The following is a 72,089-nucleotide window of genomic DNA, read 5'->3' as shown; positions in this document are numbered from 1 at the left end:
AGGGCAAATACAAGGGTTCAAGTTCAAAGGACCACAAATTTGACCTGAGCAAGGTGACGTGCCATCACTGCAAGGAGGCTGGACACTTCAAGCTAAACTGTCCAAAGCTCAAAAAGGATGATAAAGGGAAGAAGGAAAGGAAGAGAGTACTCATGGCAGCTTGGGAGGATCTTGAGAATGACTCAAATGAAGAAGAAGAATCTGAAGGAGATGACAAAGACTGCTTCATGGCTGGAAACAACAATCTTGATGAGATAAACTATTATGATTTGACCATTGAGGACTTGCATGATATTATTAATGATCTCACTTTAAACACATCAAAACTGCTTGATAAATACAATGAATGCAGATCTGAAAGAGATGTGTTAAGAGCTGAAAATAATTTTTTAAAAGAAAAAGTGAAGGAAACTGAATGTGCATTGGACATCATTGAAGAAAACAGATTTCTAAAATCTGAACTTGAAAAATTAAAAGGAAAGCACATTGTGGATCCTTCTCATGAGTTAATTGCTGAAAATGAAAGATTAAATGATAAGATTAAAAGGCTGAATGGTGTCTTAGCAAAATTTGCTCAAGGTTCTAAAAACTTGGACAAATTACTTGCAAGTCAAAGACCATTGTTTGAAAAATCTGGTTTAGGCTACATAGCCAAGGAAGATGCAGTTTCTAATACTTCCTCTATAAAATTTGTGGCTTTTTCATCAAATACCAAACCCATACCAAACAAATCAGGTATCGGATATGTTTCAACTTGTGAAGAAAAATTTGATGAAGTAAACACAAGTGAAACTGAGCCTTCACCAAGAACTGGTCCGAGTCCAAACCGGCCAGGTTTGGGTTACATTTCAAAAAATGAGGATGCTTTCAAGAAACCACTATTTTACAACAAAACCTCATTTTCGAAAGGTAAAAATATTCAAAAAAATTCTGGTGAAAATATTTTTGCAAAGAGGAATAATTATAACGAAAATCAGTTTGTCAAAAGAAATGCATCTCCTCCAAAAACCAGAAAGTTCCAACCATTTAATCATTTCAAGCAATATAACTCACCTCAATTTCAGCGGCACACATCAAAAAATCAATGTGTTAATTGCAAGAAATTTGGTCACTCGTATGCACAATGCTTCATTGAAAAAAGAGTTGTTGGAAACAAAGTTTACAATATTATTTGTGATTTCAATGCACTTGGGCAACCAAGATGGATTAACTTCAAAGGATCCAAATTAATTTGGATACCTAAGGCTACTTGAAACTCATCATGCAGATTTGCCTAGCATCCAAGAACAAAAAGGACATGTGGTACATGGATAGTGGATGTTCAAGGCACATGACTGGAAGGTCAACCTACTTCATCAAACTAAATAAGTATGATGGAGGTTTTGTGACCTTTGGAGATGATGGTAAAGGTAAAATCATTGCTGTTGGAAAAGTAGGTAATGAGCAATCTACTTTCATTGATGATGTGCTTTTGGTATGTGGTTTAAAGCACAATCTTTTGAGTATAAGTCAGCTGTGTGATTTAGGATATTTAGTTGTTTTCAAAAGGCTTGAATGCTGTGTTGTTAATGAAAAGATAAATGAAGTGATGTTTGTTGCCAAGCGTTTCAATAATATGTATGGGCTTACTCTTGATGAACTAAAGAATCAAAATGTAGCTTGTCTTCACTCTAAAGAATCTGAAAAGTGGTTATGGCACAAGAGATTGGGCCATGCAAGTATGTTTCAAATAAATAAACTTGTAAAGAAAGAATTAGTAAGAGGTCTCCCTTTGATAAAGTTTGACAAAGACATCACTTGTGATGCTTGCCAAATGGGAAAACAAACAAAAAGTTCTTTTAAACCAAAGGAAGACATGTCTACTAAAAGACCACTTGAGTTGCTACACATTGATTTATTTGGTCCAACAAGAACTCAAAGCCTAGGTAGTAAACATTATGATTTAGTAATTGTGGATGACTATACTAGGTTTGGTTGGATTTTATTTCTTGCACACAAAAATGAAGCTTTTTCAGCCTTTGAACCTTTATGCAAGAAACTTCAAAATGAAAAGGATTTAAAAATATCTTCTATAAGAAGCGATCATGGAACTGAATTTGAAAATAATTTGTTTGAATCCTTTTGTGAGGAATTTGGAATATCTCACAACTTCTCTTGTCCAAGAAAATCACAACAAAATGGTGTTGTGGAAAGAAGAAATAGAAGCATACAAGAGATGACAAGAGCTATGCTTTGTGAGAGTAATGTTCCAAAATTCCTTTGGGCTGAAGCGGTTAACACAGCATGCCACATTTTAAATAGAACAATCATAAGGAAATTTTTTAAGAAAACCCCTTATGAACTTTGGAAAGGTTACCCACCAAACTTAGATTACTTGCACATCTTTGGATGTAAATGTTTCGTTTTAAATAACAAAGAAAATTTGGGTAAATTTGATCCAAAGGCTTATGAGTGTTTGTTTGTAGGATATTCCACAACTAGTAAAGCATATAGGGTTTATCATCAAGATGCTAGAATTATTGAGGAGTCCATACATGTTACATTTTGTGATACTAACTTGGTGCAAAACATTTTGGAAGATTGTGATGCAGGAAATCAAGCTCAAAAGGAGGATGAAACTGCTCAAAATCATGGAAAAGAAAATTCTGGACAAGCTGAACCAGAAACTGCTAATGCTGAAAATTCAAGAGACAATTCCATTTTGTCTCATGAATCTGAAGGAAATCCTGCAGCCAGCAGCGCCCAGAATCCCTTGGTGACTGAATCTGCCTCCAAGTCCACCAGACCTCGTGAGTGGAGATTCTTGAAGAATTATCCTGAGAAATTTGTCATTGGGAACGTCTCTCATGGAGTGCAAACAAGGTCTTCCACTAGAAAGGCAAATGAAGGATCCAACATTGCCCTTCTATCACAAATAGAGCCTCAAAATGTCAAGGAAGCACTTAGTGACCCTTCTTGGGTTAAAGCTATAGAGGATGAGCTTCTTGAGTTTGAAAAGAACCAAGTATGGACTTTGGTTCCAAGACCAAGTGGAAAGAAAGTGACCGGCACCAAGTGGATATTTCGGAACAAGTTGGGAGAAGATGGTAGCATTGCAAGAAACAAGGCAAGGCTAGTGGCTCAAGGATATGACCAAGAAGAAGGAATAGACTTTGATGAATCCTTCGCCCCTGTTGTCCGAATGGAAGCCATAAGACTTCTCTTAGCTTATGCTGCATTTTGTGGTTTTAAATTATATCAAATGGATGTGAAATGTGCATTTTTGAATGGTGTGATAGATAGAGAAGTGTATGTGGAGCAGCCTCCTGGTTTTGAAAATAAAGAACATTTTAATCATATTTTCAAATTGTCTAAAGCTCTCTATGGTTTAAGACAAGCTCCTAGAGCTTGGTATGAGAGACTTAGCTCTTTCCTTTTGAAAAATTGTTCATTCTAATGATTCTTTTATTCTAGTCCAAATATATGTTGATGACATTATTTTTGGATCAGCAAATGAATCCCTCTGTTCTGAATTTGGAAAACTCATGACAAGTGAATTTGACATGAGTATGATGGGTGAACTTAATTTCTTCCTTGGGCTGCAAATTAAACAAACTGAAAAAGGTATTTTCATTCATCAAGAAAAGTATGCCAAGGAATTAGTTAGAAATTTGGTGTGGAAAATGCCAAACCCATGGGAACACCCATGCATCCTAGTTCTAAATTAGATAAGGGAGAAACTGAGAAAGATGTTGATGAGATAAGGTATAGAGGAATGATTGGTTCTCTTATGTACTTAACTTCCTCTAGACCTGATATTGTGCAAAGTGTTGGATTGTGTTCTAGGTTCCAATCCAAACCTAAAGAGTCACATCTTTCTGCAGTTAAAAGAATCATTAGATATGATCATGGCACATCTACAAATTAAATGCGAAAATATTCTCTTATTTTGACAACATGAGTGCCATTAACATTTCTAAAAACCCAGTTTTGCACTCAAGAACTAAACATATTGAGTGAAATTTCACTCAATAGAGAACATGTTCAAAAGGGGATTAGTATTCAATTTGTTAAATCGGACGAGCAATTGGCAGACATTTTCACTAAACCACTGCCTGAGGACGATTTTGCATGCTTAGGACTAGTCTTGGAATCTTGAATTATGATTCTTTGTTTAAAAATTACTGATGTGCTTGCTGGAGCAATTTTGTCTCATGAACAGGTATGAGATAATTTTGGGCAGATGATGGTTATTCCCTTCACTCAGTGTGTTCTGGGCTTCTGGCAAGAGTTAGTTGAACTGGGCCATGCTCAAAATTTAGATCATGGGTGGTCCTATGTGTTTTCTTAAACTCAACCATCTTTGGGCCCAAATATGAATGTCACATTTTTTGCTTGGTTGAGATTTTTGTTGGCTTGAGTGGTTATTTTAAATTTTTTGCAAAAAGGGCTTTCATTAAAATGTTTTTTGTCTAAAAGAATTTTCAGTTTTATTCAAAAAGGGTTTCTGATATTTTAAAATTATTTCTTCAAATCAAATAAAATCTTTCTTAAATGAGGTCATGTCTTTTCAAAAGTCTTTTCAACAGTGATGCAGTTGCATGGTTTGAGGAAGTTTCTTTTGGGTACGGTTACCAATATCCCTCTCTTCCCTCCATAACTTCTCCTCAAACCCTTCGGTTTCTTTCCTCTCTCTCCACTGTCTCTCTTCCATCAAAAGCCTCAATTCAACCAAAATGGGGAAGAAAGTCATTGCTAAAAGAGCACCGCGTGAGAAAATCCATAAACTTTCAGGATATCCTAGACCATCAACTCGTTCTCAAGACAACACTTTCACTCCTTCACCTTCTCCTCCTACCTCTCGTCCTCGAACTGATCCCATGGCTCGTACCAAGAACACTCTAAGGTATCCTGCCTCTGCCAAACCGACACCACCACCAAAGGCGACGCCTTCCAAACCTGCCTCTTCAAAACCTGGCTCTTCAAAGCCATCCTCATCCAAAGGGAAGCATCCGGCGACAAAGGAACCTGTTCCTGAACCACCACAACCCATGGCAAGGTCAGTCCCTGTGCGCTCATATTAGTGAACCTGACATTGGCCGTTTGATCACAAAGCTCATTTTTTGACCTCTCATTCGAACTATAACTCTTATAGATTCAAATCTGCCATGAACAATGATTTTTATGAAGGGGTTATCCAGTATCGTACCCTGTGTCCATCTTTTCTAGCTGATCTGCAATCTTTGAAAAGAAAAGGTTTTCTTTTTGTTGATAACTTGATTTTTCTGGACTGGAATCATCTTTTGATATCAAAAAGCCTGTTTATCCCTTGTTGGTTAAACAATTTTATGCTAATATGACTTATCATGAAGGCACTGCTCACTCATATGTAAAGGACCGAGATATAGTTTTAAACAATGAGACTATCAGTGATGCTTTGAAGTATACTGATGTTGGGCCTAGTGCTTACACTTCAGTTAAGTGGGATGAAGGAGTTGGTGTTTCATACAATGATGCCCTGGCTAGTATCTGTGAACATGTCTCCTTAGTTGATGGTATTACACCCACTCACAAAGCCCTTGGATATGAACGTGCTCAGTTGCACCGAATGGTCAACCACATCATACTTCCTCAAAGTGGTTCATATCAAAGGGTTTCATACACTGACACTCTTGTTTTATATGCCATTCTCACCAAAACTGAACTTTCATTTGCATATTTGATGGTTAGATACATGTTTGATTCTGTTAGGAGTGAAAAGACAAAGCTCTTCCTTATGGCATGTTTCTAACTTGATTTTTGAGTATTTTGGTGTTGACTTGACCAATGAGAAATATGAAAATAGACATTCATATCTAAAGGGAGGTGGTTCAGTGAAACAGCAAAAAGGACCAACTCAATCTGAGAGAGTAGTTCTAGATGATGATGATGAAGAGTACATCCCAGATGACTCTCCTCCTCCTTCCACTGAGGGTACTTCCATTTCCACTGGAAAGAAATCTGCTCTGCTGAATGTGGTCAAGGATGTTGCTCAAGAGTTTGTTTCCCAATCAAATTATTTGATTGCCATGAGCAAGGAACAAAGGAAGCTAGCTAGCAAGCATGAGAACTTCCTGAAGAAATCAATAGATAGGATGGCTGTGCTCATGACCTTCATTGATAACCTTAATAATGATGAAGACATTGCCACTGATGTTGAAGAGGAAGCTGCTTCAGAGGGGGATGGATCTGATGCCTAAAATTTGTCTCATAAAAACTATTGATGCTGCTCTGTTTTCTGTCTCATAAACTCTGTTTTCTTGTGCTACTGTTGGACTTATTTTTGTTATCTTGGATGACTGTAAAAACTTTGAATACTGCTGCACTTTTGGGAGTTTAGTTAGTAATTTGGACTGTGCTCATGACCTTTCTTGCAGGGTTTATAGTGATGTTTTTGTGGGTCATGCTTATTATCAACCCTTGATGACAAAAGGGGGAGTAATAGAAGCAATAGCTAGAATGCTATTCTGACTAAAGTTACCTTTGATTACTATTTTTGTGAACTTTGTTTGACTGCTGCAGATTTTAATAAGCTTGATTTGCAATTGTTTGCAAATATTGTGAACTATTGTGAATGAGGTTGGAAACTTGCTTTATGATATGTTGCTATCTTGACCCTGACCCTGATGTGTTAAAGCTCTATTTTGGCCATTAAAACTGTCACTGTTTGCTACATTTTTGGTTGGTGCATAGCATCTGTTTGGTTCCATATAAGCATATGTAAACAGGAAAGAAGAGAAGAGCATAAATCTAGGGGGAGCAAATTTTGAAAAGGAAAGAGGGAGCAACATAAAAGCAAATGACAAAAATCAAAGGGAGTTTCTAAACTTTACTCAAACTCATTTCTTTTGCTTATTTCTAAAATCATGTTTGTCATCAAGGGGGAGATTGTTGAGTTAAGAAATTAACTAAATTAATTAGTGATGACAAACATTATTTTTGGGCAAATAAATAATTAGTGTTGATTAATTATAATTTCATATTACTAATTATTTATAAAACTGCTGCAGGCCAAAATCTGATTTACAGCCCAAATGGAATGAAAAATAAAACAAGGCTAATGGGTTAATGAAATAAACAAAGCCCAAAAAGGAATCAAAGTTGAGAAATCAAAATAGGCCAAGCTAATGGATACCCGATCCAAGCCTGTATCCATCAATTCAAGTTAATCCCACCAAGCTTCTCATACAAGATTGAAGCCTTCATTCCCTCTCACTTGCTTTTACCAAAGCAACGTCCTCTCTATGGTCTAAGTCAAATCAGTTTCAGAAAAGTAAGAAAGAGAAAGAGAGAAAGAGCTTCTTCACCAAGATAGTCACCAAAGAAGCAAGAAAGAGAAACTGAGCTTGAAAGGTAGAAGTCATCTCAACAAATCCAAACCAAATCAAGCTTAGGTTATAGGTAAATCTTTTCCTCATACATGCAACTCAGTCTCATCTCTTCTTCCCAACTCTCTGCTCTATCCGAAAATGGCATTCAAGGAAAAGTTGTTCTCTACCCTATTCTGTTTCACATCTACGGTCATAAGTGATACTTGGGGACCAAGTAGTTTTTCAATGGCTAAGATCAAGTTGACCATGAGAAGATTTCAATGGTTGCTGTTTTATGACTTTCGGTCAAGATGAGGAAGTCAGAAGAAGAGTTTCTACTTTGGGGATTAAGGTGAAAAAGTGAATCTGTGGGTTGGTGAAGCTCAAGGCTCAAGGTGTTGATCTTGGAAGAAGAACCAAGCAACATGCAAGGAGATAAAAAGAAGCTTGCTGTTCATTCAGAAGTAAGGAGAGAAAAACCAGAGTTTGAGAGTTGTGTTCTGTGAAGTATTCCCTGTGAAGTTTCTCTACTTGGATAATGCTCTCTATCAAAGAAGCATTCGGCCAATACTGAAGAACTAAATCAGAGGTTTGCAAAGCTGGTTTTTTACATAGCAAAAGAGGCTGTTGATGAAGTCAATCTCCTTCATGTTTTACTGATTGTAATGTACTTTTCTAAGTTTATCTTTCTGTAGATTCTTGAGAGAAAAGGCATTGTGAGAAAGCTTAAGAAAAAGCCATGAGTGAAAAAAGGCTGGGAGAAACACTTGAGAGAAAAGCCTAGAGTTATTTTCTGATTTCTTTAAGTTGGTTAAGTGTCTTGTATCTTGTACCTGTTTTGGTATCCCTTTCTTAGTTGGGTCAGCACTAAGAGGAATAGTTAGGTATTAGCATAACCAATGTCAAGTTAGGTTAGAACTTGAGTATGAAAGGATTGGGTCAATCCTGTGAAATTGGTGTATGTAATACTGTTAACTATAGTGAAATTCTTCCATAGTTGTGGAGGAGACTGGATGTAGGTTGCATAGCACAAGGCAACCGAACCAGGATACTTGCTGGTGTTAGCTTTTCTCTTCTCTGTTGTGTTCTGTTTTCTGATATTTATGAGACAAAAATAAATTGTCTCATAAATTTCCGCTGCTAAGTTCAAACAGAATCAGAATTACAAATTTATTTTAAAAGGGTAATAACAGCAACCTAAGAGGAAGGCATAGATTCAACCCCCTTCTCTAAACCTACCACAACCTTCAAGCACACTCTTCTTTCTTTAGCCCGTAAACAAATGATCAGACACTCTCATCTCTCTTTAATTTGTGACCCACGTGACTAATCCTAGATTAAAAAAGAAAGAGAACTTTCACAAGTAGAAAGGGTTGATAAGCTTAGAGTTCAATAAAAAAAGTAATTACCAAATCCAAGTAACAAAGAAGAAAGAAGAAGAAAAGTCAGAAGCTAGTGCAAAAAGCAAAAATTAAATCAAAGATTGAATCAGAAAAAAAAATCAAAATAACATTTTTATCTTTGTGCTTCCATTGTAGCTTGTTGAAGCTGCCTTCCTCCTACATGCATCATTCAGATAAGATGAAAAAAATGGAGATTGTGTATCACTGCTATAAATCAAAGATAAAAAACAAAGCTTGGAGCCAAATAAGGGATTAATGGCTCAGATCCTTGAAGCAAAAAAAAAAAAGGAAGAACGAGAAGCAGTAAGATAAGGATGCATGCTAACACTCTAATCACTGCTGCTATCCCATCTCTCCTCTGCATCTCCGATCTGAATTTTAGAGAAGAAGAACAAGTCAAAAGTGTTCAACCAAACTCAAGTTTTCAAAGTTTTACTCTTCTTTAAAAAGGGGTAAATGACCGAAAATTGAGGCAAGAAAAGTGAGCACACTGTTTGAGTCTTCATAACCTTTCAAGCTATCCCTTCTTCTCCTTTATGTCTTTACATTGAAATTTCTATTCTTCAGTTTTTATCTTTTTTTGTTTCTTATCAATAAAAAAAGGCATTATGTGAGGTAATAGAAAAAATCATTGAGAAAAAAGACAAAGAGAATATTCTTAGAGAAAAGCCATAAGATTATTTCAAACTCTTTTTTATATATTTATGTTTTGTAATTCATGATTTTAAGAGGATTCCCTTGCTAAATTGGGTGAGTACTTAATGGTCAAAAGTTTAGGGAGTGAACCTAACCAAATCAAGCTTGGATATAAGTTTGGTTTGTCCCAGATAGGATCGGGTAGAATCCTAGGCAATTGGTGATTGTAATCTTGGTGAAAGATAGTAAAAATTCCACCACAATTGTGGTGAAGACTGGATGTAGACTACATTGCACATGGTAGTTGAATCAAGATATATGACTGTATCATTTTCTCTTCTTTATTCTGTTTTTAGTTTTATTCGATAAAAGACAAAATAAAATTATCTCCTGCATAATCAAATCAGCAGAAGTCACAGCATCTCAGTTTACTCAAAAGTAATATGTTTGGTCTGTTCTTGTTTAATCGTTAAGAGACAAAACAAAATTGTCTTCTATATAATCAATATTGCATACTCAACAACAATAGTAAAATTAACCCAAATTGAAGTTAAAGTGTGCAAATTTAAAAGAGAGCATAAATTCAACCTTATTCTCTAAACTATAGAAAACCTTCAGATTGATTTAATCTTAATAAATATAAATAAAAAATACAAATTTTAAACACAAATTTTCAAAAAATTATAATTTTTAAATTTTAAATTTTAATTTTAAAACCAAAATTACCCTAACTAGTAAATTAAAAAAGATGAACAGAATTTAAATACAAAATTTAAAATAGACATTTTTAAAAATTAAAATTTCAAATAAACTTACATTTTAAAATTAACAAACAAATACAAAATTAATAAAATATATATAAAAATATACAAAAAATTTAAAAAATTAAGAAAACTAAACCTGATGGCTACGTGCAAGCTTCTCCCACCTTTATCATTAATGAGTAGTGTTAGGATTTTTTTTAAACAAAAAATAAAATAATTGAAGAATGTGTAGGATTTACACTAACCTGGAGGAAGAATGACGGTCAACAATGATGACGGTGACCCACGAAGTAGCGGCGACAACGACAGACCCTGATAGCAACGTCTAAACCTTTGATGGCTTGGCTAGGGAATGCAGGAGATGAACTCGTTTGCTGCGGAGAGAATCGGAGGCACTACTGCGAGGACAGGAATGGTGGCTGGCGAAGAAAACAACGAGAGACAAAGAGACAGGAGAGGGAAAAAATAATGAGAGACAAAGAGACAAGAAAGGAAGAAAAGTTACAGAAGTGAGAGGGAGGATTTCTGATTTTGAATTTATGGCAACTGTACCGGGGGATAAATTTGAGGTAAGGTGTTAGTCGTTGTCTAAACGTCGTGTTTCATAAATTCGTGTTATTGTCGAAAATTTTCGATACTAAATTTAGCGCTAATATAATTAATTCATTTTCGTATTTCTATTTACCGTCAGGTTTAGCTATAAAATTTGGAATCTGACGATAAATTATTTTAGGGACGAATTTTTACTCGTAATTATTGAAAAATCTATCACTAAACCTGTTAGTAATATTAATCGCTAAATCTAATGGTAAATTCGATAATATTAAGTATATTTCCTGTAGTGTTAGTTGAAACAGATTAGCTATCTAAATCTAATTTGATCATTATATATAAACGTGTTCTAACACAAAAAGGTATATACTTAGAATGATCAAGTTAATTTCTTAATTAAAAAGATTCACTCCAAACTACTACTAACTTAAATACTTATCTACAACAGTTTCTTCAAGGAAAAAAAAACCTATGAGCACAATTCACTGGAAACATCGAAATTCTCATTATTGCACCACATATATGTCTCACTATGAAAATGTGTCTTTTTTGTGTGCTGAGAGGAGATATGAGTATGTCTAAAATGAGCTCAACAATTATGTGTTTATCGAATGAGTTACATTTATATAGACTATTAGATTTTATTAGATGAAAAGTAAAGGCTAATATAAAAGAAGAGTATTGATGGACTCTAATAAATATAGAATATCCTAGTACATAAATAAATGATTTAAATGACAATAATTTAATACATAATACATTAAACAGCAATATAATCTTTTATTCTTAAATAATTAAATATAAAATATATGAGTATTTTTATTTATTAAAATTAATTATTATGCTAATTTTTTTATAATATTAAAAAATTATATTAAAATAATTTTCAAATTATTTTACTGTAACAGATTTAATATATTTTCTAATTTCAATGTTATTATACTATTATAATTATTTAATATATAAAAAAATTAATATATATATATATATATATATATATATATATATATATTAAGAAGATTATCACATATTTTACTATATAAAGGTAAAAAATTTTTGTTCTAAATAATATAAAATAAATAAATACAAAAAATATAAGTTTTTTTATTCATTAAGATTAATTATTATGTAAAAATTTTTTATAATATTAAAAAATTATATTAAAATGATATTTTAAACTATAACATAAAAATATAAAATAATTAAAATTTATTTTATATTATTTGAAAAATAATTAGTTTATTATATTTAAAATTTATTAACTAATTATTTTGTTAAATATATTATTATATAATATAATTTTTTATCAAAATATTTGTTAAAGTAAAATTTATTTAAAAAATTATATATAATACATGAAAATATCAATTATTTTATTTAGGTATGTATTTAAAATTATATTATTTATTCTATTTTTCTAAAAAAATTAAAAAAATAAAAAAATTAATATTTTCATGTATTATATATGATATTTTAAATAAATTATATTTTTAAAATATTTTTATAAAAAATTATATTATATAATAATATCTTTAATTAAAGTAGTTAGTTAATAAATTTTGAATATAATAATCTAATTATTTGTCAAGTAATATAAAATAAATTTTTAATTATTTATATTTTTATATTACAGTTTAAAAGATTATTTTAATATAACTTTTAAATATTATAAAAAAAATTTACATAATAATTAATTTTAATAAATAAAAATACTCATATATTTTGTATTTATATATTTTATATTTAATTATTTAAGAATAAAAGATTCTGTTGCCGTTTAAAGTATTGTGTATTAAAGTATTACTATTTAAAGCATTTATTTATGTACTAGGATATTCGATATTTATTAGAGTCCATTAACGCTCTTCTTTTACATTTGTCTTTGATTTTTATCTAATAAAATCTAGAGTATATACCCATTTTAGTCCTCAAAGAATTTCAAACCAGACACTTTAGTCCCCAACTAAAATTAATTACTCGATTGGTCCCTAACAATTAATTCCGTCAGTCACTTAGGTCTTTTACTCCGTCAACTCTAACGGAGGACAAAATAATCCCTGACAACTCTAACAGGAGACAAAATGGTCCCTGGTCTCCTCTTTTCGGAAACGACATTGTTCTCTCTCAATTTTCATCATATCTCGCATAACACTAACAGTCTAACACTGTAATTTCAAGCTACACAATGCATACTCTGCAACTTCAATACTCACAAGAAAAAAAATTCTCAAATTGTTCACAACCAATTCATATTCAGGAAACTAATGACTATGTCTCTCAACTACTTGTCTTCGATGGAACCCATGAATCTAGACATCAAGTTTGATTTGTTAAGACCCGTCGTCCACAACTAGAAAATGGATTAATACAGACAGATTTACAGACAGATTTAGTCTTTATTACAGACGGATTTTTGGTTACCGATGAAATTACCGACGGATTTTGTCCCTCTGTAAAAGCCTCGTCGGAAATTATTCACCGACGGATTTTTTTTCCGTCGGAAAATTACAGACGGATTTTTACCAGTTACCGACGGATTTTCCCTCTGTAAATTCTCTCTCCATTTCCTGAAGACGACGAACTTACAGACGGATTTTCCGTCTGTAATTACAGACAGATTTTCAGATGGATTTTTGTCTGTAATTACAGACGGATTTTCCGACGGATTTTTCGTCTGTAATTACAGACGAATTTTCAGACGGATTTTTCGTCTGTAATTACAGACGGATTTTCCGACGGATTTTCCATCTGTAATTTGAACTTTGAAAAATCATCCCACATTCTGATTACAGACAGAAAATCCGTCTGTAAATCCGTCTGTAAAGTAAAATAGAATTTTTTTATTTTTCTAATTGCAAAATAAACTTGTTTTCATACAAAATAAATATAAATTTAATACAAACTTTTATCTAATTTGTATTCGAATATTTATAATATTACAAAAAATAAACAAATTCATCGTATTATAAAACTAAAAGAAAATTATTATAAATAAGCAAGTCAATATAATTCAAAACATAAACAAAGTGTATTATCAACTATAATCCTCAGTATATTATTCAACCATACTAAATTTTACACAATTTTACATATATTACAGAAAGATTAACTGAATTCTTTCTTAAAAAATGGACATGAATCAGCATCCATCAGCCATATGTGCATGAATTCTTCTTGAACCTAATATGGACATGAATCAGCATCCATTAGCCATATGTGCATGAATTCTTCTTGAACCTGATATGGACATGAATCAGCATCCATCATTAATTCATTTCTTTCCATCCTCTATATATCATTTTTAATCAAAACAAATAAACCAAAGTTCTTACAAGTTCAAGAAGGAGATTTCCGTTCATATGCTCCAAGCTTTTCACCTGTATATTGTAAAATTTAATTAACACCAACAATAATCATTCATCAAAGAAATAACTAAAGCAATATTATTATTATGTGATTGACCACAATTACTGCTCACCTTTTTCCTACAGGTTTCAGTTCGAGTTCTGATCACATGGAACTGTGAAAAACAACCGAAGAATTTAAAATTATATGCCATATTAATCTAAATCCTACAGGATAAGAAATCTTTAGATATGAAACACGGATTATGCAGCTGAATCACCAATATATAACTTATATATTGTTTTTAAAAAAATGAGATAAATCAAAATAGTGTATTGTTGTTTAATTTGCTTTTAAACTTGAATTTTGACTCTTTCTAAACGCAAGTTCTATGTGAAGAGCATTTTTCTTGGTCAAAGTGATTCTGGCAACCAAAAACAAACAAGCAAGCTTAGATCTTGCAAATAATTATAGATTTCTTCTTAGCAGATATTAATGAGACATACTTAAACTAAAGCAATTTGCAATGCAAAAGACATACTTAAACTATATAATTGCAAGTTTCTTTTCTTTTCTTCCCCCAATTTGATTACTCCGTTTCCACTTTCCAATTTCTTTTTCTCTTTATGATAAATTTTAACCTCATTTAACTTCATTTGCTGACGTCAAATAAGTGCTGATTAAAAAACTAAACAGCTCTTAGTCTACTATGAATGCTGCTATTTTTATATCCGAATAAATAATGTCATTACTGCTTGATCACATAAATTGTTCATCTGGTAACTACTTGATTAGATTATTTCTTTGGTGATAAAGTAAGAAAGAACATCCAGAAGGTATTAGGCAAAAAAGGGTATGCAAAGGAAGCACTTAAAAACCTGATCTACCATGACTGGATGCCATTCAACTTAATTTTCGGTAGATGCTTTTTGTTATAAATCTAAAGAACCAATAAGAAGTGGTGGCCAACCTATCTATCTTCCAAAAAATGATAATAAAATAATGAAACCAAAGAACCATGACCAAAGGAAAGCTTTTTGACTTAAAAAATAAGAAAGCAACATGGAAAAGATAATGCCCGGTGACTTTAATTTAAGCACATATTCTCCAATTCACAAAAACAATCATGCCTAATATACTCAAAGGTTTGACCTGCAAGAAACTCACATCGATGACATCCCCCAAATCTGCAGCCACTGTGGCAAGAATCTCCATAATCTCTTCATGAGATGCAAAGCCTTTCAGCAATTCAACTGTTTTTATTACCATCTCTGCTGAACAACCAATCAATACCAAAGATTTGTCTGGATCAAAAACAGAGGAAATCAGAACAGATAACTAACTTCTTTCTATGCATGCACCACAAAGACCATTGAGAAACAGAATTGACGATCTAGTGTGAAATTCACACTGCTTAATGTAGAAAAATATAGAATTGAGATTTTAACAATTCATCTAATACAAAGAAATTCAGAGCTAAATTCGCTGGTATAAGAAATGTGAAGTCCCAAGGCTGATATAGCAAGTTTAGTGCAATGTACCAAATATCATAGGGCTTAAGAAATATAGTAGAGTTTATTTCCTTTGGTCTTTGAATTATTCAATTTCTCTCGGTAGCTTATAGCAATGATTCTCATAGTAACCCCATTTGATCTGTTTAAATTTTTCAACACTCCAAACTTCAATGCATACCTTGGTATAAATTTTTAATCAAATCAAAGATCATAACTTATAAGTCCTTAAATTACAATATTTCTAAGCACTTCTAGTGACTGAAATTTATCAGCATCTCTCTGATGAGTGTTTATGTTCCTCAGAATTCGCTTTTCGTCCGCGAGACTCATGCTTCCGTGTCGCATCAATGAATTCAGATTCTATACAATGTACATTGTTATCAAGTGCAAGATGTAAATAGAGATTAATCACAGCACAATATATCCTACTAAAGTTCTAAGCTCTTACATGGTTATCAATCTCTTCTTCCATGAAGCATTTCTCCTTCTTAGATCTTCTACTAATATCACAGCATACGAAACTCAAGTTCCTATAGTAAAAGGAATGATGAATGAAAACACAAAAATCAGCACTGAATATCAGTAGCAACAAAGCATAGAATTCAGGGTTAGTTGAAGAACCTGGCATGTTTGAGACAAAGCCACCTCTGTTCTCAATGCTGCCCTACTCAGTATTAGGTTCATAGTCAGTAGTCATCTCTACAGCCTCCCCTCCCCTTGACAGAACTTGCAACATAAAAATAATTAATTAAGAGTGAAATAGCAAGAATAAAGATACATATTACTACTTATGTACACATAAAAGAAAAGCAACAAACATTTGATGTGCATGTTAGGTCAAACCAACAAATAAGCAAACCATCGAACACTTGGTGTGCACAGCAAAATTCATAGAGGGGAGGGAAGAAGAAAAAGAAAAACTCACAAGTGTTTCTCTGAATTCTGTTTGTTCAGCAATCCAGATTAACAATCTAAACATTTCTCAGCTATTCAGAATCAAAACCTAATCTAATCCTATTTTAACAACCTAAAAATCCACTAATCAGAAAACAAATCTAACTAAACTAATTACTAAAATCAAACTAACTAAACGAAATTAATTGAACTCAACAGAAAATAAAAGAATTTTGAAACCAAAACTTGGAAGCAGAAACAATCAAACTAACTAAACAAAATTAATTGAACTCTCTACAGTTCGAACAGGGGGGAAAGAGAGAGGTGGAACTGCGGCTGACGGTGGAACCGATTTTGGTCACCACGGAGCTAGGGCTTGCGCAAAGGTAGCCGCAGCATTGACTGGAGGAGATGATGGAGAAGAAGGAGAAGAAGAAGAGAAGAAGGAGAAGGTAGCTGCGGCGGTTAGGGTAGCCGGCGGTGGCGCTGTGGGTGAGGAAAGGAGAAGAAGAAGCTGGTCGACGGAGAAGAAGAAGCTGGGTTGAGCTCGTTTGATTTGGTGCTGTAAATGAATAGAGTTTGGGGCTTTGGGCACAATCGATCATAAAACGCATAATATAACATTTTCGACGGAAAATTTTAAATTACAGACAGATTTTTCCGTCTGTACTAATTTAATAAAATGCACTGTTTTGTTTACTTAATTACAGACGGATTTTCCGTCTGTAACCATTTCTCATTAAAAAAAAATAATTTTTCCGACGGAATTATCGACGGATTCTCTTTTCCGTCTGTAATTTATGCTAATCTATTTTTTTGGTTTTCCGACAAAAAATCCCTCTGAAATTTCGTCTGTATTTCCGTGGGATAAAATCCGTCGGAAATATCCGTCTGTAATAACTAGTTTTCTAGTAGTGGTCGTCGTTGCCATCTCCCTCCTCCTCTGCCCTATCATCTCCATGACCACATTGTCCACCACTCCGATTACTTCCTTTAGCTTCTTCTCCGAACCAATATTCAGTAATCACTTCAGTTTTCATATGAGCGGCAACGGCGATATTGCTCGTTATACTGATAGCTTGGATGCAAGGTCAAAGCTGTCTGCTAACTTGGACTCTGAGAAAGAAGGAATGAAGCACTCAGTGTCTATTTCAAATGATAATTTGCATATGATGTCGAAGGAGAATTTTCTCATGATGTCCTAATATTCAACAATCTATATTACATGCCGGAGAGTGGAGAAAGGCGTGCCCTTAGGATAGTTGTGGAACTTGGTCTTGAGGATGTCATGGACGTTGTCGTGGTTGGAGGTGATGTTGTTATCGAGAATGTGGAAGTGGATGCTTTTGGTAGGTGAAGTGCAGAGGAGGTGGATGTACTAGTCATATAGATTTAGGAAGTGTATGGTTCATAACATGTTAAGGTAGGTGCGACACGTGTAGCAGTTACACCATGGCTTAATCTTGGAGTTAAAGAGGAGGAAGGAAAAGATGGAAAAGAAGACTATGAAGGTGAAGAAGGAAAATATGAATGTTAGAACTATGCGAGATATGATAAAAATTGGGGAAGAATAGTATCGTTTTCGAATAAAGAGGTCAGTGATCATTTTGTCCCTTATTAGAGTTTGTCAGGGATCATTTTGTCCTCTGTTAGAGTTGTTAGGAACCATTTTGTCTTCCGTTAGAGTTAACGGAGTCAAGGACCTAAGTGACTGACAAAATTAATTATTAGGGACCAATCGAATAATTAATTTTAGTTAGAAATTAAAGTGTTTGGTTCAAAATTCTTTAAAGACCAAAATGAATATATACTCTAAAATCTAATAGTTTATACAAGTGTGTGTGGCTCATTCAATAAACACATAATTTACTATTGATTGTATAATTGTATCTCAAAATGATGAGTATTTTCCCTTTTATTCATTGACTAACTAACTTTTTTTTCAAGCTTGAATTGCGCGATCACAAACTTTGATTATGTGGGACATATGAAATCATATGCTTATATTATTAATAATAATGTAGTGACACCTTGCAATGTTGCACTAAAAAGGCGCATCCACTTGCAAATTTGCAACGGCTACCCGGCTAACTTAGTTCTAATTAATTAGAATTGATTGATTTATATACTTCAAATTTTGAATACACATGATATTTTTTAATTGTATTAAAATTGAAATTGAAATAGAGTTATATATTATATTATATATTATTATCTAATTTAATAATAAAATATGTCACATGATATTTTTTATTAAACTTAAAAAAAATTATTTTTTTTCAAAATTAATAAACTCTTTTTCTAAATTCTCTCATCTACTTCTTTCTCTTTTTTTTATTTCTCTTTATCCTTCTCACTCTACATATAATTTATTATATATTTATATATTATTATCTAATTTAATAACCAAATGTGTCACATGACATTCTCTTTTTAAAATTGAGAGAAAAAGTTTTTTTCCAAAATTAATAAACTTCCTTTCTAAATTCTTTCATCTATCTCTCTCCCTTTTTCGATTTCTCTATACCCTTCCCACTCGATATATAATTTAGAATTTATATTTTATATTAGTAATTTGAGAAATCAAAATGTGTAACTCGGTATTTTTTATTATGATTAAAATAAAATATTTTCTTTTAAAATTAACAAATTCCATCTCTCAGTCTTTATCTTTATCTTTCTTTCTCTTTTCTCTTATTCTCTATTTTTTTATCTTTTTGTTTTACAAAAAATAAAATTAACAAAATAATATAATTCAAATAAAAATTATTATTATTATTATTATTATTATATACCTATTTTTTTATTTAGTCTTAAATTTTTACTGCTTATCTTTTTAATCTATATTTTTATTTCTCTTTCAAATATTTATTAAATATAATTTGGAGAGAATACTAATGTTATGATTAAAAGTTAAAATCAAGATTCAATTGTTTAAAAAAAATTGATTTTGAATTAATTTTATAACTATCAATATAATTTTTTTATTCTAATATCTAATTATATTTTTATATACATAAAGAGAAAAAATATTATTTTTAAATAGCAAACATAAAAATTAATTATTTCTATTGATACAACAGACTTAACACCCAAACAAAATTATATAAGTTAAATCATTTCAACTTTTAAATAACAAATATTAAAATTAATTATTAGTAATAAATTAAACTCTTTCATATGAAAATAATAACTAAAAATATTATTATCTGATTTTTTATATTCTATAAATCTTTTGTGCCATAATCTATAATGTCAGGATAAAATCGACTTAGTTTTAAAAGATTTATACTCCCGTAATGTAATTACGGATAAAAATACTAGTGAGCTTAAAAGATAATATAAAAATTCATCCATGTCGAACTATTTCAGTCGTACGTATAAGAGTATTCAAGGTAATTCACCCATATAAACCAAAGAGAGTTCAAAATTACTTGAATCTCTCAAATGCAAAAACGTTACCTGGATGTCTCGTTCAATATTTCTATGTAAATCGAATTTAATGAGTTCGAATTGGGATTGTTAGTAGTAAATCGAATCTAATGGATTCGAATTACTTTGACGAAGTAATATACTACTAAATCAAACTAGATAGATTCGATTTAACCTACCACATAGTAATTCGAATTGATCAAGGCCGATTTACAATGGGCAGCAAAGATTTGAATTTCATCCATAACAAATCGATCGACACAAATGATTTCGATTTGATGGTTTAGGATAAATCGAACTTTATAGATTCGATTTACTAACATTGAAGTCTTATACTAAATTGAAACTTATAGGTTCGATTTACTAGCATTGAAGTTCTATACTAAATCAAATCAAATGGAATCAATTTAGTGTTATTGTACTTATATATACAATTCGAAATCAGTTTATTCGAATTACAAGCCACAAAAAATGTCCCTCTCCAACGCCCTACCAACCTACTTCCAAATCTTGAAAAGAAACCCCAAAAAATTTAAATCTGTACACATGGAGGACGATCTGAATTGTCTCTATCGATTAGATAAAGTCACGCATATTGTTAGTGCCGTCCATGAAGAGGTTAATGAACAAAAATTTTTGTTTAGTAAAGTATTATTTTTGTCCCTAACGTTTAGAGTAAGTCTCAATGTTGTCCCTAATGTTTCAATCGTCCTATTTAAGTCCTTAACGTTTCAAAATTGACTCAACGTTGTCCAGTCGTTAGAGATCCGTTAACAAAATTGATGGCGGGACAAAATAATTGAGACGATTTTGAAACATTAGGGACTTAAATAGGACGAAAACGTTGGGGACAAAAACGATACATAGAAATAAATTTTAATTTTATCTTTTAATAATATCAATTTTTTATTATATATAATATTCAATTATTTTTTAATCATATCTATATAGGTAAATTACACTTAATCACATTACTTTCATTCTAAATAAATTTATTTTTTGTAAATAAATATATTTTACACTTTCATTCTAAATAAATAATGTAATGTGATTAGAATGAAACTGTAAAATTATAAAAAAAATTTTAAGTAATGTGAATAAGTAATGAAAGTAAAATTACAATATTTAGAATGAAAGTATAAAATTTATTTATTTATAAAAAATTACATTGCTTTAAGTGTAAAATAATAAAAAAAATTAATTTATTTAGAATGAAAGTGTAAAATTATAAAAAAATATAAGTAATGTGATTAAGTAATGAAAGTAAAATTACATTATTTAGAATGAAAGTGTAAAAGTTATTTATTTATAAAAGAAATCCATTACTTTAAGTGTAAAATTATAAAAAAAATTAATTTATTTAGAATGAAAGTGTAAAATTATAAAAAAAATTATAAGAAATGTGATTAAGTAATGAAAGTAAAATTACATTATTTAGAATGAAAGTATAAAATTTATTTATTTATAAAAAATTAGCGCAAAATTATAAAAAAATTAATTTATTTAGAATGAAAGTGTAAAATTATAAAAAAAATTTAAGTAATGTGATTAAGTAATAAAAGTAAAATTACATTATTTAGAATGAAAGTGTAAATGTTATTTATTTTTAAAAAAATTACATTACTTTAAGTATAAGATTATAAAAAATTAATTTATTTAGAATGAAAGTGTAAAATTATTAAAAAAAAGTATAAGTAATGTGATTAAGTAATGAAAGTAAAATTACATTATTTAGAATGAAAGTGTAAAATTTATTTATTTATAAAAAATTACATTACTTTAAGAGTAAGATTATAAAAAAATTAATTTACTTAGAATGAAAATAATGTGATTAACTGTAATTTATTTATATGTGATTAAAAAATAATTGAATACTATGTATAGTAAAAAATTGATATTATTGAAGGATAAAATTAAAAATTATTTTTATATATTATTTTTGTCCCCAACGTTTTTGTCCTATTTAAGTCCCTAACGTTTCAAAATTGTCTAAATTTTGTCCCACCGCCAATTCTATTAACGGATCCCTAACGGCAAGACAACATTGAGTTAATTTTGAAACGTTAGGGACTTAAATAGAACGGTTGAAATGTTAGGGACAACTTTGAGACTTACCCCAAACGTTGGAGACAAAAATGATACTTTACTCATTTTTGTTTTATACATAAATTAGTCCTCCTAGTAATGTGAACATGGTTCTTGTAGTAGTTGTTTATAGTAGTTAATTAGTTAGGAATTAGAACCTTATTTTTTTAATATAACTGCTAGTTAGAAGTAATAAGCTATTAGCTGGTTAGATTTTGAGAACTTGAAATGGTTTCTAGAAAGGTTAGTTAGGGTTGTAGAGTATGTTAGATTTTTTAAGTTATTAAATTTATATTCAGCGAGATTTAGTTTAGGATTCTGGTGCAAAATAACCTAACTGTTGCAAGCATGATGCTGATTAAGTATTGCGATAATTTTTTAAGTAATTAAATTTATAAAATATGCTGAGTGATTGAGTAGTCACGCAGTTAAGTCCATTTAGTTTTAGCATTTCTATTTTGTTTGAACGTGTGAGATTATATGTTTTGGGAGAGTTTTTTTTGGAATTGGGTCATGAATTATTTAGTGTTTTGTATTGGATCCTATGAACAATTTGTCGGGTGTTATTGTAAATGATATTTTAAAAATTTGGGCATGCAATGTTTAGTGATTTTAGAATTTTATAGATCGAACACTGTTTTGTTATGGTTGTAATAAAAAATTTTCTATCGTTGTCCAGCCCATCGATGTATCACCAGCATGAGAAGGCAACACGGTATGCCGTTGACAGGATCGTTCAGTACTTGCAGATGGCCGGTTTATACCATCTTGCAAGACTGAACAAGACTTGGTTTTGATTGAACGAGCCATTGGTGAGCGCATTCGTGTAGAGATGGCGTCCAGAGACGCATACTTTTCACATGCAATTCATTGAGTGCACGATCACGCTGCAGGATGTAGCGTACCAACTAGGACTCCTAATCGACAGTCAATATGTCAGGGGATGCTTCACGGGCTTTGAGCGACATATCGAGGGTGGCCGCCCAGCGTGGGCATGGTTTGAGGAGCTGCTGGGTGTTTTGCGTCCTGCGAACTGAATCGACAAGTTCACGGTGAAGTGCAGTTGGATTTAGAAGACATTTAGTGAGATTCCATAGAGGACAGATGATGAGACGGTTAGGAGGTATGCCTGGACGTATATCATGATACTCTTATCAACGCAGCTGTTCGGGGATAAGTCTAGTACATGGCTCCACATTCGTTGGCTACACTACGTCGCCAAGCTAGAGGGCATGGAGTCGTCCTTACTATGTCATCATCACTATCATCAGCTATCATAGTGGGCTCCACATCATCAACATCATCATCATGCAATGTATCCTCAACCCCATCTGGTACTCCACCCTCTTCGAAAACTGGGACCATAATAGGAGTACCGGGCATGGCCATGGCAACCTCCCCCAAGGATCCAGTTTCGCCAATTCCTACATCACCACTGCGGTTCAAATTAGCTGCAAAGGATAGAGATGCAACTAAAACTGTCTCAGGTACAATCACTGGCACAATTGACGAGGCACCAACAGACATGGAACTAGAGCAGGCTGGATGTCCTGAAGATTGAAGATTTTGGTTCGAACCTCTAAAACTACATACCACATCCACAAGTTTCGCCAACAACTCTGAGGTCCTCACCTCGAAACTGCCGACGACAATAAAACAGAACTTGCAAATCTTTGTGTCTGCTTATGACAAATGAATCGTACTTCACATCATTGCGCAACACGAAAATCGGGATTCTATAAAATAACTTATCCACCCGTTTCCCACCATGCAGCCCAGTCTCTAGAGTATAATATTCTGAAACTCAGTGAAACTCGTCGAAAGTTTGAGAAAAACACTTAGCGGGTCCTTATCAGTAAATTTAATTCCTGATCGCGTTTTCTTCATAATCAACCCTCTATAGTGTACCAGAACTAAAAAAATCTCATCACTAGCCATTGTGATTTTCACTATGGTGAAAATTTTACGTTCATCTTCTATTTATATACGTTAGGCATATACTAAATCAAATTAACTCAATTTTATATGTATATGAGAATTCATAGTAAATCGAAGCTAATGAAGTCGATTTACCATTAGCCAGAAGCATGTATAAATCAAATTCAATAAGAAGGCTAAATCGAAACTTTTTTATTCAATTTAGTAGTGTGCATGTAAATCAATACTCATTGATTTGATTTATTAGTGTTTGCTCTAATTTGAATTTACTGAATTTGAATTCGATTTACGTTTGAAACCGAACTAAAATAATTCAAATTCATTAGATTCGATTTAGTACTAACAAACCTAATTCAAATGCATTAAATCCGAGTTACATAAATTTATTGATCGAGACATCCAAATAACGTTTTTACATTTAGAAGATTCAAATAATTTTAAACTTCCTTTGGTTTATAGAGATGATTTATCCGAATATTCATATATTGTCAATTACAATATTGTAATAGTATTAGCTAGATCTCATATTAACAAAGCCAATAATAACTATAATATATATATATATATATATATATATATATATATATATATAATCAATTTTATATTATAATTTGAGAGATTTAGCACGTTTCGTGAGTGAGATGAAGAGCTCTCCTCCCAATCCCATTCCCATTTATTTATGGTGGTGGATCTTAATTCTTACGGGAGATTGCGGTCTTTGTTTTTGTTCTCACAGCGAATAATCTGCAAATATTTATTTTGATAAATTTTTTTGTTTTTATCTTAATTTTAAAAAGTACAAATACACAATTTTTTTTACCTGTTTTTTTTAATTTGACAGATCAAAAATAAATTAATAATTCAAAAGATAAATTTTAAAATACTTTTACTCTAAATACAAATAAACGATCCCAATATCACATTTATCTTTTATGAGAGAATAAAAAGACAAAAATATGGTTTCAAATTAAATACTTAAATATTTAAATAAAAATATGATTATTATATTGTTATTATATATAATATAATGTTTTTGAAAAAGAGACTAAAACCACAAAAATAAAATTTCGAAATAAAATTATTTTTAAAAATACCTAAATATAAATATGGTTATAATATAATTAATAAAATTTTAAATCTGTCATTTAATTTATTCAGATTTTTAATGGCTATAATCTATGAGAAATATCGGATAATCAAAAACCAAAAATATACTTTGTCCCATTTAAAAAAGCTCCATGATATGAATGTCTAAATGTTATGCAACTTATACCCGAACAACTTTCCAAATAGAATGTGTTTTCTTTATTTAAAATATTTATGTTCCAAAATGTTAGAGTAGCCGACTAGATCATAGACCATTGACCAACTAAGATGGCAATTAAACAGTGTATGTAACATAAAGATACATAATCATGCCACCATTGGAGGCTCTTTATTGTCAGCTTTAATTATGCGACAAATACCGCTAGCTATATCTAAAGAGAAGGAGAAGCTAGTGTCATCAATGAAGGGCTACACATGAAACATGATACCCCATTTGATTGGACCTTGCTGGATTTGACAACATCGTTGAGAAACATGATACTTCACTTGATTAGACCAAGTGTTTGCCAATGCTATATTCTTTTTTTGGTAAATTTTGCTAACACAATATAGTCTTTATTTTTAGGGTTATGAAAACTACTAGATAAATCAATAAAATTAGAGGTTTAAAAGTTTAATCTAACTAAAATAAATTTAATATAATAAAATCATATATTTAAATATAAAATAATTTTTAAAAAAAATAAATTTTAATATTTTATTAATATTTTTAACCCGTAATAATATTATGAAAATATAAATCTTTTAAAACTATGTCGGTGTTGAGATTATAGATTATGACATAAAAAATTTATACCATTAAACTATTTTTACAAAAAGGTCGTAAGGAACAAAAATTTTCGTCGGCTAAAAAGATCTATCATGATCTCTGTAGATAAAAAAAAATAAATAATAAGTTATTTAGTTATTATTTTCATATGAAAGAGTTTAATATTTTACTAATAATTAATTTTAACATTCATTATCTAAAATTTGATAGAATTTAACGTGTATACTTTTATATTTGATTAGGTGTTAAGTTTGTTGTACAAATAAAAATAATTAATTGTTATGCTTCTTATTTAAAAAATGATATTTTTCTCTCTATATATAAAAATATAATTAGATATTAGTATAAAAAAAATTATATGGATAGTTATAAAATTAACTCAAATTTTTTTTTTAAATAATTGAATCTTGATTCTAACTTTTAATCATAACATTAGTATTTTTTAAATTATATGTAATAAATATTTGAAAGAAAAAAAGTGAAAATATAGATTAAAAATATAAGTGATAAAAATTTAAAACTAAATAAAAAATATGTATATAATAATATTTTTTATTTAAATTATATTATGTTGTTAATTTTATTTTTTGTAGAATAGAAAAATAGAAAAAAATAGACAATGAGAGAAAAGAGAGAGAAAGATAAAGAAGAAAAATGAGAGAGGGAGTTTGATAATTATGGAAGTTAAGAAAAAATTTTATTTTAATTATAATAAAAAAATATCTGGGGACACATTTTGATTTGTCAAATTACTAAAAATATAAATTATAAATTATATATAGAGTGGAAAGGATAGAGAGAAATAGAAAAAAAGAGAGAGGTAGATAAGAGAATGTAAGAAAGAGGTTTACTAATTTTGGAGGGAAATATTTTTTCTAAATTTTAATAAGAGAGTATCGTGTGACACATTTTAGTTATTAAATTAGTTAGTAATATATAAATATAATATATAATATAGCTATATTTTAATTTTAATTTTAATTTTAATTTAATTTAAATATAATTAGAGAATGTCATGTTGTATATTTTGATTGTTAAATTTGTAGTTAGTCATTGATAATGATATATAAGAGAGATAGAGTGAGTAAAGAAATAAGGGAGATAGAAAAAAGGAGAAAGAGGGGGGAGGGAAGAACTCTTTAATTTTGAAGAGAAAGATTTGATTTCAATTACAACGAAGGAGTGACATGTGGCATATTTTTATTGTAAAATTAGTAATATATAATAGATAATAAATTATTTTAAACTGATAATTACTAAAAAATTAAATCAATTGACTGATTTTTATATTTTTTTTATTAGTTTGTTCACAATTGATTTTCGCTATAAATCAAATTAGTTTGATAGTCAATTTTCAATTTTTTTATTAAAAAAAAGTTCAACACAATAAGGTGGAGCAATAAACAGACAAAGACATAGATGCTACAGAAAAAAAAAAGAACATAATAACATCAGCTCCCAACAACTCATTGTCATATTCGGTATTGCCTGACAACCAAGTGAGTCGACACCATATCACTCCTTGTAGCTCAAAAAGGATTTGTTAATAAGTTCTTCAACACCTAACTCTTTATTCTTAAGGAACCTCTCATTTCTTTCTTGCCAAAAATTTCAAGTTACCACAAAAAACCCCAACAACAATTTTTAAAATTTTTCATAGACGCAGGTAAACTGTTCGAACCTTTTATTTTCTCCACTTGTCCTATTTCATTGAAGTCTATAGTAAAACAACATGAAACTTGATACAACCCAATAATATAACTCAATTACACTCACATTATCAACTACTCTCCCCGCACATACACATCATATACCAAGCAAAATATACACTTAAAAAGGCTTCAGCAACACTCCATCAATACACAACCATCTCTCGTCTTTGTAGCAAATACTGATTTTGAAGACCATCTAATCCTACATTAACAGTAAACCCTGAAAAACACCTATAAATTATATATACTCCCATCCCACCATAGCATTTTTCCCAATACGTGGTATATCTATTTTTGACACCACTTCCTTCTTTAGTTTCAATCAAACCTAGCATGAGTAAATGCCCAAAATGGTCCCTGAATTTCAATTTTCTATTCAATTTAATCCTTGACTTTTTAAAATGACCAATTAAATCCCTGAAATTCAAAAAAATGCATCTCTGTTAGTCCCTTGCAGAAGTGCCGTCTAAAGATTGATGATGTGGCATTCCAGTTGTATGCTGATATGTACCAAACTTGAATTTGATTCAAATTGGTACCTGAAATTGCTTAATAATATCCAAATTAGTCCATTTTCAATTATAAAACCCTAATCCCTAAATTATTGTCTTCTCTTCTTTGATCTGTCTGCTGTCTTCTTCTATTTTTCGTCCTCTCCACTATCTTCCAATTCAAATTCATCCTGAACTACAACATCAGTACACTTACCTAAAAACTATTTTAATTGTAAGTTAATGTGGTTGGATTAATTTTAAGTTCAACACAGATTTAAATTATATGTATCCTTGCAAGTTTGTCCATTAAGCTAAAATATATTTTCCACTTTTAAGAAGGTAACCATTGTCATCATCTTCAAGGTCTTAACATCACTTTCTAAGTTTGTCATATTCCAATTAAACTCATGCAAAAATTTTTGTGAAATGGGTGTTGCGCAAACTGGTTCTCCACCTCCATCAACCCAACAGAAAAAATTACAATGGATTCCATACTGCAAAGTAAAAAATGCAGGTGAATCCAAACTCAAAGTGAAACTATCTTAACATTTTCTTTAGAGGCATAACCTTACCTCATAATTTGGACAACCATAAAATAGTCTACCAGGATTTTCTGTCGTCGTTGAGTACTTCGTCACCATCCGAAGTCTGCAATTACAGAAAATAGAGTTCTTACCTCCCCTGTTGCACATTGTTTTGTTGCCATAAGGTCTCCTTACAGAGTTGTTCCTACTTGAGCTACTTTGCCTTCTCTCGCCACCACCCATCATCACTCATGCAGACGAGAAAACAAGATGAACTGGAAGATAGTAGAGAGGTCGAAGAAGAGAAGAAGACAGCAGGAGATCGAAAAAGAGAAGACAATAATTTGGGGATTAGGGTTTTATAATTGAAAATGGACTAATTTGGATATTATTAAGCAATTTCAGGTACCAATTGATTCAAATTCAAGTTTGGTACACATCAGCATACAGCTGAAATGCCACATCATCAACGTTTAGACGACACTTCTGCAAGGGACTAACGGAGATGCACTTTTTCGAATTTTAGGGATTTAATTGGTCATTTTAAAAAGTCGAGGACTATATTGAATAGCGATTTGAAATTCAAGGACCATTTTGGACATTTACTCAACCAAACATATTTAATTTAAATATTTCTATAGTTCTTTCATTATAATCAATTTTTCATCACCTCCTAATCTCCTAATATACTAACAATTGACAATCATTTAAAATTATTTTTACACATCTTATTGCGATTCTTAGGTTTGCATCTCCTCGCTTTTTCTTTTTGTTTGGCCATCTTACGTTTTTGCACAATTTCTTCATTCTGAGCTTATAAGATTGCCATAATATCGTCATCTTCGTCGTACAAAACTGCACCAGACTCTACTGCCAAATTCCACATTTTTTTATTTTCATGTATCTTATCTTCCTCGTCCACACTCCGATCATCAATCCCTCGCATGTTCTCTGCTTCAATACCGGAGCCTACATCCTCTAAATCACTTATGGTAAATACCAATTTGCTCATCATGCTCTGACACTTTCAACGGGCCAACCACATCTTTTTTTCCTTTAACCCCCACTACTTCACTATTGTTCCTATCACGTTGGACATATTGAAGTACCTTTACTCCATAGTTTCCTTTCCCTTCAAGCATGATTTTTGGCATTTTCTCTACCACACAGTTTGCATTCTCCACCACGGTGTCCACAATCATAGCCTCTCTACCACCAATCAAACTATGGCCATCATCACCGCAAGGAGCACCGCAAGTGACTTGGGGATCCTCATTCGCCACCTAAGCCCATTCGACCTCGATACTCTCACTGTCTCCGTCAAAGCCGTTGTCGTCGTCTTCACATGGGGCACGTCGTCGTCCCTTTAACGATGGAAGCTCTTCTCCGTTTCCTTCTCCAAGAGGCACGTTTATTCCTTGTGAAGAAGGACCCCGACCCGGAAGGCTTTCTGTCACCACATTGCAATGTGCTCTACCCGCCCATGCTTGTAGAATTGGCTCAGCTACATATTTTTTTATCCGTGGCCCATATGAGCCTTGGCCCAACAATCCCTTTTCATTAGCCTTGTTATTTCCTAGCACATTAGTTTTAATAGGGCCCACTTAGTAACTCTTCAAGCTCACATCCCCTATGATTAAAATCATCAGTAACCGTCCTCTCTGATTCAACATCATTACTACAACCACTTCACTCAAAATCAGCCTTGCCATTAAACCCCTTGAATTCATTATTAGTTGTTACCATTTTGATTGCTCAAAATTCCAATCATTCTAAAATATGTAAGAACTTACCATTCTACCCTTTTCTTCAACAACCAACCCTCCCTTTGTCAACATCAGTTCAGCCGCCAGGTTCTAAGCCAATTCTGACGTCTTCATGCACCTTTCTTCTGGCACAATAACCTTAACTGCATCATGTGATTGTGCTTCATACGACAAACTCTATGTCCCATATATCTCCCACCCAACCTCTGTCACAAAGACATCAAAGCCACTAGTACCAATAGTGATATGTATGCATTCGTTAATAACATCTAAAACACAGGTATCAATAAGAATACGTCCCACACTGAACGATAAGCATGATTCCGTCAATTCATCACATCTGACAACTTATCCCCATTGCCCTCCTATAGTTTTAAACGTATCTACTGACCAAGTATGCACCGAAATTCCATAACACTCTAACCAAGTTCTTCTAGTTTTACTTTGTTCCATCTCTTCCCATTTCTATACACTATGAAAGAATTGTAGGAGACTATTCATTTTGAAAATAAAGACATATTCTGCATTTATGACCGTATCAAAAGTCAATAATGCTTTGTATGCCCCTAGTTCTCGCACTTGAACAATCTATGGCAGGTTCTTGGTAACTACTATCTGTAACCATTTAAAATCGATAGGCTTTGTCGTACCTCTAACTAGACTCCTCTGCAGCCAAGTCATATTCTCTTTTGCTACTTACATTTCTACCGTCTTTGTCCAACTATTCCCATGTAGATCCTTAACTATCGTATTCATCTTCAAAGCTTTAACATTTTTAAAAGTAGCCACGGTTTCACCACATGGAGGTTGTCTTTTCATTACTTCCTTCCTGGCACTTACTTTTTCATGCCATCTTTGATCTTTATCCCATGTTATTCTTTTGTACTTAGCCTCACCTACCGATATTAGCTTACCTCTCAGGATCATCTGGTTCATCTCCGAGATAGCTTTCAAGGTCCCCCTTCCGTCATGTATCGTACAAAAGCAAATGGATAAACGTTGCCACTTTTTTACTTCCGGGCAAGATATATGTTATTGATTCTTCCCATCTATCTTAACAGGCAAAAAAGTTCCCTCTTCGATATATAATTAGGTAAATTGCCTACAAAAATAGAAAAAATTTGTCTTCCAACTAATGATACTCTTCTTGATTCCAAATTTTATAATTCCTAACCGGTTGACGTAATTCCTTAGTTCTACCCCACCATGTGTTTATCCCCTTCACTCTCTCTCTATCCCTCATGACATCAAAAGCTATAGAAGTCCTCATGCAATTCCTTTGATAATATTCATTCGAACTTTTCAACTTAGATGCTTTCGTTTTTCCACATCTTCATTATTTTTGATTAATTTAATTGAACTGACCAATTTGATATAATTTTTAGAACCATACTTATTCTTTTTGTAAAAAATATGTTAAGATCTTTCAAACTTTAAGGTATGTGTGGCATATGATATCCATGTATTTTATAAAAATATATCACTTTCACTCAATTGAGGCATGAGAAATAATTAAAAAAAATCTTGTCTATAATAGTATTAATCTCATGCAATGTTTGATAAGATTCATCTTAGTTCTCTTTTATTTTTTAAAAAAATACATCGGTCTTCCTTAAAATTTAAAGATAATTCATATATGAATGCTCAAATTTGATGCTAAAATTTTTTTTTTATATTTTTTTAAATAAAAATTCCCAACTTTAAGTTTTCAACAAAAAGAAAAAAACAAAAGAAATACAAAAATGGGAGTCTAAATATGGTGTAGAAGGCTATATGCAAATAGGACTTTCCAAATTTAAATATGACCTCAAGCATTCTTATATTTTAAAAAAATGATAAATCACTAGTTCTTTTGGGTTGTATTTGTTTGTAGGCATGATACACTTAAAGAGAAATATAGAAATATAAAATCATATTTAACAAATGAGACATGGACAGAAATATTATGTCTAAAGACACTAAATTAGTGTATTTTGTATTCATCTTGATAGGAAAGACACAAATTCAAGAATGACACAAAGATACTAACAAGAGATACAACTTTTTTTTTCATTATTTTTATTAATTTTTTATAATTATATTTTTTATTATTATATTTTTCTTCCTAAATTTTTTTAATAAAAAAATGAGACTAAATTGAATTTTTATAATTTTGCTAGTTTATTACCAAACAAAATATAAGGATATTATTTTTTGTGTTTCTGTCTTTTGTGTCTTGTTTTTAGTATCTTGTCTTGTCTTATTCTAAAAACTAAACGCGGCCTTGTAGTTGACATTTCAAGTGAGTATACTCCGTAAGAAAAGTAATGCAACCCGTATCTGCAGATATATGCTTTCCCCTTATTCGGTTACCTGTCCCGATACGAGGCGAGTTTTGGTTAGAAGGAGGGTGGAGTTGGAGTATGGATGTTTCTGTCCTGGAATAGTATTTTATATATATAAAAGTTATATAAAAAAATAATTTAAAAGTTATAAGGGAAAGACAGATATCTTCAAGATCAGGTTATGGTACAAAATTTTTTACTACTCGTGAATATTAACAGGTGAATTTTACAAAAAATATAGTAAGATAGAACTGTAAAAATTAGTCTTATCAACTTATGTTGCCATCCTGAATTGCATATACGATGTCTCAAGTTGCAGAGACACCATCTTAAAAATCGAACTAAAGACATAACACTTAAGGTTCTTTTTTCTGAAAAAAAATTATTTCCATTGCTCCCTGCATGCATGTGCCACACATAATTGAACACATAATAATTTAAACATATAATTTCATCTCATTTTTTTCTATGAGTTTTCAAGAATACGTATTTTAAAAAAATTAATGTGAAAATACAAAAATGTAATGACATTTTTAAATACAGCTTGTGTCTGTATACTCTTCAGACGAAGACGATGATAATGTTATTGCTATTATCGCCGACAATATTGAAAAAAGTCATATTTATTGTCTGTCCAATATTCAACTCCCAACTTTTCTTCTCACCTTAATTAAACTAAGTTTTTTCAGGATTAAGAGTTATAGCATATGTTCTTAGTACATTCTTTTATAAGTTTGCTGACGAATTCGACAAACCTTGGTTAATATACTGAGTTTGCTAAAAGGCAGGGCAAACTTGCCTCCTCCAAAAAAAAGATTTCGAGATATAATTCTAGAATAATTTTTTGTGAAAATAATTTTTTTTATTTTGTTCTAAAAAAATTCCAACACTTAAACAACCCAAGTACATGCTACTAATTGTGCAAGTTGAGTTACCATGTGATTCCCTTTTATTCTTTTATTTTTATTCTTTTTTTATTTTTTATTTTTTTAGATTTTTCATTGTATCTCCTAATTTAATTCGTTGCAGATGAAATATTTATTTATAAGTTTATTATTGACCAATAAATTATTCGCTCCCATCACTTATTTAATCAGACTAATAAATTAATTATTAGACCAATCTAACTTAATTATTTTCTTGTTTTTATTTTTAATGTTTCGTGAGGAACCAGGGTGTAGACTTTATTCTTGGGGATCTAAAATGCGTATAGCAACGCATAAAAGGGCCACAAAACGCGTGGAGATTTGTAGTGTGGGGGCAGGGGGCCCATGTGAGAATGAGGATAATATAGGCATAATGCATGTGATGTTCTGCCTCACCAATGACTTATGACTAAGTAAATTAGTATAATAAACGGCAAACCTATTTCAATAGGAGAGGGTACTTGAACATCCATATTGGGATTGTAATCCACGGACAACGAATGGGACAACCCACACAAAAAACTACTGCAATTCGTAATTTCTAATTTTTCTTAATAAAAAAAGAAAAACACATGCAAGGCCAAGCACATGCGCACTCTCCCATAACACATGTAGCCAAATTTTCAAGTAATAATACAATAATAAAGTCATCATGCTCTCTTTTGTTTTTGTTAACCACCAACCTAATCATATTAGGGCTCAGTGAAATCTTTTCCCCTTTTTCACATGCACAATCAAAAGGGTTATATTTGCCTTTAACTAGTCACGATTGGTCTATGGATTGAAATTACTCGTTTACATTATAGGCCTTTATAGTTGGTATATAATCTTTTTTATTTGAATAAAATATATTTTTTATCTTTAATATTTATAATTTTTTTAAAAATATTTCTAATGTTTAAAGCATATTTAATTCTGTCTCCAACAAAATTATCTCTAAATGTTAATTTCATCTGCAATGTTGAAGACAAAATTAAAAATGTTTAAAGATGATTTTGAAATAAATCAAAAACATTAAAAACAAAATTAAATAAATATAAAATATTAGAGACAAAATTGAATAAAATTAAACGTTAAAAATATTTTTAAAAAAAATTACAAAACTTAAAAAAAATATATGCTTTACCTTTTTTTTTTATTATTAGGACACCACGTGAATTCAAGGGATTAAGATTCAAATAAAATAAAATAGACTAGGGAAGAAAAATATATGCACATGGTATCAATGATGGTGGTGAGAAGGATTGGAAATAAATTTTTTTTTCCCTATGGCACATGCTGATGCTATAGATAATTTAACCATGACAACCAGATCAGGGGTGCAGAATGTTGAAAAGCAGAACCCCATATTCAAATATTTTTGACTTAATACAAATCGGATTATACTGATTTGAATTAAGAGGTGAATGTTTCAGTTCAGGCAACTAAATCTTCAAATTGAAGGATTGTTGTAGTAGTAGCTTTCCAACAGCAATTCTTGCAGTGGACCCTATTTCAATTTGTACACAGTAGTGGCCCCTCTATATTTAATCTATCTATGCACCATTCATTGCAGAGTCAGGATGGTGTATTGTGTTGACATCTTCCATGATCTTGCCATTTACTTGAGTTCTTTGCCTCTGAACAAGTGCAAAATAAACATGTTATTGTTATGTCAAGATCAATGAAAATGACATTACACACCAGAGGAACAAGAGAAAGGACACAGATTTTCATCATACCCTATCTGCAGGATCTCCAGAATTCCCATTCAAAAGCTTGTGATTCTCCTCTTTGGTCCTGCCATCTTTGTCTTTCGTGCTCAATGGTAGTAAGGTTGCAGCCACGATAGACCGGTCTGGCAATTCTGCGGAAAAACTAAGTCAGTACAACGGCAAAAGGCGGGTTGAGTGGACGAAAGCAGTGTGTATTATTGTAATTGTACAAACTACAAATGTGCTAACCTGCCAGTTTCTTGTCAACGAAAAATACCACCAAATTAACAGTGTACCTGCAGTCAGAGACCATAAAGATTAAATTGAAGGTGACGTATAACATGGTTTTCCAATCACAAAAGCAGAAAATGCTTCCCTACCATGCAACGACTACGTCAACTGTGTAATGTTTGCGAGATGCTACTATCAAAAGACTCTGAACAATAGCAAGTAACCATGCTACCTGCTTTATGGACCTAGTGTTTCATCAATAACCACAAGAAATAAAAACGGTAAGCATGACAAGAATATGTCACAGTTATGGCATTTTATGAAATCAACAAGGCATCCAAGGAAAAGTTACTGCAATGAAATCTAGACAAATTTAGTTCTTCAGAAAAGACAGCCATTTTTTACCTTCGAATGCCATATTTCTGATACGTACGAACGAATACAAGAGTGAAGATCATGTGTGATGAAAATATCAAATCCCCACATCCATATAACACACCACGCGGAACTGCACGTTAAATTCAATTTAGTACAAAACTATAAAGAAGCCAACAAAGCTCAACAACTCCAATACAATCACTCATACTAACAATTAATCAAGAGGACTTCAAGAACACTATCTGGACGAGGCAATGTGGCAAGTTTCGAACCCTGCATGATACATTGTGCAAATTATTAGCATGCATGAAGACTACCTCAGATATATGAAATTTTTACATGGACATATTCTTAAACAATTATACCTCACGGCAATGGTAGTTTGGACCAGGAAGCTGCGTAGAATAAAATGTGACTATGCGAAGAAGTTGAGAAGCCTGCATTAAACAAATAAACATGAGCAGAATGTAAGCGGGAAACTGGCATGCTCATCTACTCTAGACTCGCTCTAAACATTTAAATGGCAGCAAATATACTCTGGCTGACCATATATGAGGGGAAAGGAAGCAAGGCTACTTAATAACATGAGTTAATAATCAACATCAAACATGTTGATTAGACCTAGCATTATGTGTTGTCAACTAACTCTTGTCCAATGATCTATCACCCCCTAAGAACCCATCTATTCTATAAGGATACTAAAAAGATTAACAATAATTTTACTAGCATGACAAGAAGGGTCGATACTTACAACTAAGAATGCTAGAACTCTGCACCATATTAGGACTGTGTAGATCTTTCTGCTCTTCAATATGAAAGGATGAAATGTCCACTGCAAAAGCATATAACAAAGAATATATCATCAAAGTACTCCACATAAAAGGGCCTTATCAAAAGGTAAGAAATTAAAAAAGAACATGAGCCACTAAATTAGGAAGGATGATGTACTATATGACTAACTGAAACTTCAAGCTAAGCCAATTGCAAGAACACATAATGCTTCAGAAAATTCAAAACTCGGCCTCTAAATGAGAGGTTTAAAATTTCAACCACCATAAGAGGTTTATTTGATTTCTTGTGTTTTCATAGATATCATTCTCAATAGTTAGTACTAATAAGTATCCCAATTCCCAATTTTACTGAAAGGAAGTCCCTTAACGAGTTCCTGTTAATGTTTTCAGACATCACAAAGTCACAATGAAAAAAATATACGATAAATGGCAGCCTCACCAATAGGATGGCACAGACACTAAGCCTTATTTCATTGATTGCCACAGCAAAAACTAAAATGGGAAGCTCAATTAATGTATAGAATTCTGTCTTCATTAATGTGAAGCCAAAGTTATGTAAAACGTAATCTCTTTCAAAAGAGACACCTTCCAACCACAAAAAATTTGGGTGTTGAAAAGTTGAATACAGTCAGAAGATAATAATCATGTAGGAAAGCTGAAGCAATGAGTTTGATGTAGAGATGGTGGGAATTCTTACCAAGACAAAGGATACAAAGATAAAGGTAAACAGAGTTTCACTGATATAAGCTTTGTCTTGTCCAAGCTCCTGTTAAAGCACCAAGATTATATAAATTAGAAGTTCCTCAAATACTATGTAAATATCATGGTAATCAAACTCGAGCCTTCGCCTGAACTCGTGGAACTTACACAAGCTCAAGTAAACTTGAATAAGCTCAAGTCATAAAATCGTAAACTTCCTCAGGGACCTAACTGAGCTAACTCGAGAGTTTAATAACCTTATGTAAGATAGATATTTCGGGGTTAAAAAGAAAAGGAAGGGAATGAAAATTACGCACAGGAAGAATCATGAATCCAATATCTTGTAGAGTAGGGCCAGGCCTATGTAAATAATGAACTCCGCGGGCAGCCAAGCCATGTATGTACTGTAGGGATACAGTTTAAATTTAAACATAAAACATTGCATGAAAAATTAAATATACCAAATAAGCAAGTAAATCAAATGTACTGTGTACCATTACACCTTATGCATACATAGAAAACACACAAATATATACATCACAAAATTTGTTCATCACACAGAAAAAGTTCTTAATAAAACATTTGTCATTAACAACATGCTGCAAAGGAAATGAAATATTTTATCATCTTGGTTCCACATAAAATTGGGAGTATATTTGTAATTCAGATTCAGAAGGAATAACTAATTGGAACCAGTCAGTTGCAGCTGAGAATTAATTGATCCAAATCCAAAGGATACATCATCAAATGCCAAATTTCCAGCATTGCAAAGTTTGCCAAAAGATGCTGCAAAAAAGCTAGTGGTTCCATGAATCCCACATTAAAAGTTAAAACACCGACATTATGTTTACATATATATAAACTCAAGTTCATAATAATACTCTATATGTGGTAACATATCCGTACCATTCAAATCACAACTTTAATTCAACAATACTATATGATATTGTGAAAAACAAATTTACACACAAGTCGTCAAATATAGTATTAACCAAGAACTCAACTTCTATATTCACTCTATACATCAAGCTATTCAAAGTTTCAAACTCTTGGATACGTGACACAAAATCGTTGATAAAAAAAAAAAGTTTTAGACAGTTAACAACATCAGCAAGAAGAAGACAAAGAATTTGTACTAGAGCTCAAGTATAGTTCAAAAAAAAAAACTTCAATACAAATTTAAAGAAAAAAAAAAGAAAAAGAAAAAAAAAGAGAAAGAAGAATCGAACCTGACAAACAAGACCAGCGAGTAGGTACTTCCAATTCTCGAGAAGAAGGTTGATTTCTGTAATCGTTTCTGCACAAATTCTCTTCCATAGCTACACTCAAAAACCCAAAGTAATCAAGCATTGACCAGCAAAAAATACAGATAGAGAGAGGTTTTTTTAAAAAAAGAGAGAGAGAGAAAAGAAACTAACCTTTGAAGCCTCGCGACCAATGTAAAACGACATGTTCTTGCTGCAGTTTGTGGTGTAGTTTTAGTCTTAAGAGTGAAACGACAACTTCCATATTACCTCATAACCACACTCTTAAAGCAAACAGCATGGCTCTTATTATACACGCGCACACACAGAATCAATCCTCTCTCACTTTCCTCCGACCACGCAAAACCGACACTGTGGTGGACGAAACGACGAACCCAAAGCAGGTGAAGAATAAAGAGAATACAAAACGGCAGTGCGTTTTTGCGTTTTGGAAAGGGGAATCGGAATCGGGAAGATCTGAGTTGTTTCGAGATCGAAAGAGGAGAAAGGGTGAAACGATCGCAGAATAATAATAATTATAATAAAAAAAAAATAATAAGGGTGTGTTTGGTTGGCAGAATAATAATGATATGGAAAGAAAGAGAGAAAAGGAAAAATTGAAAAGAGGGGTTAGGTTCTTGAATGAGGGAAGATGAAGGAGTCAATAAAACTGAAAAGGGGTTTTGGAAATTTCTTCTTCTCTAATGCTGTGTGTGAGTGTGGGGGATGGGTTTGGTTTGGTCTTCTCTTTCTTTTTTAAATTTTTTCTGTGTTTTATTTTTTTATTTTTTTTTTTCTTTTCTGACTGCTATGCTATGCACGCGAGATGAACACGGCGAGACAGTTGAGAAGAGAGTATAAAATTATAAACAAGTGCGTCATCGGCTCATCGCCCTCTTCTTTTTCAAAACTCAAAAGTAATTATTTAATTTAAAATAAATAAATAAATAAATATTCCCAGTTTTACATTTCGCCTTGTTTCATTGTTTTAAGAGGAATCTCCTAGTTTCTTCCTTTACCATAAATATCGGGACAAAATGGTAACTGACTACTCGATATTTAAAAATGTTTTTATCAGAAAAAAAAATTGAATAAATTCTATATTCACTATAAGTAAATGAGAAAGTATCTCTCTTGAAAAGTTTGACATAGGAAAGTGAAAAATGAGTTCAATTTGTATATATTCACTAACATTAAAATCTAAAAAGAAAACATAAATTTTAAAATGATATTTAAATTTTGTATTATTTTTATTTTATTTTTTAATTTTTTAAAAATTTATTTATAGTTCTTAATTTTCGGATAAACTTTTTAATACTAGTTTTATCTTTAAATCAATAATTAGGAGTAGCAATATAGAATTTGTTTTATTTTATTTTATTCATCCCAAAATAGTATAGTCTTTACATTAAAAAATCAAAATTTAAAAAATTTAAAAAAAATGAATTTGAACTCTATTTGAGTATAAACACTCACAGCATAACTAAAAAACAATTAAAAATTAAAAAATTTTATTGAAATCTTTAAAATTAAAAATGTAAAATTAATTTTAATATATATTTAATTACATAATATCATGTTAAAAATAAAATAGCTAAATAACTAAATAATTTTTTAATCAAATTTAGTTAAGTTACTGTGTGTACTTTTTTAAGTTATTTTTTTTTGTTAGCATGATGATCACTGTTATCACGGATTTGGATCATCTAAAGTTTGAATTTTACCTTACAGAGTAAAGTGTAATCTTCTACCCTTGAATGATTTCTCTTTCATATTTATTCTTGGTCCCACCTATAAAATAAATGGTGAGAGATCACACTTTACTCTCTAAAGTAAAATTCAAATTTTTGAGAATCTAAATCCCTGTTATCACTACTTTCTCTTTGAATTTCTTTTTTTTTTATTTAATTTTTTTCTTCTCTTCTTTCATTAGCATCAATGCATCATCATTACTATCATCTTTTTTTTATTTTCTTTTTAGTTAAATATTATACAATTAGTTTAATAATAACAAAATATTACACAATTAATTTAATAATAACAAAAACAAATTTCATGAATGATATATAAATTTTTAGTGAAAAAAATTTCATGAATGATATATAAATTTTTAGTGAATAACACAAAAAAATTTTAAAGAATTACAAATCCAAAATGGATTCTCTTAGCCAACAAAATATATTTAAATGTGTTTTAAATTCAAAAGACATATCAAATTACTACAAATGACACATGAATGGTTAAAATTTTTATATACTAGTTCAATACCACACAATCAATTTAGTGATAATAAAAATACATTATTTAATTAAAAATAATACAGAATTTTTTGGTAAATGACATAATAAATCTTTAAAGAATCACAAGTTTAAATTATAAACTCACTCGTCTAACAAAATATATTTAAATGTGTTTTAGAACTAAAAAATATATCAATCTGTTGCAAGTGACACAGGTACCTATACCTCTTATACATGAGCTCAATACTACTCAACTAGTTCAATAATAAGAAAAGTACATCATTTAGTTTAAAATAACACGGTTAAAAAATTTATGTGTCACAATTAAGAAATTTCTTTGTAAAAATTAATAAACTTTCTATGTCATGGTTAAAAGTTTTAGGTGCTATTTTTCTAATAAATTTTGTATAATTCAAAATCCTCCTCCTCTTCATCATCATCGTCATCATCATCCTTCTACTCTTCCTCTTCTTCTTCTTTCACATTCTCATAATTCTTGTTTCACTCTTTTAGCAAGAATTTGTGTTAGAATTAAGAAATTTTGGTGTCAAAATTAAAAAAAATTGTGTAAATTTTACACAATTCAAAATTTTCCTCTTCATCATCATCATCATTATCATCTTTTTCTTTTTTTTTAATTTTTTCTTTTTATTTTACTTTCTTCTTGTTTCGTCATCTTAACAAGAGTAAAAAAAAAAAGAAACAACTCAAACAAAGAAAAAGAAAACAAAATAAAAAATGTTATAATATCTTACTTTTCCAACAAATCTTCCGACATTTATATATAAACGATGATTTATCAAAATACGCAAAAAAAAAAACATTTTAAATTGTCGATTTATTTATTGTCAGAGATGACTTAGAGCCAATAGTTCATTATTTAATAGATTCTTTCGTTCTAATATTCTATCCCAAAGTTATCAAAATTGATTAAATATATTCTTATCTAATAGAATACTATTAAATCAAATGACAAAGACATTGTTGAGAAAAAGATAATTTTTTCCGGATAAAATAGTTATTGATATCTGGTCCAGCAATTTTTAAATCGTAAACTAAAACTGGTGAAATCAAATGAAATTACTTAATTGCTACTACACGTAACTGCAAATGCTAGTTTCGGTCATTGTTGTCGGGATAATGGATTATTTCTTCATACGTGCGATAGATGCACATAGTTATCAATAAAAAAAAGAATTATAGTATGCACTTTTGTGTACTAGCTAAAGCGTTACGTTTGTTTAGCGAAAATCATATTTGCGCTAGTACCATAATATGTAAATTAAGCTCTAATTCGATTATTGCCTAATAATTGATGTACTTCACAAGCCATGTTAATTTTTGAGTGAATACCCAACTCGATCTTTGATAATTTTTTCGAAGGACTACGAGGTCTTCAAATAAAAAAATACCCTTTTCAGTCATGATTCTTATTTTTATGAGACTTATTAGCCCCTAAAAAATATTGACAGAAGGACTAATTAGTCTCATAAAAAAAATATCAGGGGTCATAAAGGGTTTTTTTGTGGAGGACCTCGTCTTTCGAAGTAATTGTTAGGAATTATTTAATGTTTTTTCTTTTAATTTTTCGACCAACAATGTCTCAACTCTTTACTAACAGAGCACTATAAATATTTGGCTTTTTTTGGAGAAAAAGCTACCTCCAATACTAGACCTATTATTTGGTCAATAAGTCTAGATTTTTTTCAAGCACAAAAATCTCAAGACTAGAAATAGTAGGATTTGTTCTCATATTTTAATATATCTTTTTTTTTTAGTTTTTAATTAGATTAGAAGATTTTTGAATTCAAATTAAAAAAAAATGTTTAATAACAAAGCAAATGAGACGATCAGCTAACTAAATATAAAATAAAAATAAAAATAATTAATTGGAGTTAATTCTCTAATTCATACTATCAAAAAAATTTTTACCGTACAATAATATGTAGAGTTTAAGATCCGACTCTTTTTATCTTACTAACTGAAATTAAAGAATTAATAGATATGTTCCGTTTAAAATTAGAATAGACTAGAATTATAAACTTAAAATCTACAATCTAATGATCGAGTCAACTTAATGATTTTAAGTACATTTCATATAAAATCAGAGTGGAATAGGGTAATTTACATTTTCATGGTGAGAACATTCTCAATTATGAAAAGTGAGAATATACTATTACATTATTATGAGTAAGAAGTCATTTGAGCATATTTAAATAAATAATATATTCATATATAATAGATCTATGTGTCGTTCCATTCCATTTAAAATTAGGAATAGGCATAATCAAACCCACTTTTTACATATCTCTTATTATTTTAGACTTTATTTATTTCGTTGAGCTTCTATTAAATCAAGAAATAAGTTTAATTACTCATTTTTGTTATAGAATATGTATAAGATATCTTACAGATAATTTAAATCAAATCAATTAGATGTTCAATTGAGACTAATTTTAAAATAGTTATTGTTGCTGGAAGTTTAATATCTATATAAATATATAATAAAATAAAATTAAAATTTTTTATCATTATATAGAATTTAATTAAGATATTGTATGAAAGTGTTATTTCCTTTTTTTTCACATTGAATGAATTTTGAATTAGATAAGTTAAAATAAAATAAAAATTTTGGTGGTTGTATTTAATATTTTTTATTTTTCAATTTTAATCATTATATAATATAGTATCTTATTTAATATATTTATTTTATTTTATTAAATATCTTCATAATTTAATATATAAAATATTATATTCATAAAAAGTAATATTTTTTATTTTACTAATTTTTAATATTATATTTTATTAATAAATAAAGATTATCCAAATTTTAAAGAATAAAATGTTTGTTATGTTTAATATTTTTAGTTTGGTTTGTATTCATATTTATTCTGCTTTTTTTTTTTTACCAAAGATAGGAGACTCGAATCCGCAACCTCTTAATTGAGTATGGAGAGACTATGCCATTTGAGCTATTACTCATTGGCATATTTATTCTGCTCTTTATTTAAGTAGTTTTTTGTTAGTAAAATTATTTGAAGTCTATATTTTTTTAATCCAATTGTAGATATTATGTTAATAATATTCTTACGCTTTTTACTTTTAGATTTTGCTTGACAAATTACTGTAAATTTTTGATAAAATAGTCAATTAGAATAAATATTTTTAAAAAAAATTAGAATTTATTCACAACTAAAGATTAGAACATTTAAAAAATTTTAAAGATTAGATAAGTCTTATTATGTAAATTCTCAATTTATATCAGTATATTAAAATTAAACTCTAAAAATATTGGCATAAATAAAAAAATTTATTTTGTCTAATTTTAAAATAGAAAAATTTTTATTTTGAAATCATTTTGTTTTCAATTTATATCAAAATAATTATATTTTTTATTCTTTATTGCATTAGAATGTTAAATAAATTTAAACCATAAAATATTACATTATTATGTTATTTATTTAAACAAACATCAGTCACCTACCAAAGGGGGGATTATTTATCCTCAAAAGAAATAAAAAATTGGTAAGATTGGTCAATATTGTAAATGTATTAAAATCATTAATAGAAAATATATATTGTAGTTTGATAAAAGTCAAGAATTCTAATTATTTGACCAAATAAACGACTTAATTATTAAGTGTCTTACATATAAGTTCATATTATCTTTTCTATTATTGTCTTTTCCTTGTTAGCGTTGCTTATTTGCTATACAATTTTGTTTTTTTATTAAAAAAAAAGGGAAATAATAGTGAAAAAGGGAAAGATCGCCGCTTGGCGGTTGCTACCCTGCGGAGGCTGTTAATAGTACGAAAGCGAAAGAATGAGACCAAATCCTCAATAGTCAATACAAATAGAATCTTCTAGCTTGCGGAAATTCCAATTAACAATTTTAAAAAATACCCCAAATTCTACGATCTAATTTTCATTGTTTTTGAAATTATGTGATGATGATATGATTTAGGGAGACTTATGAGTTAGCCAAAGCACAAGAGCCAACATAGGTGGCTCTAAATCATCCAACTTGGGCCTGCCACTTTTTTCTTTTTGTTTGCTGCCGAATGATGTCATTAAAATAATAAAAAAATAATTAAGTTGGGTTGGTCTAACGATTAATTCATTAGTCCACTTAAAAAAATATTGAGGTTCGAATTCTACTTTATATATGTAATAATTTATTGACCAATAATAAATTTTTAAATGAAACTTAGTACATGTCGAAATAAAAAATATCGTAAAAAAAATAAATAAAAATTAATCTGACATAAATTTATTTAATCTGCTAAATATTAGAGATTTAAATCTTATTTAATATATACAGTAATTTTTTGATCTGCCATGAATCCGTCTTTGATATGTCGGATTATGATTGTGAGATACTATAAATAAAAAATAATAAAGAATTAACAACATTTATGAGTAAGCATACGTTAGGATCTTTTAACTACCCCCAATTTTCTAATGTTATCTGTACTTCATAGTTCATTACTTTTCAATTTCCATTGCTAGGTGGTTTGTATCTAACTTTTTCCTTATATAAAAAAAGGATTTTCGTGTCTAAGTATTTATTTATAATCACACTATCTTTAATTATTGAGAAGAAAATCTTAAATTTATTACTATCACATAATTGAAATATAAATAATATTATATTAAAATCCATGTTCATAAGTTTATTAATGTCTTCAAATTTTCTATTTAGAGAAACCCTTTTTTAATTTAAATGGAAAAAATCATTATTTACCATTATATTCAATACAAGAAGATAAATTTAACCAAGTGTTTAAATGAACAAGTAACTTTTTTTAATAAACTAGTAAGGGCCATCTAGTGTATAGATGTGTCTGTATAGATTTTTGTCTTTTTGTGGCTGAAAAAGCGTGTCATTAAAAGTGTTGCTTAAAGAGAAAGTGTTACCCTTAATCGTTAACTTGGCTAAGCGTCTTTTCTTTTAATTTCTTTTTCGAAATTTTTATTAACTCTTCGATTAATTTGCCAATTCATAATAAAAAGTATTGACCGTATTACTAGTATTTATAATTCTGATTTTTCAATCTTGTTTTAGTTTATAATATTCTTTTTTGCATGGATTATTGTATATAAAATCTTTTATCTGTTTGTCTTTTTCTTTAATATAATTTCTTAAATCCTCAAAAACTTCTTTTGTTTCTACATTTTCTGTTGTTTCTAAATATCTTTTTAATTTTTCAACTTCATTTTCCATTTTTTCTTTTAACAGCTTTAATTCTTTTAAGTCATAATATGATTTTCCAGGCATTTATAAATTTTTTAAGTTTAACTTCAACTTGTTTATATTTATTCTTATTTCTATCCTTTTTATTATAAGGTCATCAATTTCGATCTGAAGATTATTTAATTTTCTTATATACTCCTTTATTTTACTTTTTAATTTTTTCGCCCTCTTCCTATTTATTTTATTTTCTGGTCTTTCAATCTTTGTATGCTTCATTATTTATCTTAGAATTTCTGCAAATTCTATCATCGATTCATCACTATTTTCTAGAGATTCTATTAATTTTTCTAGTTCTTCGACTTCTCTTTTTAACTTGCCATAAATTATTTTTAGAGCTTCAAATGCTCTTTGATTTATTTCAGAAAATTGTAAATAATTCAACCGATTTTCTCTTTCAAAGAGCTCTTGTTTCTTGTCTTGATAAGTTACATATATTTTTTCTTTATTTATTGTCATAATTTAATGTTTAGGGTTTCATTTAATTTTTCGACCTTTTTTGTTAATTCTTTTATTTCAGAATTTTCTTCTTTAATCTTTAACTTGGATAAACTTAAAGGGCTATTAATTTTAGATTCTCTTATTTGAAAATTCGATGAAACTAATTTTTCTGATGGTTCTTTTAATAATAGAACTGGGTTTTCAATAGCTTTATATTTTGGTATTTCTGTTTTTACAATTTTCTGAAATAATTCATCAACATAAATTCTTTCTCTGTTTTTAAATATTATACTATGATGGCTATTTGTTAAAGCATAATTTATTGCATATGTAATTGAAAAAGGTTCATCGTCTTGTTCCATTGGATTCTTTCTATGAAATTTATAAGCCAAACTTATAGATCTTCCAAGGTTTTCAGTTGATAAAGGTATAGCATATCCAAGATGGGCATTGAATTTAACATTTACGTTTGCCAAGTTTCCATGAACAATTCCAATTATTTGATCTATTGGGTCATCAGTAATTCTTTTATCACAGATTATTAAGCTTATTGGTGAATTAATTCCTTTCATATATGTAGATTTGATTAAGACTTGTATAGTACTAATATGAATCCATCCAATTTTAGATCTTTTTTATTGATCCTTAATTTTCTCAATCTGTTTACTCAATTCTTCATCATTTATCAAAGCTATTTCAAGTTCTCCATTGGCGGATTTTATCTTTATAGGGGCTTCAAGTTAAATTTTTCATAGTATATTATATTTTTTCTATTAAAAACTTCTTTTAAAAGATTTTGTTTATTGAAATTTTCATTTGATTTGAGATTTAATTCTATTTTTAGAACAGCCTATTTTTCATTATCTAATAAAGCAGTTAATCTATAATAATCAGATTCTTCTGTTAATTCTAAGCTTTCTAAATAATTCATAACTAAGAAATTAGGATAAAGGCGTACCTTTTTGGAGAAAAACTTCATTTATTTAATATATTTTACATAAGATGTTTTTATCACCAGAGGGGAGATTGTAGATACTAACTCCAGAGGGGAGTTTAGAATTGGTTTTTCCTAAGGGAATTCTTCTTCAAACTATAGAATCGCCTCGGCAGCTTCCTCCTTGCTCTCCTAGCATATAAGTACTCGTAGCCTCCTGCTTTCTATTGTTTGATGATTTCTACAATTGCCTAAGCAACCTATTTATAATGGTTGGGTCTGATGGACAATTCCCATCCTTACCCTTCTTATGACGTCATTGCTTACGTCATTGTTTATTATCTTGCACCAGCTACATTGTTGGTGCTCTATGACCTAAGCGCTTACGTCACTATGCAATAATGTTGAGAGATGCTTCAGATGTGCTGTCCTCCTCTTTCATTATGTGACCTTCAGATGCGTTGTCTCCTTCCTTTATCATGTGGGTTGATTCCGTTTCATTATTGCTTTCTTCAGATAACTCTGAGACACATAGCTGGCACTTGTGGTCTTCTCTGTCTTTTATCAAATAGCAGAGATTCCTTTTTATCCCTTCGGGGAGCTTTTCTAAGAGTCCAGATAAGTTGTAGAATGCTGATTCAAATTCCACTAAGAGTCTCATCTCTCTTTCTTCAATTTCATTCCTTTTACTGGACACAAGCAAAGTATTTCTGCTTTTATAATTGATTCTTGTGTGAGATTCCCTTGTTATCTTTTGAGTTCTTTCGAAGACCCTTGCTAGTGTGCTGGCTAGTCTTCCTTCATGGCTGTAGATTGTTAAATCTTGAATTTGATCAATTGGTTGAAAATTTCCTGGGAAGACGGACATGAAGATTACTTGATGTGCTGGAACCAAGCATTCTTCTTCTTCATTAAAAATAGGTTGACTATTCGTAAATTTTAGGGATATATCCCTTGGATTTACGTTGTCAATCATATTTTTAAATCTCTTTACTGCATCAATGAATCCTGCAGGAAACTCACTAATAATTTTCAAATCATTAAAAATTAAAATTGTATCAATTAATCCATACTGGAAAAACTGATAGGTGTCAGATGGGGAAGCATCTGGAAATATAACCAGCTTTGTTAGCTGTTCTTTGGCAATAGGATAATATCCCAAGATTGCTCTTTTTTCTTCAGTCCAATTTAGGACTATGTTAAGGGTTTCTCTGAGATTTGATCTACATACCCTTTTCTTTTCCTTGATTTCAGTCCTTATAGGAATGTTTCTTATTATTCCTGTTCTCTGGGTTTGAATTGGAGCTTTATCTGCTCTTTTTAGGGTTTGCTCTGGATGAAGAGCTTCATATTCCCTGAAAGATTCTTTTGCTTCTTCCAGTGTTAAAAACCCTCCTTTATGAATTATCCTTGATTGATGTGTAAATGGTGCTGCTTTTTCCCAGGCATCATATACTCCTTTCATGGGGCCATTATAAATTACATAATATTTTTTATCTTGGGTGGATTTTTTGATAATTTCAGCAATTGTTTTATTTTCTGGAATTTTTTCTTCACCTGATTTGTCCACCACGCTTAGCTGGCTGAACTCTGATGGTTTTGGTTGTTGTGTTGATTTCATTTCTTCGATGGCTTTCTTGAGGGATTGGATCTGTGTCCTTATTTGCTGACAATGCTTGCATTTTTCAAGTTCTTGTTCGTATTTCTGAATTTCTTGATCTAATGCGTTGTAGACGAACTCCATTCTCTTGTTAATGTATCTGCAATCACATTTTTGTCACCTTTAATATATTCAATTTTTATTGGATATTGTAACAAAAATAATTGCCATCTTACCAATCGTCCATGATTATAATCAACTTTAAAATTATATCGTATGAAACCTGTTAGATAACTTGAATCTGTCCTTAATGTAAATTCTCTGGGTAGTAAATCAATTTTCCATTTCTTAAGAGATTTAATTGATGCTAGAGTTTCCTTTTCATGAGTGGTATATCTCCGTTCTGTTGGAGTAAAAGTCCCTGAAATATACCTGCAAAGTAATTCCTTTGGAGAATATTTAGAATCTAGTGATTCTTTTTCTTGTTCCAAACTTTTTATAGCTTTCTTAGCTTTTAGACATCCTGACCAAGTTATGTCTGAAGCATCTGTTTCTACTATTAAGTAGTCATTTTCTTCTGGAATATAAAGTTCTGGAAGTTTTTCACATAATTCTTTAATCCTTTGAATTTGCATACTATCTTTTTCATCCCATTTCCATTCTTTTTTAGTACTTATTTTTGGAAATAAGCTTTTAGTGTATTCTGTTATATTCTTTAAAAATCCTTGATCAGAAATATAATTTATACATCCTAAAAATATTTGTAATTATTTTCTATCTTCTATTTTATTAGGAAATAAATTTACCTTTTCTAGGACATTTGGCTGAAGTTTTAGCTTTCCTTGAGTGGATAGAATTAATCCAAGAAACTCTATTTCTTGTTTTGCTATTATTGCTTTCTTTTTGCTAAGAACTAGTCCTTTTTCTTTACATCTTTCTAAAACTATTAATAATTTTTGAAGATGATCTTCTTTATCCTGTTTTGTAAAAATTAGTATATCATCAATGTACACTAAAACAAATTCATTTAACTCTTTTAGATTTTCTTCCATAAATCTTTGATAAATACCTGGAGCTTGTTTTAATCCGAATGGTAATACATTCCATTCATAGAGTAACACACTTGTTGATTCTTTTGTTGGGCAAGTAAAAGCAGTTAATTTCTTTGTTTCTTCGTCTAAACGAAGTTGCCAATATCCTGATTTTGCATCAAGAGATGAAAACCAAGTTGCTCCTTTTATCTTTTCTAAAATAGAATCTTTTCTTGGAAGTTTATGAGCATCACCAATAGTTGCTTCATTCATCTTCTTATAGTTAATAACCATTCTTCGTTTTCCCCTTTTAATTTCATTATCGTTTTCGACATAAAAGGCTGGAGCCGCATGAGGACTTTTACTTAATCTTATAATTCCTTTTTCCAAAAAATCTCTACATTCTAAAGAGAACTCTTCTCTATCTCTTGCGGAATAAGGAATTTTATTTGGAACATTTATCTCTTTTGTAGGATCTTTTAATTTAATGCTTACTAATTCGTTATTTGTATTTTTAATATCTAAAGGATTTTCAGCACAAATTTCATCCAAAAGTTCCTCTATCTTTATTTCAAGATTATTTTTTGGAATGTTTATCTGAAAGTATAAATTTAAATAACATGTTTCTAATATAGGAAATATTTTAAATTTTAAGATCTTATCTATAGTAGTAGTTGGTATTTTTATACGTTTTGATTTTTGATTTATTGAAGAATCGTGTGGAGCTTTTAAAACTATATATGTTAATTCTTGAATGAATGGATGATATAGTTTTAAAAAGTTATTTCCTATGATAAAATCCATTCCAGAATCTAACATATATATAGATGGAACAATGAACCTATAATTTTGAATAAAAATTTCAGCCATCTCTACTTTTTGGTCAATTTTATGTATTGATTTATCAGCTATTCTAACTCTTAATGGTTTCTTTAATTTTTTCCAATCAAGTTTTATATTTGAACTAGCAAAGCATTGTGTTGCTCTAGAATCTATAAAAGCATTTATAAATTTTTCTGTTATTTTTATAGTAATAAATGTGCCATTATTACTCAGTCTCTGAGTCTGTTTCTGAGACATATTAAAAAATATAATCTAGGTTATCATCAGATTCCTCTAAAGGTTCCATGAAACAAGACTTAGCAATTTCTATTTGTTTAGTAAGATCTTTTTTATCCTTTTTTTTCGGACATTCATTTGCATAGTGTCCTTCTTCTTGGCAATACCAACACTTACAGTTTTCTTTTTTATTTGGGCAATAGTCACTTTTTTGCCTTTTGTTTTTATTGTTATTTCTTGTTCTAAAATACCTATTTTTTCTCCAGTTTGGATAGTATTTTCTTTTTCTAAATTGGTATTTTCTTTTTCTCTAAAAATTTTTATTAAGCCCATATTTTTGGGGTATCTCTTCATTATCCTGACAGCAAATTCTAATTATATTTGCAAATCTTTTTTGAGTTGCTTCTTGCATACAACGTTCTTTTATTTCCTCTCTTATTGCAGCGGTTGCTCCACCAAAATTATTTTCAATTGTCCCTCTATTTATTTCTCTTATAAATCTTTCCATTATAAATTCATTAGCAGGATATGAAAGTTTTGTTATATACATACTAAGATAATGATTTTTATCTTCTTCTTTTAATTTGTAATAATGTATTCTATATTCACATATATAAGATTCCACATTAAATAGATCATATATCTGGATATTAGCTAAATAGTTTTTTGCTTCTTGATATTCTTTATTATAGACTTTTTGTCTATGATCTATAATATTTTTTCCAAAAAATTCTTTATATAGAATCATCATTATATATAATATCTTATCATAAGCTGTTGTTTTTGTTGCTAAATCTTCTATTATTTGGTTTTCTATTGATGTCATATAATCTCTTATAGTTCCTTTAGTATGAAATCCTATGTAATTCCAAATATCTCTTCCAGACAAATCACTAAACTTTGGATTAGTAAAAGCTTCTAATAAAAAGGGATTCAACCAATTTTCGAAAATTTCTTTTTCATTCTTTTTACAGTCTAAATCAAGCATTCTTTCTCCTTCCATTTTCTGGATTTTAGGAACGTATTTTGATGATATTTTTGTATATTTTGAATCTTTATTTATAAACCCTTTTTTAAAAGCATAATTATCAAAACCTGTTTCCCATTTATATTGAGATTGGTTATTTTTAGATGTTCCAGCTTCATTTTTTACTTGTATTGAAATTGCTGGTTCTTCGTCACTTGAATAATCTAGGATGTGTTCTTCATTTTCTATATTTTCAGAATTTACTAATTCTTCTTCTATTTGAAATCCTTGTTCCATAATATTATTTTCTTGAGCCATTTTTAATTGTTTAAAAAGCATTGTAACTTCTTCTAATTTTTCTTCAATATTCATAATTTTAGTGGTGGTTTTACTTTTAGATCTGTTATGTTGATTATATTTTGAAAATTTTCTTCTTTGGGATTCTCTTTTTCTTTATTTCTTTGAAATTTTATGGATACTAATATTTCTTCAAACATATCTACTATAGAATTTAATTGTGGGTTAAAAGTATGATAAAGATGTGGGGAATCATTTCCATGGTAACATTTCTTAGAAATTCCGTGTGAAAAATAAGTTTTTTCAGGTTTTTGAAGTCCTTCAATAAAACTTATAGTAAAATAAAGATTTTGAGAAAAATCATTTTGTATTGATTTTAAGAATTCGGTGTCATTACAGTTAACATTAGTTAAAATCATTAATTTTTGATCTATTAATTTTGATAACTTGATTATTTCTTCTCTTAAATCTTCTAATTTACTTTTTTTCCATTAGGTGACGCTTTTCTTTATGAAGAGTTACGGTTTAAAATGTGGCTTTAGAAAGTGTGGTGTAAACAAATCTTTAAATCTGTACCAATTTTTGCTCTGTATACTAAAATTCACCAACTAGTAAATATTGGTTTCTGGAGAGTACCAATAATTATTTATTATGTATTTTATATATAATTTACATATTATAAATGAAAATAAATAATTATATATAAATTTAATTTTTATACATTATCAGTATAAATTATATATCTAATTATATAACATTATATTAGAAAAAATAATTAATTTTATATTCACATAAATTATTATTAAAAATGGATATAATTAATTAATTATACTACTGTGATAATATTTTATAAATTTCATATATAATTTAAAAACATTAATTAAATGCGTTAAATGTGTAAATATCTCTCATCATCTATTCATCTATGAGGCTTTGATGATAAAATAACAAACACTTGGGATTACACAAAAAGAACCAAATATTTTGGATGTTGGGAATTTGCCTAAGGACCTGGACAAATGGAGGCACAAGATTGAGTCCAACTAAACTGAGCAAGTTGAAAAAGGAATCTTACCTGAAAATTAGGAAAATAGAATTAGGGAGTTAGGTGCAGCATAATAACCAAAACATGAGAAATAGAATAAACTTAAATCAGTCACACTTGTTTTTTTTTTGTTTCCTTGTACTTCTTAAATTTCGAAAAAGTGGCAGAGTGAAGAACGTGCACAGGGCTGCAGGGCTTAGTAACCGCAATATTAAACGGTCGCGCATGAAGGTGAAAAATGAAGAGAGGAAGGAAAACGTGGAAGAAGACGCGAGAACGTAGAATAAAACAGAGAAATACTAATGATAGGGGTTTTTAGACTCTTACACTTTGTTTGGGGTGGAAAGAAATAGGAAGGAAAGAAATTGAGTGAAAAGAAATAGAAAAGAAAGAAATAAAAGTGAAATTTAATTTTTATGGGTGTGTTTAGATGGAAGGAAAATAAGATGAAAAGATATTGAAAGATAAATAATTTATGTTGTTTGTTTGGAAAGAAAAATGGAGAGAAAAAATGAATAAGTTATATAATGACAATATTACTCTTCAAATAATATAGTAATATTATTATGTATACAATTATGTAAATATTCATAAATGTGATTAAATAATAACAACAAAATTTAATTATATTTATAATATAACAAGTTAGAAATACAAATTTGATAAAATAATAATAATAATAATAATAATAATAATAATAATAACACAGTTAGCGTGATCAAATTAGATAAAATATAAATTTTATTTTTATTTACTACTCATGTTAATACATAAACTGAAAATAATTTCATTAGAAAAAAATATCTAAATCAATAATTACATGTACATAATTTTAATGAGGCTAACCAATCACATTATATGATTTGATTAATATATGATGCCTTATATTACACTTACAAATACACATAAAAAAAATATTACATGATCCAGTCATTACATATGAAACTAACAAACTTAATACAAGGACCTTTTTGATCAAATCATTACTAATACCATACACTTTTTTTACTAAGTCACTAGTAGTATAGTTAATAATAGTTATAGTTATGAAAGTCACAAAATACAAAGACATGAGGTATTATCATGATAAGCCTTAATTAAGTCATAGATATGTTACCCACAAAATATGAAGATACTTGTACCTATCTTGATGTAATAGTTATATTTGTGTCAGTCTCAAAATATTAGCCACATTACTAGGACTATTGTTCTTAGAGTGCACCTGCTTCTCTCATCAATTCATATAATGTGGCAAGACGTACGTCAGCCGGAACACCAAAAAATTCCCTCTTAGTTCTATCTTCTCTGCATAAAAAGCGGTAACACCTCATGCGCAATTCTGACATCACACATAAATTCTCTAACTCAGTCCACACGTCATTCTCAGAGTAAATGCGAGGCCTACTTTGCTCAAGAATCACAAGACTCCTTTCAGCTCTTCGCACTTGTTGTTTAGCAATTTGAACTTGCTCCTTAGCTACCTGCACTTGTTCTTCAGCTGTTAACACTTGCTTTTCAGCAATATTTATTGATCTCTCATAAAAATGATTCCCATCTTTCATCATGTCAGTCAATGCTTGAATGCCTTTACTCATTGTTTCCATTTCTGATTCTAATTTATCACTCATGGTTGTTTTGCGTTTAGTACTTCTTGATGATGTTTCTTGAGAGCCAGTTGATTGGTTAGATAAACCAATTTCAGGACTATGACCCATTGTGAAACTAGTAGCATGAGGAGTAACCGGATCCTCATTCCACTCCTCTTCCATATTTAAAAAACTATCATCATCATTCAAGTTAATTGTTTCTTTATGCTTCTCCCACCTTTTCACTTTTTCTTTGGCACTTTCAGCATGTTTTCCTGTTGCCCTGTCTGTACCATATATCTCAAATAGTTTATCATAATGTTTGATTGGAGTACGCATCCACTTTTTCACTTCTGGTTTTGCCTAAATCAAATAGAAGAATATTTACTATGACTGTGCCTATATGTAAAATCTATATTATTGAGATACTTCTTCAAAAATTACTAGTGACATTTAATACCAAATAAGAGAGTAAATGCATAAAGTATACCTTAATCAATTCTTCCCAAACTTCAGCTTCAGCCTCAAACATCTTTGTAATTGGATTCCAAGAAAATCCACTAAGCCCATGAAAATTATCATAACAAACTCCAAAATGATCCTTTAAAGTCTTGAGTCTATTCTTAAGATTCTCTTTGCGGATGTGGTTACCATACATAGATCTCAAATGTGAAAGTATGTTGTCATATGTCATTGTAGTAAATGTGCCATCCACTCTATTACCTTTACGACATTCTTCAATCAAAGCATCAATGAAGGTTGTATCCATTTCGTCGGTCCATCTTAGGGTATCCCGACTAGTGGCCTCACCTTGGCATGATGCTCTCTTTGCCATGAACACTTCTCAATCTACAAAACAAGTGGATAGAAATAACATCCGTAATCTTAAATCAAACCATTTGTAAACTATCTTATCACTTATTCAACAAATAAAGATTCAATACACTCCATAAGTACAACATGTGACAAAGTGATTCAATAATTGCACACCAAAGTTCTCAAGCAGAATATGATAACACTTCAAGAGGTAACATGAATTCAATAATAACAAATCATAGTTATAAAATCAACTCAGTGCACAGATAATACAACTAATAGCTTTTTTTGCAAAATTTTGTAAATGAGTGATCAGAGCCCTAGTTGATAGTCGGCCCACATTTAAGCAGCTATTTCATCCCTTAATATGGCACCCCGCCTATAGTCTTCATCTTGTTCATGTCGAACTACTTCATCCTCTTCTGGATTATTTTCTTGTAGTTCTCGGTCAACTTGAGCTATCAGATGTGGATCAGGATCTACACCCATTAAAAAGTTATGTAATATGCAACAAGCTAGCACAATTTCAGTCATAGTTTCAAAGTCATAATGTGGTTCAGTGCCACTTGTGATTATTGCAAATCTTTTCTTTAAAACTCCAAATGACCTTTCGATAACATGTTTCAATGAAGCATGATGAAGATTAAATAATTCCTTTTCATTTTCTGGGCCACGTCTTGCATACTCTTTTAAGTAATACCTTACACTTCGATATAGGGTAATTAATTCATGCTTAAGCATAAATCCAGCATCCCCAAGGTAAAATTTTCCTACAGAATCCATCATTGAAAATGATTAATTAAGTATAAACATACAAACTACTAATCTTTACCTACTAATGAGACAATATAGTTTTATGTACATGCTAACCTCGTGGAAGTTTAAGATTATCATCCCTCGATAATGCATTCTTAAGAACTTTTGAGTCAGATGCTGTTCCTTCTCAACCCGTTAATACATAGGTGAACTTCATATCAAAATTACATGCAGCTAATACATTCTGTGTCGGCCAGTCTTTTCTCCCTCGAAATTTAGGTTGGTCCGCTATGGGTACTTTGACACGAAAATGTGTTCCATCTATAGTTCCAATACAGTCCTAAATAATAGTTCATTATTTAATAAAGTAACATGAAATTGTATATATCAATCAAAACTATTTATTCACATAATTGTTCATGTCCATACCTTAAAATAAGGATAAAATCTATGATTGTGAAGGATCATCGGAGATATAATGGATGCAGATGGTTTTCGAAGAAATTCATCTTCTAGTACAATGATTGCCGATAACACAGCATGAAAGTGGCGGCTAACAGTTTCTCCAAACCAGTGGTAGAAAAAAGAAATGGTTCTTGTTTTCACATTATGAGCTACTATATACAAGAACCTAGCAACTTGCTCCTCTACTGTAACATGTTTTGTATCCCTCAGTTGACGTGTTGCTCTTAATTTCTCACACAATTGAAGAAATGCACCAGGGCCCATGCGTAGGATGTCACGACACTTATGAGTTTCTTTTAACTGTTGCATTAAAGTAGCTCGAGTTTGTTCTCGCCCAACCAATTTATGGGAGATGGATTTGTCAACCCGTGTAGACATAAATCTCAATAAATATAACATATGCACGATGTAACATATCAGTGTTATTGTACATAATTTCTGTCGTCTTTTCCAATCCTCCCTCAAAACTGTTAATATATGTTCTTGGTTTTCAAGGGTTAACATATTTTTCTGATTATCGACCCCGAACTTAAAGAAAAGGTTTAGTGGGAAATCACAATTAAGGAAGTCTTCCATATCGGGGACCAAAAACTTTCTTCATGATCAGCTTTATCCATTTAACAAGCACTTTGTAGTTTCAAATGTACAAATCGTAGGTTTACAGCACCAACAAAAACAAAAGAAGATAGCATCATATGTAAAGCATAAGCAATGCAGTTGAATAACTAGTATTCATATATATGACCTCCTAATCGAAGAATATAATTAATTGCTCAAGAATCTCAACCAATTCAAAGATAACAATTTTTTATACTTTTCGAAAAAATTTAAACATAAACTACATCTGAAAGAAAAAATAAAAAAATAAAAAACACAGTAAATTAAAAACAAGTAATAGGTGTTAATCTGGTTTTGGGTATAAATTTACATAAATATTAAAAAAAACTTATGGATATATAGAAAACAGTATGTTAGAAGAAAAGTACTAAACAAGAGACCATATTGAACATCTTATCTTAATGAAAAACAGGCAAAAAAATCTAAGCTACACATGAATTTGGTCAGAGACGACATATGCAAAGTACCTTGCAACTTTCCAAAATTACTTGTTGAACTTGAAACAGATAAAGTAATGGATTCTTTGATAGTCATCCCCAAGAAAGATAATTTTTTTATATATAAAGAATATTCACATGAAGATAGTAATTAACTTGTTATATGTTATATCATAAATTAAGTTAATCAAATCCTTTAAAATTGCTTAACGTTTTTTTACTTGTCCTTTTTAGATTAAAAAAATTATTTTAATCAACTTCAACATTTATCCATGTGAAAATTAGTTATGAATTTGGTGTACAACTAAATAAAATAGCTGAATAAATATGAAAGGGTAGATTATGGAGCAAATTTGCGAACAAGTGCAGTGGAACAAGTTTATTTTGCGGTGAAAAATAAGTTGTTAATTTTTATCGTTTTTAATAACTGAGCTCCCAAATAATAATAATTTCTGTGTGTCCTAAGAAATCAATTATAGTTTACCTAAACCAAGTATAGTTTAGCAGTTATATTTCGAATGGGGCATTTTATCAGGCAATTTATAGACATAAAAGTTAATAAACTATGAGTTAGCATTTTTTCATTGAAGCATTTGATCAAGCAGTTTACATACATGAAAGTTAACAAATAAATAAATCAAACTAAAATATAATCTCTGTCCATATGCTTTAAAATTAAATCACAAAGACAGATCCATCAACACACAGCGTCAAATGGGAAGTATGAGCAACATAAAAAACTTATCTATAGTATATACACACATCAATTCTTTTAACTCTGATTAACTTATAATTCAGTACCTTTGCATATTTTCACTTGAACATTTTATCAAACAGTTTATAGGCATGAAAATTAACAAACTCATAATTCAAAATAAAAGGTAATCTTTGTTCTTATACTGCAAAATTGAACCTCAGACCCACAGATCTATGAATCTAATAAAGAATGAAAGGTGAAATAAGAGCAAGATAGAAAACTTACCAGATTTTATCCGTAGATGTAAGATGCCATTACCAGAATGTTTGAGATGTGGTGGAGGAATGGATCGCTAGTAACACTTGCACTGGTTGATAGTGTTGGAAGTGCCGAAGTGGGTAGGATGCACAGTGTAATCTTAGGTTGAAGAGGAGTCTTCAGAAAAAGAAGAGGGTAGGGTTTGGAAATGAAGAAGCTGAACGCGTTTTCTTTCCATTTTCTCCTTTAGATGGAGAGGAAAGTTTTTGGTGGGATCCACTAACTTTTTGTTACTGTTCTCTCTTTTCCTTTACATTTTCTTTCCTTTCCAAACAAGTGAAATATCAGATTTCCTTCCTTTTTCTTTCCGTTCATGTTCAATTCCCCCCAATTTCCATCTAAACAAACACATCGTTAGCAATTTAAAAGTTTTGGGAGTTAAATTTGTGGTTTTTTTATTCGCTACGGACTTTAAATTCTTTCAAAATAGTTTAATCCTTTGTTGATGAGTAACTTAATGCAGAGATATTTTCTATCAGTTCGGCTTTGTTAGTTTGTTTGGTTTGGTTGCATAGAGAAGATGGAGAGAAAGAAAATGAATAGAAGAGAAAATAAAGAAAAGCATAAGTTTATAGAATGACAAATATAATTTGATTGTAAACAAAAACCATTAGTACATGTTAAAAATTAGTTATTAAATTAATTATTATGTATTTATATATGATAATATATATTTAATTTATTTTTAATGTGTATTTTATATTTTAATATATATTTTATACCATTGTAATACATTTTATGTTAAACATAATATAGTTGTTGTTTTAAGGTATAACGTGAAATTTTGGATAAGTTTAAGTTTAAATGTGAGGTCTAAATACCTTTAGGTGAAGTTTCAACTTACTTGTCATATAGAAGATATTTTGACGTCTTCGCGTGTTTGGTGGTAGGAGTAACTGTTCCGGGGGTTACCTGAAACTGTAGGTCGATCTCGGATGAGATCTTCTGTGCTGGTCGGAGCCGACGTGTCCGGCATGTGTGTAGCGGCCGGAGCTGGTGTGTCCGACTTGTTGGACTTGGTGGTGGTGCTGATCCTTCGTCCCCGGAGGGTGGGGGGTACCTGCAAGAGACTCCGATGCTTAAGTTAGCAAGGGTATTAAGCAGGTATTGAGTAGAATCAGAGTATGAGTTATACCTGGATGCTCCAGTGTATTTATAATGGTGAGATGTGGCCTTCTGTGGATAAGATAAGTTAGTTATCTTATCTTATCTTTATCTTATCTTTAAGTGAGGTCATCTTTAAGGGAACCGCCTTTATCTCTATGGGCTTGGGCTGCCCTTGGATTTGGGACGTGTTCCTCTATTTGGGCCCTTTGTTTGGGCTTTTCTGTGACTTGGCCGAGCTCTTTGAGAAGAGGTCGGGTTGTCCTGACCTGAAGAGGTCGGTCGCTTTGTCTGTAGAACATCCCGGGTCGAACAGCTCGACCCAGGGTATGAACAGTGCCCCTGCTTGAGCTCGGTCTTCTTTTTTGAGGCCGAGTCCTTTACTTCGATCCTTCTTTGGTGAAGCCGAACTCAAGTATTTTGTCGATTCCTTTGTATCAGCTTTGAATGCAGAACGTTTCCTCTAGAAGACGCGCGCTTTTATACCGGCGCTTTTTTGGGAACGTGCGAGGGTTTAATGCTTTTAATTTTGAGCATTAATTGTCCTGTTTCCCTTAGGCTCTTTTACTTTGGATTTTGAAAACCTGAAAACGTTTTCTCTTTTTGCTCTTTCGTAACTTCTTTCTTAGTTCTCTCCACTCTTTTTTTTCGTTTGCATTTGTTTTCCTTGCGTTGTGGCGTCGTTTGGTGTTGGAGCTTCCTTTGGAGATTCTTGGAATTTTGAGGCTTTCTGAGTTTTTACTGTTGCTTCTGGTTGTTTTTGGTACTAGCACGAAATCTATATCTGTTTCTCACCTCTGGAGATTGCTTCCTGTCTGATCTTTGAAAAAAGGTTGCTCTTTTAATGGTCTTGTGCTCGATGCTTGGGAGTGGTTTTTGCTTGGTAGGCTTGTAATGTTTTGCTGTGTTTTCTTTTGATGATATCACTTTTCGTTTTGAATTCTTTTTTGAGAAATGTTGGGATGTGATCTGTAGAGTATTTCTGGAGACCTTGCTTTGTTGTTGCCTCCAAAGGATGCCTCAGGACTTTGGTTTGAGTCTTGGGGTTTTCCTTTTCTTGCTTTTCATTGCCTCAGAAGTATTGACCGAGTTGTTTTCCCCTTTGTCCGAGATGTTTGTAGTAACCTCATTTTCTTTTCTTACTTGTAGGATTAGTTGGCCTCATGTCTTCTCGCAATAACATTGTAGAGATGTCTTTCAGAGTTCCCGAGGGGATGTCCGATTGGCTGGACTCCCTTGTTTTGTTGTGTGTTTCCGTTGTGGATGCTGAATTTTGCACAGAGCTGAGGAAGCGTCATAGGATTTGTGGTAACAATGCTCGCGAGGGGGATTACGAGCTTGTTGCTCCTGATTCTGATGAGAGGGTTTGCTTTCCGACTTCCATTGAGAGGGAGCGTCCCTTCTTCTATGCCTATGAATACTTTTTCAGCCAGTTGAATGTTACTTTTCCTTTTACTGCTTTTGAAACCGACCTGTTGTGGTTGTGTAATATTGCTCCATCCCAGCTTCACCCCAATTCCTGGAGTTTCATTAAAAATTTTCAACTTCTCTGCAGTGAACTAGATGTAACACCTTCCCAGACTCTGTTTCTTTACTTGTTTGTTTCTGCCAAGCCTGGCGGTTCTTCAAAAAAGAAAGCTTCTTGGGTTTCTTTCCGGTCCGTCCAGGGCCATAAAGTGTTTGCGATGTATGATGAGTCCTTTAAGGACTTCAAGAACTACTTCTTTAGAGTTCGAGCTGTTGAGGGGGCCCGCCCCTTTTTTCTTGATGAGAATGACGAGCCCTCCTTCCCTTTAGAATGGCAGAAGGATGTAAGAGTGTCTCGCTATTCTTGGGAGATGCTTGATGATGTCGAACGCGCTTTTGTAGTTGTTCTTGAGGATCTCTGGGGAAAACCTCCTCATCTTGGTACAAAAAGATTTTTGACTAATCCGTCCTTGGTTCGGACTGCTTTGGGTATTTATTTATCTCTTTGTCTAACTTGTTTCTATGTTTGTTTTTTTTTTTGTAACTTTTGTAACTCTTTGTCGTGGTTGTTTTTGTGTTTGTAGAGATGTCAAAGAACAATTACTCTATGAAGGCTTTCAAAAGGGCAAAGAAGGCAACTGCTGCTCTGAACATCTCGGCCAAGGTGGCCGGCGATGGATCTTCACAGGTCCCCGTGAAGCCCCCTGTGCCGAGGAAAGTAATTCCTACTCCCCAGTTTCATCAGGTTGATCCTCCTCAGACTTCTGCTGCTGCTTCTGGTGCCCCACCTTTGAAAAAGCAAAAAACATCCGAGCCTTTTAACTTGGATACCCCAGACTTTGATGCCATTGAGTTTGTTGACCAGCAAATTGCCCCCTATGGTGGGCTTTCCATGGACGACGTGTCTCTTCTTTGGCATTTGGATTTTATCACTAAAAATAGTGTGAAGATGGCTCATATGGGTGCGGCTATATTCCGGACAGTTCAGGGGATTCCGATTCATGCCACAAAATCTTTTATGGAAGAGGCCAAGTCAGAATTTGATCGAATCAAGGGTCTGAAGGAGGAGTTGGAGGTGAAGTTGGCGAAGGTGGAGAAGGAGCTGGAGGGTGAGAAGGCCAGCTCTATTGCCCTTGCTGCTTCTTTGAAGCTGGCCGAAGACATGGCATTGAAACATAAGGATAGCTATGTCTCGGCTTATAGGGAATTGATGCATCTTCGGGAGGATTTGGAAACAGCTCGGGTTAATTATGGTGAGCTTCAGGGTCACCTTGTGGGTAGTGTAACTGCTGCCTCCGAGAACCTGATGGAGCAGTTTCGGGTTGTTGCTCCTGATGCCGACTTGACTCTCATCTGCCTGGACAATGTCGTGAGAGATGGTAAGATTGTCCCTGATGACCAGGATGATGATGAGACTGATCCTCCCCCCGTGCCTTCTCTTAAGGTGTCGACTTCCTCTGTTCCCCCTGTTACATCTGATCCGGAATGCCAGATTCTGAATCGGGAGGATGGAACCGTAGATGTTGTGCCCCTTCAGACTCGTCCTCCTTCTCCCCATACTGATGCTGCCGGGAAGGCTCCCGATCTTTAGCTGATCTTTTTCTGGATATTTTGTGTAAATAGCCCGGTTTGTGGGCTTTTGAACTTTGTTTTGTTTGTTCTTCTTGACGCTTCTAGTTGTCTGCCTTGCAACTCTTTTGAAAAACAAAAGTAGCTTCTGAGGTTGGTTTTGTGGTGACCTCTTGAAGCTTTATCGTATTATGCATGATATCTGTTGAAATTTTGTTGTCTAGCCTCTTTAGGTTGTTTTCGTGCTTATCGTTTGTAGCTTGGATCCTTTTTGAGGCCGTGCCTGGGGGGGTCCGACTTGTTTCTTGGTTTCCTTGCTCTTGTTTGTATTTTTAGCGCCTTATGACCGATTTCTTTATGTTGGTCCCCTTCAAAAGTTATTTTTGTGATCCCCTTTTCTGGGCCTTTACTCGATGTCTTTCAGGGATTATGTTGATAACTTTTTGATGGTAGGAGTCCGACTTGGTTATATTGGTCTCCTTCAAGTTATTTTTTGTAGTCCTCTTTCTTGGATCTTTGTCAGATCTCTTTCAGGGATTACTTATATAACTTTTTTAGTGGTAGGAGTCCGACTTTAGTTATGTCGGTCTCCTTTAAGTTATTTTTCGTAGTCCTCTTTCTTGGATCTTTATCAGATCTCTTTCAGGGACTACTTGTATAACTTTTTTTAGTGGTGGGAGTCCGACTTTGGTTATGTCGGTCTCCTTTAAGTTATTTTTCGTAGTCCTCTTTCTTGGATCTTTGTCAGATCTCTTTCAGGGACTACTTGTATAACTTTTTTAGTGATAGGAGTCCGATTTGGTTATGTCGGTCTTCTTTAAGTTATTTCTGTAATCCTCTTTTTTGGACCTTTGTCAGGTCTCTTCCAGGGATTACTTTGATAACTTTTTAATGGTAGGAGTCCGACTTGGTTATATCGGTCTCCTTTAAGTTATTTTTTGTAGTCCTCTTTCTTGGATCTTTGTCAGATCTCTTTCAGGGACTACTTGTATAACTTTTTAGTTTGGGGCTGACTTTGTTATGTCAGACCCTTCTAAGTTAAAGTAATCCTCTTTAATAGAATTGGCCAGACCTCTTTCCAGGGTTTACTTATAACTTGGGTTGACTTGGTCCGACTTCTGAACGTCGGCCAGTCTTTAAGTTATTATATTAGCTATCCGTAAGACCTCGTCAGGTTCTTTTTTTGGATTTGCTTTCGATAACTTCTTACATTATTCTGTGTTCATCTTTGTCGATTTGTAGAAAAATGGTTGGTGTCTTTAGATCGTCCTTTGGGTGAATCGCGTTTTCACCTTTATCGGACGATTGTCTTTATCGTGGTCCCGCAGTGAATTTGTTTTTCACTTTCTGCCGACCTGTTGCTTTATAATCGGACGATGAATACTTCAGATTAATGCGTCTTGGAATCTTGTAGAATACCTAAATAAACTTTATTCAAAGAAAAAATGCAAATGTATACATGTGGGAATTTCCTTGTCCCTTTAAGCCGGGTATGATCTAGGTCTCGACATGGTGCCTCATTAAAAAACCTTTTCAGGAAAAAGAGCGCATCCATTTAGTGAGATCCTTTACCTTTTCTAACTGTAGTATCCTCTTAGGTTGCAGGTGTGCCATGATCGGGGAAGCTCTCGTCCATCAAGCTCGGACAGTCTGTAGTAGCCCTTCCACAGTACTTCAATGACTCGGTAGGGTCCTTTCCAGTTTGCTGCCAGCTTTCCTTCTCCGGGTCGAGTTGTTCTAATGTCATTTCTGATTAGGATGAGATCATTCTCTGCAAAACTTCTCGGCACTACCTTTTGATTATATCTAGAAGCCATTCGTCGCTTTAGAGCTTCTTCCCTGATCCGAGCTCTTTCTTGGATTTCGGGTAACAAGTCGAGCTCTTCTCTCTGAAGTTGGGAGTTTGCTTGTTCATTGTAGTGGACTACTCGGGGAGATCTTTCTTCGATTTCTATTGGAATCATTGCCTCCGCTCCGTATGCCAGTCGGAATGGTGATTCGTTTGTAGTAGAATGGGGGGTTGTTCGATACGCCCATAGGACTTGTGGAAGTTCCTCGGCCCAAGCTCCCTTTGCTTCTTGTAGCCTCCGCTTTAGTCTGGCCAATATAACTTTGTTGGCCGCTTTGGCTTGTCCATTGGCTTGGGGATGTTCGACGGAGGTGAACTGGTGTTTTATGTTCAAGTCGGCCACCAATTTTCTGAAGCCTGCCTCTGTAAATTGGGTACCGTTGTCCGTGGTGATGGAGTATGGTACCCCGAACCTCGTAATAATGTTCCTATATAGGAATTTTTGACTTCTTTGAGCGGTGGCGTTGGCTAGGGGTTCTGCCTCGATCCATTTTGTGAAATAGTCTACTCCTACTATGAGGAATTTTACTTGTCCCGATCCCTGTGGGAAGGGTCCGAGAAGGTCGAGTCCCCATTTCGTAAATGGCCAGGGTGAGGTCACGCTGATGAGCTTTTCTGGTGGGGCAATGTGAAAGTTGGCATGCTTCTGGCATGGTGGGCATGTCCTCACAAATTCTGTAGCCTCCTTTTGTAGAGTTGGCCAATAGAGTCCCGCCCGGAGTATTTTTTTGGTGAGAGCTTGCGCTCCGAGATGATTACCACAAATGCCACTGTGCACTTCCTCCAAGACTTCCTTTGTGTTATAAGTCGGTACACATTTTAGTAAAGGTGTTGATATCCCTCTTTTGTATAGTGTGTTGTTTATGATAGTGTAGTACTGTGCCTCCCTTTTCAGCCTCTTTGCCTCCTTTTCATCTGTAGGGAGTGCTTCTGTTTTGAGGTAGTTTATTATGGGGTCATCCATCCTTGATCCCGACCTATTAGGGCTAGGACTTTTTCTTCTTCTGCTATTGACGGGTTCTGTAGTATCTCCTGGATGAGGCTTCTGTTGTTGCCCCCTGGTTTGGTGCTGGCTAATTTTGAAAGGGCGTCCGCTCGGGCATTTTGCTCACGAGGTATGTGGTAGATCCTATATTCCCTGAGTTGTCCGAGCTGTTCTTTGGTTTTATCCAAATATTTTTTCATGGTCGGATCTTTGGCTTGGTAGCTTCCTATTATTTGTGAGGTGATGACTTGTGAGTCACTGTAGATGTTGAGTTTCCGAGCTCCAACCTCCCTAGCCAGCTTCAAACCTGCTAATAGTGCTTCGTATTCTGCCTGGTTGTTTGAGGCTGGGAATCCGAATTTAAGGGAGAGCTCAAGTTGAGTTCCTAGGTTGCTTTCGATTATCACACCCGCACCGCTTCCTGTTTTATTCGAGGATCCGTCCACGTATATGTTCCATTCTATGGGGATTTTTGGGGTGTCTGTGAATTCTGCGATGAAGTCGGCCAGGTGTTGTGATTTGATGGCTGTCCGCGCCTCGTATTGGAGGTCGAACTCAGACAACTCGATTGCCCATTGTAGGATTCTTTCTGCTAGATCTGTTTTCTGCAATATCCCTTTTATGGGTTGGTTGGTCCGAACTTTAATGGTATGCGTTTGGAAATATGGGCGAAGCCGCCGGGATGTGAGGATCAGAGCGTAGGCAAACTTTTCTATTTTCTGGTAGTTCAGCTCAGATCCCTGTAGCGCTTTGCTAATGAAGTAGACGGATTTTTGCCCATGTTCGTCTTCTCTGACTAGTGTTGAGGCTATTGCTCGGCTCTCTACTGCGAGATATAATATGAGCGGTTCTCCTTCTCGTGGCCGAGATAGGATAGGTGGCCGTCCTAAGAACTCTTTGAAGTCTCGGAAGGCTTGCTCACATTCTGTCGTCCATTCGAACTGTTTTCCCTTTCTTAAAGTAGCATAGAAGGGGAGAGATCTTATCGCATCTCCTGCTAAGAATCGGGATAGAGCGGCCAGCCTCCCGTTGAGTTGTTGTACTTCTTTGACACAAGTTGGGCTCTTCATGTTGAGTATGGCTTGACCCTTGTCTGGATTTGCTTCAATCCCCCTTTGTGTGAGCATGAAGCCCAAGAATTTGCCTGCTTCTACTGCGAAGGTGCATTTTGCGGGATTGAGCCGCATGTCGTGTTTCCTGATAGTGTAAAACACTTGGGCCAGGTCGGATAATAATGTATCTTCGCTTTATGTCTTTATCAACATGTCGTCTATATAAAATTCCATGGTTTTCCCGATGTGATCTGAGAAAACTTTATTCATTAGCCTTTGATAAGTAGCTCCTGTGTTCTTGAAACCAAAAGGCATCACGATGTAACAGTAGTTTGTTTTCGGTGTTAGGAACGAGGTCTTTTCTTGGTCTGGTGGATACATGGGGATTTGGTTATACCCTGAATATGCGTCCATGAATGAGAGATACTTATATCCTGATGAAGCATCTACTAGAGCGTCGATGCTTGGGAGTGGGTAAGGGTCTTTTGGGCAGGCTTTGTTGAGGTCAGTGTAGTCGGTGCACATTCGCCACTTCCCATTTGACTTTTTCACCAAGATGACGTTTGCTAGCCATAGTGGGTATTTGACTTCCCTTATGAACCCGGCCTCTAGTAGCGCCTGTACTTGTTCTTCTACAGCTTGAGCTCGTTCTGGTCCGAGTTTTCTTCGTCTTTGTTGTACCGGCCGGGATCCCGGGTAGACTGCCAATTTGTGGCTCATTAGTTCGGGATCAATGCCTGGCATGTCGGCAGCTTTCCATGCAAAGAGATCAACATTATCTCGTAGGAACCATATTAGTGATTCCTTTGTGTCTTCTTTCAGGATCGTGCCAATATTAGTTGTTTTATCCGAGGTGTCTCCGATCTGGACTCTTTCTACTTCTCCTTCGGATCGTGGTCGGAATTCTTCTCGCCTCTGAACTCCACCGAGCTCGATTGTGTGGAACTCTCCTCCTTCACCTCGGAGGTTTAGGCTTTCGTTATAACAGTGACGTGCCATCTTTTGATCTGCCTTTATTGTAGCTATCCCTTCTGCAGTTGGGAATTTCATACATAGATGTGGAGTTGAAACTATTGCGCCGAGTTGATTTAACGTTGTCCGACCTATTAAGGCATTGTAGGCTGAGCTTACGTCGACCACGATGTAGTCTATCTTGAGTGTTCTGGATTGGTTCCCCTTTCCGAAGGTTGTATGTAGCGATACGTATCCCAGCGGTTGAACTGGGGCATCTCCTAGTCCGAACAGGCTGTTCGGGTACGCTCTTAGCTCTTTTTCTTCTAGACCGAGTTTGTCGAAGGCAGTTTTGAATAAGATGTCGGCAGAGCTTCCCTGGTCAATTAGTGTTCGGTGAAGGTTGGCGTTTGCCAGTATGATTGTAATGACCATGTGGTCGTCATGTCCCGAGATGATTCCGGATGCGTCTTCCTTGGTAAACGTGATTGCTGGGATGTCTGGGGCTTCCTTTTTTCTTTCGACGTGGTACACCTCTTTGAGGTTTCGCTTGCGAGATGATTTGGAGATTCCTCCTCCAGCAAATCCGTCGTGTATTACGTGAACGTGTCTTTCTGGTGTGCGAGGTGATCGTTCAGATCGTCCAACATCCTCATCCCTTCTTCTTTTTCTTGGTTCGTCATCCCGATTAGCCAAAAACCGATCTAGTTTTCCTTCTCTTACTAGTTTTTCTATGACGTTTTTCAAGTCGAAGCATTCATTGGTGGAATGCCCTCGAAGTCGGTGATATTCACAGTATTCATTCCGATTTTCTCCTCCTCTTTTGCCTTTAAGTGGCCGAGCTGGAGGGATTTTCTCTGTATGGCAGGCTTCTTTGTAAACATCTACCAAGGATATCCTAAGAGGAGTATAGTTATGATATTTTTTGATTTTCTCTCCGGAGCGATCCTCCTTTTTCTTGGATTCTTTATCTCGGTAGGCAGAACCGAACCTTGAGGCTTCGCCAAGTCGAGAATTTTTCCTCCATGTTGATATATTTCTGTGCCCGTTCTTGTACTTCGTCTAAGGATGTCGGGTATCTCTTTGATATAGATTGGCTAAATGGTCCTTCTCGTAGGCCATTTATGAGGCCCATAATGGCAGCTTCTGTTGGAAGACTTTGTATGTCCATGCATGTTTTGTTGAATCTTTCCATGTAGTTGTGAAGGCTCTCTCGATCTCCTTTCTTGATCCCTAGTAGGCTAGGTGCGTGTTTGGCTTTGTCCTTTTGTATGGAGAATCGGGCCAGGAACTTCTTGGCCAGGTCGTCGAAACTCGAGATGGATTTTGGAGGTAGGTTGTCGAACCATTTAATGGCTGTCTTGGTGAGAGTTGTTGGAAAGGCTTTGCAGCGAACTGCATCTGAGGCATCAGTGAGGTACATTCTACTTCTGAAGTTGCTGAGATGATGGTTGGGGTCCGAGGTGCCGTCATATAGAGTCATATCCGGAAGCTTGAAATCTTTTGGAATTTTGGTCTTCATAATTTCTCTGGTGAATGGATCTTGATCTTTCTGAGAGCTATCCTCTGTGGATGGTCGAGTAGCTTTAGTTTTGAGATCAGCTTCGAGTTTTATAAGCGTATCTTCTAATTCTCGGCGCCGCCTTATCTCCCGGCGTAGATCTTCTTCTTTTTCACGTCGATGTTGGGCTTCTTTCTCAAGTTGCTCCAATCAATTTTGAAGTGCTTCTATTACTCCTGGATTTGATGAATTTTTGTCTCCGTTAGTTTCTGGAGTATCTTTGAGTATCGTGTCCACGTTTTTATGCGGCGTTCTGTCTTTCAAACCTGAATCGTGGTCGTTGTCATGGTCATCCGCCATGTTAATGGGATGACTTCCAGGTTCTCCGGCAACGGCGCCAATGTTCCTGGGGTTACCTGAAACTGTAGGTCGATCTCGGATGAGATCTTCTGTGCTGGTCGGAGCCGACGTGTCTGGCAGGTGTGTAGCAGCCAGAGCTGGTGTGTCCGACTTGTTGGACTTGGTGGTGGTGCTGATCTTTCATCCCCGGAGGGTGGGGGGTACCTGCAAGAGACTCCGATGCTTAAGTTAGCAAGGGTATTAAGCAGGTATTGAGTAGAATCAGAGTATGAGTTATACCTGGGTGCTCCAGTGTATTTATAATGGTGAGATGTGGCCTCCTGTGGATAAGATAAGTTAGTTATCTTATCTTATCTTTAAGTGAGGTCATCTTTAAGGGAACCGCCTTTATCTCTATAGGCTTGGGCTGTCCTTGGATTTGGGACGTGTTCCTCTATTTGGGCCCTTTGTTTGGGCTTTTCTGTGACTTGGCCGAGCTCTTTAAGAAGAGGTCGGGTTGTCCTGACCTGAAGAGGTCGGTCGCTTTGTTTGTAGAACATCTCGGGTCGGACAGCTCGACCCAGGGTATGAACAGTACCTGTAAGAAATTTTAATGTATATGTTAGCAAAAGTTTTAGTAGGTTTTAGTGAGATTAGATTGAAAAAAAAAATATTTGTGTGTTGGAGTATTTATAGAGTAACAGTGTATGATTTAATTATTTTTTAGATATGACTTCTAAAGATCATAGATGGTTACTCCTTTATAGAGTAGGAGGTTATCCGCATGTTTAGAGTGATTATCACTTAGAGGTGATAACCAAAGTAATGGAGGAATGTCTAACTTGCTTCCCACGTTGAATCAGATATAGATTTTAGATACTCGTGTTTAAAATCGATCTGACCCATGCGAATTAGGCCACATGGATTGGATTTGTCACTATTGGGCTGACTTTACGTGGCCGAATTTCAAATGTAGCTTATCTGCTAGGAGGAGTATGGACTAGGCTTATATTTTGTAGGCTCAGGTATAAACAGTGTTCCTACCTGAGTTCTGGTCCTCAAGTCAGAGCTCCAATAAATAGTCGATCAATTAGTAGCATGTAGGCAGTTAGAAAGGATGCGTATCGCTTTATTGGTTCCCACGTCTTTTCAATTTCTATCGATTATTGTGCCTGCATTAAAAGCAAATTTAAAAAAGACGTTAATTTACCTTTATGTCCCTGTTCATTAGTAGCCTATAAATACGCTTTTTCTCACTTTATTTTTCTTCTTCTTCAAAATTTTCTATCTTTTTCTGCATATTTTACTGTACAGCTAGAACCTCCACTCTGTTGCTGTGGCCTTTGTTCTTTGGGGACTTCATCGTCGTTTGTGATTTTCTCTTTCAATCTCTCGTACATTTGAGGTTAGTTTTCATCCTCACTGGAACATATGCTTTTACTGCCATTGTAGTTACCGTCTTGACGAGAAAATGAATATTGCCTATGATATTTTGTATGTGGTATCTGGGATAATGTAGTGGCGATAGTGGAACCATCATTGTTGGTAGCTTATTTGCTGTCATGTCGTCCTTTTTACATTTGTAGTTTAATTTTGAAAATGTTATATGTGAATGTTGACTCTGAAAATGTTGTATCCCTCTTTAGTGTTGTTACTGTTTCTGAGCATCACTATTGTTGATGCTACTGGCCCTTCCAGGGATAACACCACTTTTTTTCTGAGCGTCACTATTGTTGAGGCGATTAGGTTCCTAGAGTTACTCCAATTTAGTTATAGATCATAGATGTAGAGAATATTTTCCATTCATAATTTTGTAAATATGAGTTATCCTTTCTTTTTCATTTCGTAGGTTTCCGGGATAATTGGCAAGGATAGGTGTCCATGTATTCCCTGCCGAGGTGTTCCCTGATCTTGAGTGAGTGGACCCTCAAGTCCTCGATATTATACCAATATCCAATGAGGCTTCACTGAATAGGCTTTTAGAGAACGACCCTCTTCTTAAAAGGCCGAACGATGCGACCAATTTATGAGATTATATCTCCGTATAAAGAGGAGAGGGTTTGCTATTCACATGTTTCTTCTCCCGGATCTCTTCATTTTTTGTATTTATATGAGTGTTTTTTTTGTAAAGTAGGAATGCAACTTCATTTTTTGCTATTGAGTC

General features: G+C 32.5%; 4 protein-coding genes across 4 annotated transcripts; all 4 read right to left on the bottom strand.

The window, feature by feature from the left end:
* Positions 1 to 13,662: 13,662 nt before the first annotated feature.
* Positions 13,663 to 16,869, bottom strand: LOC130960624 (agamous-like MADS-box protein TM6). Its single transcript, XM_057886070.1, has 7 exons — positions 16,735 to 16,869; positions 16,164 to 16,268; positions 15,991 to 16,072; positions 15,196 to 15,332; positions 14,162 to 14,203; positions 14,016 to 14,060; positions 13,663 to 13,920 (listed from the first exon to the last, which is right to left on the bottom strand). Exons 4-7 carry the CDS (start codon positions 15,295 to 15,297, stop codon positions 13,864 to 13,866), a joined length of 246 nt encoding a protein of 81 aa, XP_057742053.1. The 5' UTR covers positions 15,298 to 15,332; positions 15,991 to 16,072; positions 16,164 to 16,268; positions 16,735 to 16,869; the 3' UTR covers positions 13,663 to 13,863.
* A 17,888-nt stretch (positions 16,870 to 34,757) lies between these two features.
* Positions 34,758 to 39,368, bottom strand: LOC130961433 (phosphatidylinositol:ceramide inositolphosphotransferase 1-like). Its single transcript, XM_057887323.1, has 12 exons — positions 38,725 to 39,368; positions 38,536 to 38,625; positions 37,624 to 37,710; positions 37,305 to 37,373; positions 36,568 to 36,648; positions 36,182 to 36,253; positions 36,029 to 36,089; positions 35,844 to 35,946; positions 35,588 to 35,683; positions 35,457 to 35,503; positions 35,235 to 35,359; positions 34,758 to 35,132 (listed from the first exon to the last, which is right to left on the bottom strand). Exons 1-12 carry the CDS (start codon positions 38,755 to 38,757, stop codon positions 35,049 to 35,051), a joined length of 948 nt encoding a protein of 315 aa, XP_057743306.1. The 5' UTR covers positions 38,758 to 39,368; the 3' UTR covers positions 34,758 to 35,048.
* A 15,258-nt stretch (positions 39,369 to 54,626) lies between these two features.
* LOC130963241 (L10-interacting MYB domain-containing protein-like) lies at positions 54,627 to 55,770 on the bottom strand. Its single transcript, XM_057889374.1, has 2 exons — positions 55,492 to 55,770; positions 54,627 to 55,364 (listed from the first exon to the last, which is right to left on the bottom strand). The coding sequence occupies exons 1-2, from the start codon at positions 55,768 to 55,770 to the stop codon at positions 54,627 to 54,629; spliced, it is 1,017 nt and encodes a 338-aa protein (XP_057745357.1).
* A 389-nt stretch (positions 55,771 to 56,159) lies between these two features.
* Positions 56,160 to 57,302, bottom strand: LOC130963240 (uncharacterized). Its single transcript, XM_057889373.1, has 4 exons — positions 57,003 to 57,302; positions 56,802 to 56,913; positions 56,688 to 56,750; positions 56,160 to 56,587 (listed from the first exon to the last, which is right to left on the bottom strand). Exons 1-4 carry the CDS (start codon positions 57,300 to 57,302, stop codon positions 56,160 to 56,162), a joined length of 903 nt encoding a protein of 300 aa, XP_057745356.1.
* Positions 57,303 to 72,089: the final 14,787 nt, after the last annotated feature.

This window comes from Arachis stenosperma, chromosome 2 (genome assembly GCF_014773155.1).
Source record: "Arachis stenosperma cultivar V10309 chromosome 2, arast.V10309.gnm1.PFL2, whole genome shotgun sequence".
Taxonomy (NCBI): domain Eukaryota; kingdom Viridiplantae; phylum Streptophyta; class Magnoliopsida; order Fabales; family Fabaceae; genus Arachis; species Arachis stenosperma.
This window is presented reverse-complemented; position numbering and strand designations above follow the sequence as displayed.

Excerpts from the sequence above, each read along its gene's own strand:
- LOC130963240 (XM_057889373.1), bottom strand. The coding sequence starts at position 57,302 with ATGGGCCCTGGTGCATTTCTTCAATTGTGTGAGAAATTAAGAGCAACA. Across the intron at positions 56,914-57,002 it reads GATTTTATCCTTATTTTAAG|GACTGTATTGGAACTATAGA; the intron begins GTATGGACATGA and ends ACTATTATTTAG. Across the intron at positions 56,588-56,687 it reads TAATCTTAAACTTCCACGAG|GAAAATTTTACCTTGGGGAT; the intron begins GTTAGCATGTAC and ends TGGATTCTGTAG.
- LOC130960624 (XM_057886070.1), bottom strand. The coding sequence starts at position 15,297 with ATGGTAATAAAAACAGTTGAATTGCTGAAAGGCTTTGCATCTCATGAA. Across the intron at positions 14,204-15,195 it reads ATTTGGGGGATGTCATCGAT|TTCCATGTGATCAGAACTCG; the intron begins GTGAGTTTCTTG and ends TGTTTTTCACAG. Across the intron at positions 13,921-14,015 it reads GAAATCTCCTTCTTGAACTT|GTTCAAGAAGAATTCATGCA; the intron begins GTAAGAACTTTG and ends TGTCCATATCAG.
- LOC130961433 (XM_057887323.1), bottom strand. The coding sequence starts at position 38,757 with ATGTCGTTTTACATTGGTCGCGAGGCTTCAAAG. Across the intron at positions 36,649-37,304 it reads TCTTTGTATCCTTTGTCTTG|TGGACATTTCATCCTTTCAT; the intron begins GTAAGAATTCCC and ends ATGCTTTTGCAG. Across the intron at positions 35,684-35,843 it reads CAGAAATATGGCATTCGAAG|GTCCATAAAGCAGGTAGCAT; the intron begins GTAAAAAATGGC and ends ATGAAACACTAG.
- LOC130963241 (XM_057889374.1), bottom strand. The coding sequence starts at position 55,770 with ATGGATACAACCTTCATTGATGCTTTGATTGAAGAATGTCGTAAAGGT. Across the intron at positions 55,365-55,491 it reads TTTGGGAAGAATTGATTAAG|GCAAAACCAGAAGTGAAAAA; the intron begins GTATACTTTATG and ends TATTTGATTTAG.